General features: G+C 49.1%; 2 protein-coding genes and 2 long non-coding RNA genes across 6 annotated transcripts in view; 2 read left to right on the top strand and 2 right to left on the bottom strand.

Annotated features, from left to right (window-relative positions):
- LOC135821001 (uncharacterized) overlaps positions 1–18,391 on the top strand; it is a 41,774-nt gene extending 23,383 nt beyond the window's left edge. The window contains exons 17-24 of the mRNA XM_065334055.1: positions 400–512; positions 1,917–2,545; positions 7,830–7,959; positions 12,202–12,841; positions 13,656–13,723; positions 14,315–14,386; positions 15,713–15,895; positions 17,324–18,391. Coding sequence (XP_065190127.1) covers positions 400–512; positions 1,917–2,545; positions 7,830–7,959; positions 12,202–12,841; positions 13,656–13,723; positions 14,315–14,386; positions 15,713–15,895; positions 17,324–17,512 — 2,024 coding nt within the window. The 3' untranslated portion in view covers positions 17,513–18,391. The remainder of the gene's footprint in view (positions 1–399; positions 513–1,916; positions 2,546–7,829; positions 7,960–12,201; positions 12,842–13,655; positions 13,724–14,314; positions 14,387–15,712; positions 15,896–17,323) is intronic.
- Positions 1,167–1,889, bottom strand: LOC135821237 (UPF0746 protein DDB_G0281095-like). Its single transcript, XM_065334299.1, has 2 exons — positions 1,561–1,889; positions 1,167–1,526 (listed from the first exon to the last, which is right to left on the bottom strand). The coding sequence occupies exons 1-2, from the start codon at positions 1,855–1,857 to the stop codon at positions 1,167–1,169; spliced, it is 657 nt and encodes a 218-aa protein (XP_065190371.1). The 5' UTR covers positions 1,858–1,889.
- A 2,959-nt stretch (positions 18,392–21,350) lies between the features above and the next one.
- LOC135821000 (uncharacterized) lies at positions 21,351–24,916 on the bottom strand. 2 transcript variants are annotated; one of them, XR_010554270.1, is made up of 3 exons: positions 24,650–24,916; positions 23,304–23,420; positions 21,351–22,494 (listed from the first exon to the last, which is right to left on the bottom strand). It is a non-coding gene; the product is annotated as an uncharacterized LOC135821000 (long non-coding RNA). The 2 variants fall into 2 exon arrangements; XR_010554271.1 differs by having other exon boundaries at positions 23,304–23,417; positions 24,650–24,913.
- Positions 24,917–25,903: 987 nt separating this feature from the next.
- Positions 25,904–61,967, top strand: LOC135821914 (uncharacterized). 2 transcript variants are annotated; one of them, XR_010554409.1, is made up of 3 exons: positions 25,904–26,308; positions 58,009–58,092; positions 60,810–61,967. It is a non-coding gene; the product is annotated as an uncharacterized LOC135821914 (long non-coding RNA). The 2 variants fall into 2 exon arrangements; XR_010554410.1 differs by lacking the exon at positions 25,904–26,308 and adding an exon at positions 56,869–57,476.
- The last annotated feature ends 9,744 nt before the right edge of the window (positions 61,968–71,711 follow it).

The following is a 71,711-nucleotide window of genomic DNA, read 5'->3' as shown; positions in this document are numbered from 1 at the left end:
TGGTCTTTTCTTTCCTAAAAATTTATCCTTGGCTCTCCATCCGAGTTCGTACATGATTGGACTCGGATGGAGAGCCAGGAATTAATTTATACAAAGGAGAAAGGACCAAGGAACTACAAGTTACGCTCTACTGTCCACTAACACCACCAGTTACTAAACAATCAGAATGTCAGTGCCGTCGGTCAGTGTCGTGCAATGTTATCGCATGAGCTGATTGTTTAGTAACTGGTGGTGTTAGTGGACAGTATAGCGTAACTTGTAGTTCCTTGGTACTTTCTCTTTCGTACATGATTGTTGATAAACTTTGACAACATCCTATGTAATCACCTGTATTGTAATCACTTGGGTTGACTTGTGCTGCTCTCTCTATTTCATAACAATTGCTATTGTTGTGTACAGCTAGTCTGTGTCCAGTTGACAATGTTCAATTTCACAACAACTTCAATGGAGACATCAGTGTTACATGGACTCTACCGGCTGACCATGTCTCTCAACATGATGGTTGGCATCAGGTACTGTTAATTCTATCTGATAATACTATCATACGTATTTGTACCTACACACCCACGCACGCATGCGTGCATGCACGCATGCACACCCACCCACACCCACAACTACACACACACATGCATGCACACACACACACACACACACACACGCACATGCATCCGTCCGCGTGCACTCTCATATGCATCCACAAACGCATAGGCACGTGCACTTGCACATGCACGGTCAATGCTGTACATGTGTTGATAACTAGATCAAGTTGTATGATATGTCCTCTGTTCTATATCTCTGACATCATAGCTAGATTTGTATGATATGTCCTCTGTTCTATATCTCTGACATCATAGCTAGATTAGTATGATATGTTCTCCGTTCTATATCTCTGACATCATCCGATCAGTAGCAGTCACATGATAATATGCCACATTTCTTTCAAGTTTTAGACCGCTGGCAGAGAGCATTGCTGATAATGAATGACACCATTACTAGATACTACAAGTACAAGCTATAATGAACAGTAAAATTAATAGGACTCTTTTAGTTAAGTTGGTTAGATTGAGCCAGTCCAGGATAATGCCCCTGTTATGAACATTCCCCTGATGTTCAGATACTGTTCACAGATGATGTAAGCTGCTACCAATGCATTTGCAGTGTGCTGATCAGGGTTGCTGCTGTTGCTGCTGCTGCTGCTGCTGCTGTTGCTGCTGCTGCTGTTGCTGCTGCTGCTGCTGTTGCTGCTGCTGCTGCTGCTGCTGCTGCTGCTGTTGCGGTTGCTGCTGCTGCTGTTGCTGCTGTTGCCGTTGCTGCTGCTGCTGTTGCTGCTGTTGCCGTTGCTGCTGCTGCTGCTGTTGCTGCTGCTGCTGTTGCTGCTGTTGCTGCTGCTGCTGTTGCTGCTGTTGCTGCTGCTGCTGCTGCTGCTGCTGTTGCTGCTGCTGCTGTTGCTGCTGCTGCTGCTGCTGTTGCTGCTGCTGCTGCTGCTGCTGCTGTTGCTGCTGCTGCTGCTGTTGCTGCTGCTGCTGCTGTTGCTGCTGCTGCTGTTGCTGCTGCTGCTGCTGTTGCTGTTGCTGTTGCTGCTGCTGCTGCTGCTGTTGCTGCTGTTGCCGTTGCTGCTGCTGCTGTCGCTGCTGCTGCTGTTGCTGATGCTGCTGTTGCTGCTGCTGCTGTTGCTGCTGCTGCTGTTGCTGCTGCTGCTGTTGCCGTTGCTGCTGCTGCTGTTGCTGCTGTTGCCGTTGCTGCTGCTACTGCTGTTGCTGCTGTTGCTGCTGTTGCTGCTGCTGTTGATGCTGTTGCTGCTGTTGTTGATGTTGCGGCTGCTGCTAATGCTAATGCTGTTGCTGCTACTGCTACCATCGTTGCTGCTGATGCTCGACGTACTGTGCTGTCTCCTGTATGCTGCCTGTGCAATGCAGGTGTCAGTGAATGGTCGTTCTGTGACGTCAACACTGCCCGTTACTTGTTCTCAAGCCCTGCTGCCCGATGACGTGTTTGAGAGCATTACAGCCGGTCCACAGTCGAATACATACTCCGTTAAGGTTTCCACATTCTCGACTTCATTACAGGAGCAAGTCTATTCCGCGCAGGTCCTGCTCAATGCTGACAATCTGCAGCTTGTACAGCCACCTGTTACAGAGGAACAAGCACACCATCCATCTACCAGTGTAGCTTCTGACAATACTGCTCCACACCAGGCAGCTGCAGCTGCAGCACCATCATCATCAGATGCTGCTGGTCCTGCTACTACTACTGCCGTGAGGAGAGCGTCAGTGTTGTCTGCTGATGGATCGACGTTCAATGTCAGTGATATTGAAAACATGGATGAGCTTCTGAGTGAAACCAGTCCTACCAGCAGCATCTCATCTCATCCTAACCAAGGTGAAAAGAACACGAAAAGCATAACTGCCACAGGTCTGAAGTCCAAACTCCAATCCTCCACTGTTATCCTGGACCCTATGCTACAAGAGAACGAGGACCACAGCACTAGAGGTGCCAACGCTGCTCACAATGATCATGATGACTTCAGTAGCTCCCCTGCTGAGAGGTAAGCACCCCTAACTATCCAGACAGCTGGCTTCTTTAACCCTTTGAGGCCCATAGTACGGATATATCCGTACCAGTGTACAGTGCATACTTTTCAAAGCGCAACCTGGCGTAACTCGGCCGTCTCTTGACCAAATCGGACAATCGAAAGGGCTATCAACATTACAATTGTCTCAGCTATCGGCTCGAAAAAACCCGAAAGCGATCCGAGTTCGGAGAGCGAAGATACGAGACTCGAACTAAATTCGCTCAGCAGAGTCAACTCGAGCCTGTGCATTTTGAACTCGTTTTTAGGGGTTTTCCCTGACTCGCGGCCCACGCAGCTACAGATAGTTCACGTCATCGCAAAGGCATGTTTCTCAGCTCTCCAGTAAAAAAATTTGAGCGATCTGCGATGCAATTTGTTGAAATGGCAGAGAATTTGAGTTGGGCGCTCGCAATGCTGGCTTTGGAGCGCCGTATCGCGCTGCGGCGCTGGTTCTGTGGATCGAGTGATGTATTGCTGGCTATCGCTGTGTTCCTCTGGCCAAGAGCTTTCCAGAAAGCCTAAGATCACCAAAATCGGCCAAAGGACACCAAAGTTACGACCAGATAAGTACCCGGGCTCGCGTATGCAGTGCATTTCTTGAAATAATTGTGGGCCCTAAAGGGTTAAAATCTTGTTGTGTCCTTGTAGCGTCTCATCAGCAGAGATCAGAGTGACAGGCCGGGCTTCAGAGATCAGAGTAACTGGCCGAGCCGCTTATCGCAATGCAGTCTATTGAACAACACATTACAGGAAGACCTGTCAAGGCGACCGCTCGGATACGGCGACCACCTGTCCCAGAAGACCACTGTAAACAGGACCAAGGCATGCTATTTCCAGTCAAACGACCCTGGATAAGGAGACCACCTGGCAACAGAGACCACATTTTGAAGGTCACTTGAGCGGTCGCCTTAGACAGGGTTCACTGTATTATTTTTAACCTGCTCACAACCTGCTCACATCATCAAATTTAGAGGACCCTAATTGTGAGAAAAATAACAAACTTTTCACCGAAGCAGACAAGTTTGGTGTAAACGAGTGTTGTGCATGCAGTGTAGTCCTTTGTACACTGTACAGGCATGCAGTGTAGTCCTTTGTACACTGTACATACATGATGCAGTGTAGTGCTTTGTACACTGCACAGACATGATGCAGTGTAGTGCTTTGTACACTGTACATACATGATGCAGTGTAGTCCTTTGTACACTGTACAGACATGATGCAGTGTAGTCCTTTGTACACTGTACATACATGATGCAGTGTAGTCCTTTGTACACTGTACAGACATGCAGTGTAGTCCTTTGTACACTGTACAGACATGATGCAGTGCAGTCCTTTGTACACTGTACAGACATGATGCAGTGCAGTCCTTTGTACACTGTACAGACATGATGCAGTGTAGTCCTTTGTACACTGTACAGACATGATGCAGTGTAGTCCTTTGTACACTGTACAGACATGATGCAGTGTAGTCCTTTGTACACTGTACAGACATGATGCAGTGTAGTGCTTTGTACACTGTACAGACATGCAGTGTAGTCCTTTGTACACTGTACAGACATGATGCAGTGTAGTCCTTTGTACACTGTACAGACATGATGCAGTGTAGTCCTTTGTACACTGTACAGACATGATGCAGTGTAGTCCTTTGTACACTGTACAGACATGATGCAGTGTAGTCCTTTGTACACTGTACAGTGATGATGCAGTGTAGTCCTTTGTACACTGTACAGACATGATGCAGTGTAGTCCTTTGTACACTGTACAGACATGATGCAGTGTAGTCCTTTGTACACTGTACAGACATGATGCAGTGTAGTGCTTTGTACACTGTACAGACATGATGCATTATCACATATCAGGTGATGGTTTCCATGGATTGAACCAATCAGAGGCCTTCGTAGGCGGGTGATATAGGCCGATATCACCCCGCCTAGCCCATATCACCCCTGCTGCTCTATATCACCCCTGCTGCGTACACCGTACGCATATACTCGAAAGCGTACTATAAATGCACTCCATATTTAGCACTTGATTGTTCCTGCTAGGCCCTACGCTACAGGCCCTACTGCCGCGCCTACCCCCCCCCCCCCCCCGCCCCTTTGGCCTTGCTGGCGAAAGCGGTGGGGGGGGGGGGGGGGGGTCTACCAGGTAGGCTCAGTAGAGCCTGAAACATAGGGCTAGAAGGAGCAATCAAAATGCTAAATATGGAATGCAATATAGTACACTTTAGAGGAATTGGAATTTATACTAAAAGTTAGTAAACAAGAATTCCGAGAATAGTACGCCTAAGTTGCAGGAAATACAACATGACCAAGGAAAACACTTACCAAGAATGGAGTCATTGATTCCGTTCCTAGAACAATGAGCCAAGGACCCTCATGGTTTGTGCACACGTACACAGAAAGCACAAATACTCGACAATACTTCTGGGTCTGGTCACTTTCGGTATTTTTACCAGTAAGATGGCTAGCTTTGACTTGGGTGCAAGTGATATTGACTTGGAAGATGCAGAAGTTTTGGATGCCGCTTCCAACTACTTCAACTTTTTATCTACAGATGAAATAGCCAACATGTCAGGATTCTCTTTATCATCTACAGCAACTGCGACGTTAGCAACTGGTGAGGTGGTGGAAAAGACCACTACTGAAAAGCGCGTTTCGTCAGAACAGCACAGCAGTGAAGAAAGAGTTAAGCGATTTGTGCAAGTGTCTGAGTCAGATCTGGATAGGATACGTGAAAGTCGTGTTCCCGCAAACACCAAACGAGCTACTAAGAACTGGATGCGTGTTTTTGACACTTGGTGTGTGGAGAACAAGAAAACGTGCGACTTGAAAACAATACAAGCGACTGATCTAGCATCTATCCTGAAGCATGCCTATGTTGAAATCCGTCAAGTCAACAAACAGCCGTATTCTAAGAACAGCTTACTGCAGTTTCGGAGTGCCATTCACCGTGAACTGCAAGAGCGGAAGCGCACCATCAATCTCTATACTGATAGTGAGTTTATCGAGGCTAACCAAGTACTTGATGGCTACCTAAAGCAGTTAAAGAAAGACGGCCTGGTAGCACCAACGCAGCACAAGCCTCCCATCTCCGATAGCGACAAAGAAAAGATCTACAAGCACCTCGGTGACTGGAAGACAAATGCGGATCACCTCACCTACCTTGTCTGGTTCGTCATCACTTACCACTTCTGTCTGCGTGGTTCGGAGATTCAGGCGTATCTAACATCCGACGACCTGGATGTGAAGACCAACGACAAAGGCAAAAGATACATCACATTAGCCACAGCATTCGCCCAGAAGAACCAGCAAGGCGGCATTAAAGGAAAGGACACGGTGTCTGATGGGATGATAGTGTCCGACTGGCAGGTGGAAGCCGTCCTACTCCTCACTTCAAAGTTGTCTGTGAAGTCCAAGCGACTCTTTCAGATACCACGCAAACATTACCAGCCAGAGGATGCAGAATGGTACACAGGCCAAGTGTTTGGTAAAAACAAAATCGATGGCATGATGAAGAAGATGAGCGAAACAGCGCGACTAAGCCAGATCTACACCAACCACAGTGTGCGCGCCACCGCCATTACGACCTTGGCTAAGCAAAATGTGAGTGCCACTACAATCATGCGTACTTCCGGCCATCGGAATGCCCAAAGCCTAGACTCGTACTTGCAGCCAAGCGAGCATGACAAGATGAAAACTGCTCACCTGTTGGACGTAGACGCCATTGATGAAGCACTGCAGTGCGCGACTCCGGAGGAACTGCAGGCCTTGGAAGAGCCTCAGGCACCACCCCCGTCAGCTTCTGTCACTACCAGTTCATCAACGGTGACGTCGGAGAATAGCGCAAAATTCATATTCTCTGGCAACTTCAGTGGTGCCGTTCACATACATGTGAACGATGTGAAGGAACTGCGCTGAAGTTGGCTCGTTTCTGCAATGCAGTGTTCCATTTACAATTTACAATACTAGTACTCCATTTCAATCAACTCTTCTATTTCCACTCCTCTATACTTTTCCTTCCTACCCTATGCTTTACCTAAGTTCAAACTAAACTCTACTGTGGCAATGTAGTTGTGTAGCAGGAAGAGCATGAAGTACGGTGCACATGGTGTGTAGGGTCATATGGGATAAGACACATGGTGTGTAGGGTCATATGTGATAAGAAGACACATGGTGTGTACATGGTGTAGGGTCATATGTGATAAGTAGAATATCACCCTCGTAGCTCGGGTGATACCGTACCCTCATATCAATCCCTTCTGCTTCGCAGTCGGGATTGATATTCGCCGGTATCACCCTCGTACTCATGAGATATTCTTTACGTGTAGTGCTTTGTACACTGTACAGACATGATGCAGTGTAGTGCTTTGTACACTGTACAGACATGATGCAGTGTAGTGCTTTGTACACTGTACAGACATGATGCAGTGTAGTGCTTTGTACACTGTACAGACATGATGCAGTGTAGACACTGTAGTGCTGAGTTATGTATGCCAAGTCACAGTTAGTGGTTCTAAGTTGTGCGACATACACATGTACATGCATGATTAGTTTTCATGACCAGGTGCTCAATTGGGAACTGCAGCTTCCTCGTTTGGAGTCACAGTCCTCTGAGCAACAGCTCCCTGAGCCACAGTCCCCCCCCCCCCCCATCACCACCAACGTGGAGTGCTCCCCCCCCCCCCCAAAAACACAAAACCACCGGAGTGGAGCACTTCCCCCCCCCCCCCAACACACACACACAAACGAACACACTTGGGAGTAATTATGTCACTGCGAGGCCATGCTTGTTTGGACTGAAGTGTATGATAGGGTGTAAGCGAAAGGCACTGAATACTAATATCATTCTGATGATTGTTCAGAAATACAAGTGGCGTGTAACCCTGCATATTTGTTATGCAGCACATCAGTGTTGCCACGGTGACATTGCACACTGCCTACCTTGTTTTTTTACGACTGAATGGTGTGTGTATGTCTGTATGTGTTCGGGTGAGTGTGTCCGGGTGAGTGTGTGTACATGTGTATGTCTGCATGCATGTACGTCCGTGGGTGCATCATGCATGGGTGTGTTTGCGGGTATTTGTCTGTGTGTGTGCTTTTTCTTCTCATCACCGTGTCTTCTATGATGTGATATGTGGACGTGTGGACGTGGTCGGTGTGCAATACCACTGTCACTGCCACTGTCACTGTTATCGTTACCATCATCGTGGATGCTGCTACCCCATGCCATCATGTGATGGCTGTTGTGTTGTTAGTCTGAGTGGTGGCGATTGGTTGAGTGGACCATGCCTGTACACTGCTATCTATGACTATGACCCATCACTGCATTCACCCAACCCTGACACTAGTGAAGAACTCGGATTCAAAGAAGGAGATCTGCTTATGGTGAGTTGTGTAGAACACACACACATACACATGTCGGGAACACGTGTATTCTTCTTTTACTAGGGAATTCCCAACAGGCGGCGGCGCCTTTTTTACAGGGAACCCTATATAGTACGGGGGCCAGGTGCCCAAAATGTTTACTTTCGTTGCAGTTGAGAGCGCACAACTTTTTGAGAGTTTCAACGTGTAGAGGGGACCACAAGGAGCTCAACGATATATTTTTTGACCCTCGAAACGTGATGGAAGGTGCTGAAATTAGCCGTTGAAGTTTAGTGCATGGTAACCATGGCAACTGCATAGCAACACCATAGCAACTACTGTTTTATTCTTATTTTTAGCCTACAGTAATGTTGTAAAACGATTGAATGACTCAAATCAAGTGAACACGATCTGGAATGAAGACCATTGGGATATATACAGACTGCAGGAATGCCAGAAAGGAATGTAAAAAAACATACTACTCTTACGTGTACATTGTCCATGGATGTGTATGTAATGTAGATGTACGTAATTGAAACTCAATCTCATGCTATAGTGACAGTTTATGGTCCCAGATCACTGGCCCTGTTCTGGCAGTTATCTGCAGCGCTGCATCCACAAACATCAGTGCAATGCAAAGACTGTGCTTTGCAACCTGGAGCTTGCCGTCCACTAGTTTCCAGCCTTGGTGAGCAGTGAATGAAGTATCTAATATTGACTGAGTACGAGGTCAATATAGGAAATAAAAGCCGAGTAAAAGACCGAGGCGAAGCCGAGGTCTTTTACGAGGTTTTTATTTCCTATACTGACCAAGTATGTATGTATGTATGTACTCAAATCTGTGGACAGCAACTGTTTTGCTCTGTTAGAGCTCATCAGCACAGCTCAGAGGACCGAAGCGCAGCTCTTCGCAATGAAATAAGTTTCCGTGAAGCAAAGCATTTTTATAAAGAGCTGCAAACCCCGCCAAGAGTGCTCGAAAAATGTATGTTTGTATGTATAACTCATAATCACAAGGTGATCGTAGAGGCATTAATCAGCGAGAGAATTGTGAATGATGTCTCTGAATCCAACTCTATCGTGTGCTGCATGAGAGAGTGCATGCAAGGGAAGACCCGTCCAACATTTAATGTTAGAAATCCATGATGTCGCGGGCCTTCCTCTCGGTCGAGATCCAGGAGTTGATCCAGGAGTTGATCCTTGCAGGAAGGGCTTGGAGAAAACGTCATGTCTCGTAACATGGCCAAACCACATCAACTTAAATTTCTTGACTTCGTTGGCTAGCCGCATCCTTGCTCCGATGATGTCATTGATTTCTTCCAGGATAGATTGGTTGGTACGCCGGTCGTGGTATGTTACTCCTAAGAGTCGGCGGAAGCATTTCATCTAGAAGGATGAAATTCTTCTCATTGATGAGGCAGATAATGTCCAAGATTGGCATCCGTATAAAACAGTCGCGAGTACAATAGACCTAACAAAACGAAACTTAGTAGGCAAAGAAAGTGATGGCGAGCCCAAGTACGAAGTCAATATTAGATTTATCACGACAAACAGTCCGTATTTCAAATTCCAGAACGATAACCTCATGAATCCCGGTTTTACGATTGCACAACCGTTGCACCACCACCTACTCATGCAGTGACAATGCTGCACTAGGCACCGTTCAACTGCGCAACCTCTAAGCAGTCGAATATAAGCAGTCAATATAGCCCCTAAGGACTGAAATATGCAGGAATATTTGACTGCTTAGGTATAGCGAAAATGAATGGGAGTCAATACTAAGGGAGTGATAAGATGTTATATGCAAGGTCAGAGAAGGTTGCAGGTAGTGATTTCTAGCTCATGGCTTGTAACATAGCCATAGCATCAACAATGAGAGCACTTGACTCAGATGGAGTATTTCCGGGTGGACTTACACCATCAGAAACCTTCATAACTGGAGCAGTGCAGACTTGTTAGTCTTCACTACTGTGCCATCTGAGGTACAGAGAGATAGCGGTGCTGATCTCAATGGGTACGAGAGAATTTGACGAACATCCATATGGCGACTCTGGGCGATAACAGCCATCTTGCTGGAAAGAGCGCAGTCGGCATGCAATACAGATACTGCTTTGCTCTGGCTGGTTGCCGTTCGTGACTTTCTGTTTGAGAATATATCGAGCTTCAATTTTGGAATGGGATCCAGGAACTTCTTTTCCTGTGCCGCAAGTCTTTCTTGTGGACTACTTCAAGGAAGCTAGCCAACACTTGCGCCTCTCCACCTGTACTGTCCGATAAATCGATGTCATTTTTGTCTTCCAAAACTCGCGTCACGATGGTAATGTACCTCTCGAATTGCGTTGTCCTCTCTTACCTCGGCTGCATCGAACACTTTCTGGGCTGCGTTGAGAGATTGGCACTGAGATGTCTTTTGGTACTTGTGCTTCTTTCCGAGCAACAACTTTCGACAGAAAATGCAATCTTTCCGTCCTGGCTCGACGACGGGAGCCGAGACGCTTTGCCGAGTTGCCCTCGGCGTATGTTTGCCCTCCGACATCCCGGCACCTCCATGATGGTGCCAGATTACCGTCGTGAAACTCACATTGTTAGTGCTAGAGGTGCAGCCCCTTCGTGGTGCCGAAACCGCTACGTGCGTGTCAACAATACCAGGACTGACTCGGAAGTCGATCGGAGGAGAGAGAGTTGACCCAGTCATTCAGGACATACCACATCCTACTCCACTTTCGAAATTGTTGCCCGGGCCCTTCGTGGTGCCGAAACCATCACCTGCGTGTCAACAATACCAGGACTGAATTTAGTTTTGCGCAGCGGGCCTGCACTAGGGTTGTGTAGGGAAGTCTCATCTGTCTTGACAAGTCATTATTTTACGACTTCCAGGGCATACCGCACGTAATGGCCGAGTGGAAGACAAAATAACCTCGTTCGGGACCTTCCATTCACTTTTCGAAGCGGTTTTTTTTAGATTTCATGTCTGTATTGCCTCCGCTATGACTCTGTGGTGTCAAATTGTTGTGCGCTAAAAGTCGGAACGAAACTTTTTTTGAAGCACTTTTTTCAGCCCTGGCCCCCGTACTATATATACATGATCCGCTATCGGCCGGGCGTGCACAGTGACAACCTGCCCCAACGCGTGATGCTACACCTAGTGGTCTATGCCTCTATGTGCTGTTGCTAGCGGTCTGTGTGCTGCTGCTAGTGGTCTATGCCCCTATGGGCTGTTGCTAGTGGTCTATGTGCTGCTTCTAGTGGTCTATGCCTCTATGGGCTGTTGCTAGTGGTCTATGTGCTGTTGCTAGTGGTCTATGCCTCTATGGGCTGTTGCTAGTGGTCTATGCCTCTATGGGCTGTTGCTAGTGGTCTATGTGCTGTTGCTAGTGGTCTATGCCTCTATGTGCTGTTGCTAGTGGTCTATGCCTCTATGTGCTGTTGCTAGTGGTCTATGCCTCTATGGGCTGTTGCTAGTGGTCTATGTGCTGTTGCTAGTGGTCTATGCCTCTATGTGCTGTTGCTAGTGGTCTATGCCTCTATGTGCTGTTGCTAGTGGTCTATGCCTCTATGGGCTGTTGCTAGTGGTCTATGCCTCTATGTGCTGTTGCTAGTGGTCTATGTGCTGTTGCTAGTGGTCTATGCCTCTATGTGCTGTTGCTAGTGGTCTATGCCTCTATGTGCTGTTGCTAGTGGTCTATGTGCTGTTGCTAGTGGTCTATGCCTCTATGGGCTGTTGCTAGTGGTCTATGTGCTGTTGCTAGTGGTCTATGCCTCTATGTGCTGTTGCTAGTGGTCTATGCCTCTATGTGCTGTTGCTAGTGGTCTATGCCTCTATGGGCTGTTGCTAGTGGTCTATGCCTCTATGTGCTGTTGCTAGTGGTCTATGTGCTGTTGCTAGTGGTCTATGCCTCTATGTGCTGTTGCTAGTGGTCTATGCCTCTATGTGCTGTTGCTAGTGGTCTGTGTGCTGTTGCTAGTGGTCTATGGCTGTATGTGCTGTTGCTAGTGGTCTATGGCACCATGCAGGATAGATGACATTCAGCATAATATTCTACCGTGTTATCTGATTTGTGAACTTTCAGTTGGGTTCATTTGCTTCTGCTGCTCTCTAATGATTTGAGTACTTATTGTGTTTCCCTGCGTGCTTGCGTGTGTACATGTGTGTGTGTGTGTGTGTGTGTGTGTGTGTCCATGTGTGAATCCATGCATGTGTGTTGTTATTGCTGCTGCTGCTGCTGTGTTCTCTTGCCGGATTGATTGGATTATTCTGCACAGGTCTTGAGATCTGTGGACTCGTGTGGATTTCTGTATGGTGAGCGGCTAGGGAAGCGCGGTCTCATCCCCTCCAACATGGTGGAGAAAGTGGAGTGTGACAATGAGGAGACCAAGCAGCATCTGCTCACTGTTGTTAATCAGTACCAGAGTCAGCAGCAGAGTCAGCAGCAACAGGACAATGAGCCAGCCAGTGACACTAGCAACAAGAAGAAAGCCAGGCGTCGCAGCAATAGTAGCGATGACGGTACAGATGAACATCACGATACTCAAAACCAACAACATCTACAACAGCATCTACAGCCGCATCATCACGTTCAGAGCCGAGAGGTAACCAGTGCATTTTCTCATAGCAGATCTCTAACGCCGATTGTTGAGCTAGAGACTCGCACACCAACACCATCTAGTCTTGATGCACAAGGAGTGTTGAGCATGCCAGCTGGGCTCATAACACCCCCAACAACAGCAGCAAGAACAGCAGCAGCAGCAGCACCATCAGCAGCAACACATCGATTGACTACTCCTACAGCTACAGCAGCAGCTGGAGTAGCTACATCAGCTTGGGGTGATGGCAAGACTCACATGCCACAACCAGTAGCAACGGTGACTGAAGTAAATCCGGAAAGCACCGAAAGAGAATGTGGTGAGTAAATCCAATGATAGTGCATGTGGTCAGTTTGCCCGTGTGGTCAGTTTGCCCGTGTGGTCAGTTTGCCCGTGTGGTCAGTTTGCCCGTGTGGTCAGTTTGCCCGTGTGGTCAGTTTGCCCGTGTGGTCAGTTTGCCCGTGTGGTCAGTTTGCCCGTGTGGTCAGTTTGCCCGTGTGGTCAGTTTGCCCGTGTGGTCAGTTTGCCCGTGTGGTCAGTTTGCCCGTGTGGTCAGTTTGCCCGTGTGGTCAGTTTGCCCGTGTGGTCAGTTTGCCCGTGTGGTCAGTTTGCCCGTGTGGTCAGTTTGCCCGTGTGGTCAGTTTGCCCGTGTGGTCAGTTTGCCCGTGTGGTCAGTTTGCCCGTGTGGTCAGTTTGTTCAATGTGCTAGGATGTGGCAATATGTGTTGTATGGTTGCATCACACACTGTGTGTTGTATGGTTGCATCACACATGTGTTCCCGACGTGTGTAATTTGCATCTCTTATCTCTCGAATAATTCAATTCAGACATGTGTGCATGCGTCTCCTTGTTGCATGCTGCTCATGTTTTCTGACTGTCTTCTGGTTGTCCTGATCTCTGGTTGTCCTGATCTCTGGTTGTCCTGATCTCTGGTTGTACTGATCTCTGGTTGTACTGATCTCTGGTTGTACTGATCTCTGGTTGCACTGCTCTCTTTGCTGTCTTACGTTCTTACTGTCAAGCACTGTTTAGCTGTCCTGTCCTCTGACTCTCTGCTTGTATTGTTGTTCTGCTGTGCTATGCTGTGCTATGCCGTGCTATGCTGTGCTATGCTGTGCTACAACTGGCGGCAGAGTGGCAGTTTGCACGTGCCCTCTATGCGTATGACCCACAGACACTGTCTCCAAACCCAGATGCAGAGGTAAGAGACCAGGATAGCTCAATTCAGTTTCCTTAACTACCGATTTGTTAAGAGGTGATGTCAAGTTCTGTTCCAAGTTTTAGTTCGTTTTTGGGTCGCTACCAATAGTTCTATTCCAAGTTTTAGTTTGTTTTTGGGTCGCTACCAATAGTTCTGCCGAGAGTGAAAAGAACCCAAATATGGATCTACCCAAATACATGAACTCCCTCTTTCTTACACCACATACCTAAAATAATTCACGGTTCGCGAAATCCCATTGGCTGCATCCCTGTTTCCACAGACCTGGGTCAGTCAAAGTCAAAATCTCGAGAATGCGTCCAATTGAATTCGTTACATATGATACATATTATCTACACTTCTTGCAACCTAGCTTAGCTTAGCTGCTGGGAGTCTCAGATTTTCAATGAGCTGATATGACTGGTTTCTGGGTATGAACCTCCAGTTGGAGTAAATTGTGTCTGTATGTATCTCTGTCTGCGTGTATGGCCATTGTGAATATGTCTGTATCTCCATCGGCCTGTCTGTATGTATGTCCGTCAACCCGTCTGTCGGATTGTGCGTGCATTCTGTTTTGCTGTTGTCATACAATAGACTGAACTAACGTTCTCGGCTGGAGACATTCTGCGAACATTTGGTGATATCGATGCCGATGGCTTCTACCAGGTACTGTACGAATACACACACACACACAAGCACAGTTGGCCGGTTGGCTTGGTTGGTTGCCATAGGTAAATTTGGTTTAGCACCCTATCCCTTACACGCTCATATCCAGCCAAGGCAACAGGGAATTGTTTTGGAGATAGTGTGCTGCTTTGAGTAACTGGTCTTGTAATGAAAAGGGTCAAAGAGCTGGAAAGCAATGCAAGGCTGCCGCTGGCAGTAATTGGTCCGTGAGGAGCCGCTATAAAGTATAGACCCACAATAGGGTTGCAAACTTGCAGCAACGGCAAGCAATTGGAAGCAACTGGCTCATGAAGAGCTGCAACTGGCTCGTGATGAGCCACAACTAGCGAAGCGAATGACCAGCTAGGAGCAATAAAGCTAAATGTTCCCTAGTATCATTAGCAAGAGGATATGATGGGAGGGATGGAGGGTGAAACCTGATGCTAGCACGAGCTAGAAGTTAACAAATAATTTGACTTTGCAACGAAGCCAACAGCAAGAAAGAAGATGAAAGTAAGGAGCCACGCACATTCAGGAACGTCGCCATTTTTGGTTGGCATTGCCATGGAAGATACAATCATGTACGTTTGGCATCAGGATAGGCATGCGCAAAGCTATACGTTGGCAATGTGAGTGCCGTGCCGCAGTGCACTCAAGTAGGGGTGAGTGATGAGTACAAACATGGAAGTGTGATCAGTGGATGAGTACAAACATGGCCGCAGTGTGATCAATGGATGCTTGCACACACTAGCTAGGGTAGTGTAAGTCAAAATTAAAAAGAAAATGATATTTTCTTTGCCTGAATCCACGGGTATCACTTTGTTCTTGCGTGGACAAGTGAAGTAATGAAGAAAGGAAATATTGCATAAGAGAGTGAGAATTCATCTGGGAAAATATAGGATCTGGAAATAGGAATTTCTGGTAAAGAAATCTGATGTACACGGGCCATTTTTAATAGAATGTTTGTACGTGTATAATATACTGATGTTAGTGTATAATATACTGATGTTAGTGTATAATGTACTGTCGTGAACATGGAAATCCGGTCGCACGTCTAGCGGCCCCAGGGCGCTGGCCATGCAGCCGTGGATAAGCTGTACACACATGCTGCTTATGCGCTGCAGCGCGCTGGTCGCATCGGATCAACATGCACTGCATGCAGTGTGCTGTACGCGCGCTGAGGGCGCCGGCCCCGGTCAATCGATTGGATTTCCATGTCCGCTACAGTACTATGTATGCATCATGATGTGTGTATGTGTGTGTGTGTGTGCATGTATTTGTGTGTGTGTGTGTTTCTGTGCGTGCGTGTTTGCGTGTACATAACAGGCGGAGCTGAATGGTCAAACTGGTCTAGTTCCTTCAAACTTTGTTGAATTATTGCCAAATGACATCATTGTTGAAGGTGACGATGGAATGCTATACGTGCGTAATGAGGGAATGACCGCTGAGAGGGCCATCGATGTTGGCTTTGAGCAGGAGAGCGCACACGAGGAGATACCAGCCACTCAGGTAAGAGAGTGGCGACACCTGACAAAGACAGGACAGAATAGTGACGGATTTAGATTTTTCAGTTGTCACATGCCAGGAAAATATAATGGTGATAAGCCTTGTGCTGTTACGGAGGTAGTACCTGAAGGCCATACCACACCACCATCATAGTCGCTGACATCTTCATCGCCGCCTCTACCCGGCACCACCGCCCCTGCTGCCATTGCCACCAGCAGTGCGGCACTACTTCAAACTGTACTTTTAAACTGCGACAATGCTCTTCTTGATACAGGCCACTGAGCACACCACAGTAGGTAGAAGTGCAGAATCGGTTCCCTTTCAAATTTAGAAAAGACCTCAAGCACTCCCCTGTGGTGTGTGGTGATGTGTGGTGATGTGTGGTGATGTGTGGTGATGTATGGTGATGTAGGGTGATATGTGGTGATGTAGGGTGATGTGTGGTGATGTATGGTGATGTATGGTGATGTATGGTGATGTGTGGTGATGTGTGGTGATGTATGGTGATGTGTGGTGATGTGTGGTGATGTGTGGTGATGTGTGGTGATGTGTGGTGGTGTGTGGTGATGTGTGGTGATGTGTGGTGATGTGTGGTGGTGTGTGGTGATGTGTGGTGATGTAGGGTGATGTAGGGTGATGTGTGGTGATGTGTGGTGATGTGTGGTGGTGTGTGGTGATGTGTGGTGATGTGTGGTGATGTGTGGTGATGTGTGGTGATGTGTGGTGGTGTGTGGTGATGTGTGGTGGTGTGTGGTGATGTGTGGTGATGTGTGGTGGTGTGTGGTGATGTGTGGTGACGTGTGGTGATGCAGGGTGATGTAGGGTGATGTGTGGTGATGTGTGGTGGTGTGTGGTGATGTGTGGTGATGTGTGGTGGTGTGTGGTGACGTGTGGTGAAGTGTTGAAGGCAGTGTGCAACGTAGGCCACCCATAGCATGCCCCCCCCCCCCACGGCCCCTAGAGAAATGCTGGACCTGTGGCTGACTGCTGTGATGAAGGCAGGTGCGCAGGGGTGTGTAGGGTAGAGATCCCATAGCATTGTGGAGCAGTGCTGCTCGTGCATTGTTTCAGGTCATGGACTGTTGCAGCTACAGTTGTAGTAGCCGATATACATTTGTACATGTACTCTTGGTAGTCCACACTGCTCAGTGGCGCACATCTAACCTCTGCAGCGCACATCTAACCTCTGCAGCGCACATCTAACCTCTGCAGCGCACATCTAACCTCTGCAGCGCACATCTAACCTCTGCAGCGCACATCTAACCTCTGCAGCGCACATCTAACCTCTGCAGCGCACATCTAACCTCTGCAGCGCACATCTAACCTCTGCGATGTACATGTACTCTTGGTAGTGCACACTACTTAGTGGCGCGCATCTAACGGTTCTGCGGCACACTGCATGCATGCTCTCTGTCTTGTCCTGCCCCACAGAAAGCACAACAGAAGCAGCAGAAGCAACAGCAGCAGCAGCACCGGAAAGGCAAGGCCGTAAAAGGCAAGGAAGAGTTGGTGGCGGGGGCTGAGGCTACCTCTGGAACAGCCGACGACAGTAAGAAGAAGAAGAAAGGAATCTATGGTCGTAGTCGCAACTTTGTGAAGAAGAAGATTTTGAAGAAGTAAAGGATATTGCTTGATCAGGACTGCAAAACGACGGTGCTGCCCATAGCGACGCTGCCCATAGCGACGCTGCCCATAGCGACGCTGCCCATAGCGACGCTGCCCATAGCGACCCTGCCCATAGCGACGCTGCCCATAGCGACGCTGCCCATAGCGACGCTGCCCATAGCGACGCTGCCCACAGTGATGCTGGCCATAGCAACATTGTACATAGCAACGCTGCCCATAGAGACGCTGCCTATAACCACACTGCCGAATGACTGCTAGTGCTGGATTGCGAAGGCTAGCGAAGATGATGTTGACAAGGAATTATGCATGGACGTTTGCATGTATGTGGGTACATGAGTATGGCGACTACACTGTACTCACTGACCATGCACCCACCACCAGTCCATCAGCAGCTATCAGGTACGTGCTGTGTTCTGGTGTGTCTTGAATCATCCATGGCTTGCTGTGAATGATATCCGCCGGGGCTTTGAAATCTATCTATGAACAAACAGCACCACACCGGCGGCGGCGGTGGCGGTAACTTGACTCTGGTACTTTAGAGACACTGCATTGCCGCCGCAGTGTTGTCTACTTGTATGAAGCGTGTGTCTGTATTAGCAGGGCATGCACTGCCATTGGCATGCGCAGAGTGCGTTTGACAAACTTGCTATACATGTACATGTACTCGTTGAAATCTTTGATATTTTCCAGACTCCGGTCGAAACGTAATGTCAAATTAATAATTGAAATTATCTATGACTTTGAAATATTATCTTGGCTGCGACTGCAGGCTAGCAGTTGCACTTGAAGTGGGTAACCCCACTGAGAGTTCATAAACAAGAGTGTCAGCACTATGATTAGTCTGGCGCAGAGCGAAATTTTCTGTCGACGTCACTCTTTCTGGAGATCACGAGTCACACCGTACGAGGTATGTATGAGTCGGTGGCTGTGTAAACTCGGCAGGGTTTCCCTAAATTACTTGCACTACGAGTTGGATAAACAGCTACAGCAGTGGGAGAAGATTTAAAAAAAATCTTTTGAAAGAGGCAGAAACACAAACCCGGTACCCGCGACAGAAGTCAGCGTCCACTGCATGCATTACTCGTTCTTTTTGTACAACACGTGTCATGGGTTCTGGAAATGTGACGTCAACCAAAAACATTCCGCCGTGGATCCAACCAGCTGCGGAATTGCTCACCGTTACTTATCGGTACCGTATTTTCTGGAGTACAGTACTGTCGGTCGCCGAAGAACTGGGGGGTCAGCCTCCTAGCCTAGACCGTTCTTATTTTCATTTATCACTCTCTTAGTATTGACTCACATAGATTTTTGCCATACCTAAGCAGTCAAATATTCCTGCATATTTCACTCCTTAGGGCTATTGACTGCTTATTTGACTGCTTAGGGGTTGCGCAGTTGAACAGTGCCTAGTGCAGCATTGTCACTGCATGAGTAGGTGGTGGTGCAACGGTTGTGCAATCATAAAACCGGGATTCATGAGGTTATCGTTCTGGAATTTGAAATACGGACTGTTTGTCGTGATAAATCTAATATTGACTTCGTACTTGGTCAGTATAGGAAACAAAAACCTCGTAAAAGACCTCGGCTTCGCCTCGGTCTTTTACTCGGCTTTTATTTCCTATATTGGCCTCGTACTCAGTCAATATTAGATACGTATTGCAGTCTATGGACAGTTGAGTCACCGGACATACATTGGTATGCTGTGCTTGGTGAAATTCTAGCCTGGTCGTTCTTCGGCGCTCCGGTCTCCGGCGCTCGACAGTAATAGTAACACTAAAGGAGGCGTGTATGCTGCCCGCCTGAAATACTTTCCCAACACAGTGGTCAGCCACAATGAATGCACGAATCTTCCCACAGTCAGACCCAAAATTGTGTCAGAAATCCCATTTTTTTACACAAAGGATTAATGTTGATTGGGTGATTCAAGGAAATAATTATAGTGCTAGGGTAGGAGCATGTGAAAAGGACGGTGGATATTGCTATGACTGTGTATCCATCTATTACTGTGATTGTCGTGAGTATCGCTGTTGTTACTTGTCTGCAAGATGCCGTGGACATGCATATCCGGTCGAATGATGCGGGGCCCCGCGTCCCCAGCGCGTACAGAACGTTGCATGCAGTTGTTGATCGTATGCGCACTCACGGCTGCATGGCCAACGCCCTGGGCCGCTTGACCTCCGACCGAATTTCCATGTCCACGACAGTAGGTGGTTCCCAGGAATCCAGGGACAACCCACGCGTCTCTAGGTGCATGCCCGCATATAGCACTGCTAGCCATTAGTACCTGACAATCACAGTGCTGCTCAATGAAATCCAGTCGCACCCCTCAAGTACGCGTCGGGCGTTGCACAGCCCTAGACCTGTGGGCTGTGAAATGGTGCAAGGCGCAACATTAATAATAATGAGCGACGACGCGACTGGATTTCACATAGCAGCACTGTATTGTATTGCGTTGCCACGGCCTGTACAGTCCAGCTGTACAGCTGTACAGTCCAGCTGTACAGCTGTACAGTCCAGCTGTACAGTCTACAGTCCAGCTGTACAGTCCAGCTGTACAGCTGTACAGTCCAGCTGTACAGTCCAGCTGTACAGTCCAGCTGTACAGCTGTACAGTCCAGCTGTACAGTCCAGCTGTTCAGCTGTTCTTATAATAATAGCTATAATCATGGTGTTGCCCCATCCAGACATACACACACTTGCACTTGCTCAACTGCCAGAGAATGGTCAATTGAGACCAGGGAGTCGTAAAATACCTGCACTTTACGACTCTCTGATTGAGACAAATTCCAAAGGAATATAGGAAAGATGACTCTATTGGCTATTGAGCCGCCCAATGGCCGATACCCCCTAAAACCGCCCAGTTAAAGCTGCATGAAGGCCAGTGCACTACGAAGCTGGCCCATAGAATGCAAATCCCAAGTGCAGTCTTGCGGGCTACGACTCCCACACACCTACTACAGTCCTCTTGCTGTTAGTTATAATTTCACACGGTGGTGCGTATGCTTATAAAACACAATGATAGTCTTTCAAGATTGATTCACAAATACAGAAAAGACGAAACGTTGATTGTTGAACAGGCTGAACAATCATTGCAGTGTTCATACACGTAACACGTGTATTCATACGACTTTGCCTGGAGAAGAGGATAATAATATGTTTGAAATGATCCAAGTACTCTTGTACAGTGACAATGTTGCAGGATTGGGATAAACACACAGTCCTACCAATAGATTGAGTACCTACAGTGGAGATAGAGTAAAGCAGCAGCTGCAGCAGCAGCTGCAGCAGCAGCTGCAGCAGCGGTGACAGCAGCTACAATGCTGTATCTGATATGCTATAGCATAGAGCAGAAGACGACCGAAGTGCGTGGCTGTAATTGAAGTGTGGTTGTAATGAATTATTTACCGGCACGTTAGTACATAGATGTAAAGTGAACAGTCGCTGCTGCCATGACAGTGCCCTAATCCCTACAGAGCAGTACAGCAACCGTCAGAATGATGAATGATGATAATACAGTGTGCGTGTGCGTGCGTGTATACGGCGGCAGACAGCGTACAGATACACGTGCATGAGAAGAATAAACAACACACGCGCTCTGCGGCTCAGTCACTATCTACATGATTGTAGAGGATTATAACAGACATTAGTCGTATACATAGTGTTACATAGTGTTACATATAGCTAGTATGGTGGCCACGGTATGTATTATTGGCTGGAAACAATCATCAGTCACCACTACTGTAGTTAGCGCCAGTCACACTACACACTACACACTACACACTACACAGGCTCACACCCCATAGTACACCGCGATAGCCAACAGACAGTCACCGAGCAGTAGGCAGCACTTGGCTGCACATTAAACCGTCACATGGCATGTGGGCAGTACCAGCAGCACCATGAGCAGCAGCAGCAGCACACGGCAGCAGCAGCAGCCTGGGGCGGAGTAAATGACTAGAAGTCTGTGCTGAATGTGAGAGCAACTCAACACTTGCAAGCGAAACGCAATAGTGATGTTGCAGAAGACTACGATGAGTACATGTCATGCCACATACTTAGCCACCACTGCTTCTGCCGGTCAGTATTGGTGAACTAGTAGCATGTAGTAATGTTAGTACACAACATGTAGAACATGTGCTGGATACACCGAGTACTGCCGTACTTTGAGGCTATGAGCTGCAGACTGAGTGATTAGAATGCTGATCGCTGTGGACATAGACATGATGTTCATCAACCACACACTGGCAGCCATCATCCTCACCGACACTGATGGAAGCACCTATCATAGAATCCTTGCCCCGTCAGAATACAATCTGTGTATCACCACCCACACAGCCATCTACTTGTAGTTCTTAGCCAATCCACCACATGGGATTGGGAACTTGAAAGGCAAGCAACACACCGACACACCGTGACTGAGCGGCGGTGCACATGTTGTACCGGCACACACAGTACACAGTACACGCAGAGATTGCCACTACACACTACGAACAACTAGGAACAACAGTTCACCTGCTGCTGCCCAGAGAGCCAAGTTTTTCGAGTGAATCCACTAAGTCAACTGGTCCTAAAGAAGCTGCTGATCTCGTAACAACGGATCGTTCACTCGGACTAACAGTGGTCCTTGCCCCAGCTGCTGCTGCAAGACTAGCAGTAGCGGCAGAGACGGCGACACAGGCGCTAGCACCATACCCCAAGTTCCTGTTACTCGAACTAATAGTGGCATGCGGTGAAGCTGACGTAGAGAATGCTGAAGACGTTCCCAATGCTCTTGTTGTTGCTCCTGCTGCTGCTGTAGCTGTAGTTCTGTTGTCCCGTTGTGTGATCGGACTAAGACTGTCCATAGCACCAATGACTGCACTCAGCTCAGCGTTGGACAAAGGATTCTCCGGATGAGGTGTTTGGCACAAGGCGACCGGTGTGACCACTGCTGCTGCCGTCGCTGCGCCATTAAGCCGGGTCAATGATCCACGTCTCTGAAGCAACAACAACAACACCAACAACATTAAGATCTCATTTAGCTATCGTCAGGACAAAGAAAACAAACAACAGTGTGCTCATTCCAGTCCAACAAGAAGCAGAGCACGTGCATGTGAGAAAGAGAGAGAGGGGGGGGGGGGGGGCACACACTTGTGTAAAAGGTGTCAGCTACGAAATCATGCCACCCTTGAAGCCGCCATGCCATAGATGATTGAAGGTGTATCTAATCGACCCAAACTGCCAAATACGCTGCTTTCAGGCCAGTTAGTAGGCAGCCCTTCACTGTCCATAATCCGCACAACAGAATAGCCATATACCCAGCATGTACCCAGCCTGTACTCAGCCTGTACTCAGCATGTACTCAGCCTGTACTCAGCCTGTACCCAGCATGTACCCAGCCTGTACTCAGCCTGTATCCAGCATGTATCCAGCATGTATCCAGCATGTACCCAGCATGTACTCAGCATGTATCCAGCATATACCCAGCAGGTATCCAGCATGTACCCAGCATTTAGGTTGACTTTGAAGGCATCAGGTACCTTGGGCTGAAGTTGGGCATAGAAATGAGCACTTGTCTAGACGAGATACAACTGCACACTTCATTGCCATGCCTAATCGTATGGTGAATGCATGACTACTGCATGACTACTGTATGACTACTGTATGACTAGAGTGTATCCACTGTGGCAGAGATAAGGTGTAGCTGTAGTCTATTCCAAGAAGGAAAAACACCAACTGCCGGTTAGTTGCAGCAGCTAGTAGAAATACAGCATAGTACACAATTGCTATGGGAAAGATCTATTACCTCAGTATGTCCACCATGTTCTCCACTTCTCTCCTGCGTGTCTTTGGCCAGCTGGCGTAGTGCATCGAATGACTCATCATTAGCCATCCGGGCCAGGTCATGTCGCTGACGTGACTGCTGCCACAACAAACAAAATCAAATTAATATCAATCCCAATGAAGAAGCTTGAGATGGAGGTTTTTTTAGAAGAACAGCAGGTATCTCAAGTAACATGGCCACATGGCCCGTATACTATCAGGTATCTCAAGTAACATGGCCACATGGCCCGTATAGTATTCCCATAGCTACTGGTATGCGAAAGACGCTAGCCATGGTCCACAGCGCTTAATTTCGTATCTTCACGTGACAGGGCACAAAGGACCGGAGGTGTGCCAGGCGCATGTGATGGCGGGTGTTCACCCATGACACGGTGACTGTGCACCAGACTACCAGCTCAACTGGGTCAGCAACATGACCATGATGATGATGATGACGAGCCGCATAGCGACGGGCCCTCACCTAGCTCTCCTCTTATATACGGCCGAAATGTGTTTTAGCCCTGGCAGGCCGAAATGTGTTTTAGCCCTGGCAGGCCGACATTTAAACGCGCCGAACATTTGTAGACTTACAGCATTTCTAATGAGCGAAACAAAGCGGGTACATGATGTCATTAATGATGTCATTAATGATTTTCACCCTCAACAGAAAGAAGAGTAAGAGAAGACGGTTGTATCCTGGCCACTATGCAAAGTATACTATGTACCGTGCCCTGTCTCTTATCATGCACAGTCATTTACAAGAGCAGCATGCCGTTGCCACGTGCGGCATACGTATGGCATTACCTTAGCACTCCGTACGCATGATACCCATGGGCCATTGCACATTCTATGTGGAAAAAAATCTTACGTTGGATAGTAAATCAGGGCTCATAGGCTTTTCCCATTACCCAGCCAACATCAAGTTGCACTTGAACAAACTACCATGACATTACATCAACCCTTTGATCTTTTGCCAAGCCAGAGAAGGCTATTAGCTACTGGCTACCCTACTAAGCACACTTGATGAGAAGGATCTGAATATAATGTAACTAGCTCCTGACTAGTGCATAGAGACAGCTGTTTACAGACGTGTCATGTATTGCTGCAAGGGCATACACAGCTAGCCATTGATACAAATCGATGTTCGTTATCTTGCCTTGTTGACATCTCAAACTAACACAATGTAGCCAGAAAAGATGGAAGATGTAGCTTGGATCTAAGACGTTCGAGTATTCTTTCAATCGCGATAATATGAAAATGTGGTGTCTAAATTCTCATGACTCGCAAACGACCTATAAATGTTACATGGTGTACCCATACAAATCTTACCTTTCTGGAGGTATCGTGGAGACGTTGCTGTTTGGCTCCTCGAGCACGCTGCGTACGGCGGGGTGGCGGAGCACTCTGGCTTCGTCTTTTTCTTCTACTATTGTTCCCCATAGTCGTAGTTCTTGAACGATCAAACTCCTTGTATTACACTTTTACAGTCTACTGGCTGTACTGCTGCTGCTGCATGCTATGTAGCTCAGCTCAAAGAAGAACACCAACAATTATTAAATTTTGAAATCACTTCATTATCATCATGACATGACCAGGATGACAGGATGTTGGAAAAACATACATTTTTATGTACGAGCTACTCGCACATAAAAAAAACATTTTACGTCATAATAATGCATGCATTGCGCGGTGCATGTGCCTGATGTGGGATAGAGTAGACGTAGATCTACACTACGAGGAGGATCAGATTCAGCATGCTAGCACAGAAGATGCACTACTCGTATACGCGTAGATCTACATGTACATCTCTACATGATTGATTGTACAAAAATTAATGTACACACTGTAGATCTACGTCTTTAGAAGTACGTTCACCATGTTCACGTAACGTTGTAGAAGAAGATGACCAGGCCCAGGGTGAGGTGGACATTGATGGTGATCAGGGAGTCGTAAAACGACTCCCTGATGGTGATGAGGCCGGTGGTGAGCTAGCGGGAGAGGAAGAGAAGTGATGATTGTGGACGCGATGGTGATGGTGACGATGATGACGGAGATGGAGGGAGAGGTCACGGAGGTCCGAGCAAATCAGTGCAGCTGATAAGAAGAAAACGTCCGGAATCAAAGCACACGTGTTGTCTAACCCACTGTGTCGTGATTTGTCACGTGATTATTATTATTATTTTATTTATTTTACTAGGGTGTTTCCCACAGACCTATGGTCTTCTTACGGGAGCCCCTAGAAAGGTATGATGACTCGTGGTTCAGTGTTGTTCGTTCTGCTAGCAGTTTCAAGCAGATGAAAGTAACGTAAGTTCTAGAAACAGGGTACATTCGTATTCGTGATCCAAACCTGTGTAAAGGGAAATGTTACCGCACTTACACCAGTAACCCGATACGACTCCCTGCTCTGCACTTACCACAATGCGAAATGGCAATGGTGGTGGCATCGATGTAACCATCGATGCCACCACCATTGCCATTCGCATTGGGTTCAAAGCGGTTTCAACCTGTCACTGTGTCAACCTCAGTCCAACCACTCTAAATTTAATCCAGTTTTGACCGCTTTTGACCGCCCATGACCGGTATAATCCGGTTTACACCAGTTGAGACCGGTTCAGACTTTCCCGCGCCGGCGACTTCACGCCGCTACAAAACAAAGAACGCATGCGCGGGATAGCATATCGACTCCGGGTGCTCCATCTTCTTCTTGAGTCGAAAACAAGAAAAGTTTGTCCTTTTTGATTTGGTGGGCCTCTGCCATTACGGCCACAGTCGCTTTCCCAGTAGCACTTCAACACAGTGCTACTCAGTGTAATAGCTAGTGGCTACGTCCAGCCTTGAAACCCAGTCAGTCTTGGCAGAATGTTCAAAAGTAAAATCTTAGTGATTGATCACACCACCAAGTGCGGGGGCTCAAAAGACTAGTTACACAGCACGAAAAAGGAGCAGAAAAGAAGGATAGCGGTCATTCTCGCCGGAAAACTTGAGGTAAGAATATTTTGTAATCTTGCCAATCTTGCCGATCCGTTGATCTACTGTCTATACTATTACTCGTAACACTACTGCATTTGTAACTCGTATTTTGTGAACGGTGGGAACATCCATGTGACTCCGCGCCCGGTTATTCTCTATGTGTGTTGCTTGGTATTGAACGTTGAGTCGGTCTTGCATACAACCTCACTCCTTCAAGGGAAGTGTGAGGCTCTGATATGTTTGACTATGTGGGGCAGCCTTGTAACTCCATGCCAGGTGATTCGGGACGTGGGTTCCTTGGCATTGAAAGATGAGTCGGTCTTGCATTCAACCTCACTCCTTCAAGGGAAGTGTGAGGCTCTGATATGTTTGCCTATGTGGGACAGCCTTGTGACTCCATGCCCGGTGATTCGGGACGTGTGTTCCTTGGCATTGAACGATGAGACGGTCTTGCATACAACCTCACTCCTTCAAGGGAAGCGTGAGGCTCTGATATGTTTGACTATGTGGGACAGCCTTGCAACTCCATGCCCGTTGATTCGGGACGTGTGTTCCTTGGCATTGAACGATGAGTCGGTCTTGCATTCAACCTCACTCCTTCAAGGGAAGCGTGAGGCTCTGATATGTTTGACTATGTGGGATAGCCTTGTAACTCCATGCCCGGTGATTCGGGACGTGTGTTCCTTCGCATTGAACGATGAGTCGGTCTTGCATTCAACCTCACTCCTTCAAGGGAAGCGTGAGGCTCTGATATGTTTGACTATGTGGGATAGCCTCGTAACTCCATGCCCGGTGATTCGGGACGTGTGTTCCTTGGCATTGAACGATGAGTCGGTCTTGCATTCAACCTCACTCCTTCAAGGGAAGCGTGAGGCTCTGATATGTTTGACTATGTGGGACAGCCTTGTAACTCCATGCCCGGTGATTCGGGATGTGTGTTCCTTGGCATTGAACAATGAGTCGGACTTGCATACAACCTTACTCCTGCAAGGGAAGTGTGAGGCTCTGATATGTTTGACTATGTGGGATAGCCTTGTAACTCCATGCCCGGTCATTCCGGACGTGTCTTCCTTGGCATTGAACGATGAGTCGGTCTCGCATACAACCTTACTCCTTCAAGGGAAGTGTGAGGCTCTGATATGTTTGACTATGTGGGATAGCCTTGTAACTCCATGCCCGGTGATTCGGGACGTGTCTTCCTTGGCATTGAACGATGAGTCGGTCTTGCAAACAACCTCACTCCTTCAAGGGAAGTGTGGGGCTCTGATATGTTTGACTATGTGGGACAGCCTTGTAACTCCATGCCCGGTGATTCGGGACGTGTGTTCCTTGGCATTGAACGATGAGTGGGTCTTGTATACAACCTCACTCCTTCAAAGTATGTGTGAGGCTCTGATATGTTTGACCTTGAGGAGCCAACTTTGGGACCCCATTCCCAGTGAATTAGGGTGTGTGTGTGTGTTGCTTGTCATTGAGCGATGAATCCAAATATTTGCGTATGACCTCACTCCTTCAAGGGAAGTGTGAGGCTCTGATATGTTTGACTATGTGGGAGCATCCTTGTATCTCCACGCCCGGTATTTCGGGACGTGTGTTGCTTGGCATTGGACGATAAGTCAGTCCTCCATACAACCTCACTCCTTCAAGGGAAGTGTGAGGCTCTGATACGTTTGACTATGTGGGGACAGCTTTGTAACTCCATCCACGATGTGGGTTGCTTGGCATTGAACAACGAGTCGGTCCTGCATACAACCTCACTCTTTCAAGGGAGGTATGAGGCTCTGATATGTTTGACTATATGAGGGCAGCCTTGTATCTCCATGCCTTGTAATTAGGGAAGCGTTTTGCTTGGGATTGAACGATGAGTCGGTTTGGATACAACCTCACTCCTTCAAGGGAAGTGTGAGGCTCTGATATGTTTGACTACGCGGGACAGCCTTGTAACTCCATGCCCAGTGATTCGGGACGTATGTTGCTTGGCAATGAACAATGATTCAGTTTGAATACTACCTCACTCCTTCAAGGGAAGTGTGAGGCTCTGATATGTTTGCATATAAGGACACAAGTGTTGCTTGGCATTGAGCGATGAATACAATTTTCGTATGACCTCACTCCTTCAAGGGAAGTGCGAGGCTCTGCTATATTTGACTATGTGTGGCAGCCTTGTGACTCCATGCCCGGTGATTCGGGACATGTGTTCCTTCGCATTGAACGATGAGTCGGTCTTGTATACAACCTCACTCCTTCAAGGGAAGTGTGAGGCTCTGATATGTTTGACTATGTGAGACAGCCTTGTAACTCCACGCCCGGTGATTCGGGACGTGTGTTCCTTGGCATTGAACGATGAGTCGGTCTTGCATACAACCTTACTCCTTCAAGGGAAGTGTGGGGCTCTGATATGTTTGACTACGTGATGTGGGGCAGCCTTGTGACTCCATGCCCGGTGATTCTGGACGTGTGGTTTTGGCATTGAACGATGAGTCGGTCTTGTATACAACCTCACTTCTTCAAAGGAAGTGTGAGGCTCTGATATGTTTGACTATGTGGGACAGCCTTGGAACTCCATGCCCGGTGATTCGGGACGTGTGGTTTTGGCATTGAACGATGAGTCGGTCTTGCATACAACCTCACTCCTTCAAGGGAAGTGTGAGGCTCTGATATGTTTGACTATGTGGAAAAGCCTTGTAACTCCATGCCCGGTGATTCGGGACATGTGTTCCTTGGCATTGAACGGTGAGTCGGACTTCCATACAACCTCACTCCTTCAACAGAAGTGTGAGGCTCTGATATGTTTGACTCTGTGGGACAGCCTTGTAACTCCATGCCCGGTGATTCGGGACGTGCGCTCCTTGGCAATGAACGATGAGTCGGTCTTGCATGCAACCTCACTCCTTCAAGGGAAGTCTGAGGCTCTGATATGTTTGACTATGTGGGACAGACTTGTAACTCCATGCCCGGTGATTCTGGACGTGTGCTCCTTGGCATTGAACGATGAGTCGGTCTTGCATACAACCTCACTCCTTCAAGGGAAGTGTGAGGCTCTGATATGTTTGACTATGTGGGACAGCCTTGTAACTCCATGCCCGATGATTCGGGACGTGTGTTCCTTGGCATTGAACGATGAGTCGGTCTTGCATACAACCTCACTCCTTCAAGGGAAGCCTTGTAACTCCATGCCCGGTTATTCGGGACATGTGTTCCTTAGCATTGAACGATGTGTCAGTCTTGCACACAACCTCACTCCTTCAAGGGAAGTGTGAGGCTCTGATATGGTTCACTATGTGGGACAGCCTTGTAACTCTATGCCCGTTGATTCGCGACGTCTGTTCGTTGGCATTGAACGATGATTCGGTCTTGCATACAACCTCACTCCTTCCAGGGAAGTGTGAGGCTCTGATATGTTTGACTATGTGCGACAGCCTTGTAACTCCATGCCCGGTGATACGGGACGTGTGTTCCTTGGCATTGAACGATGAGTCGGTCTTGCATGCAACCTCACTCCTTCAAGGGAAGTGTGAGGCTCTGATATGTTTGGCTATGTGGCCCAGCCTTTGTAACTCCATGCCCGGTGATTCGGGACATGTGTTCCTTGGCATTGAAGGATGAGTCGGTCTTGCATACAACCTCACTCCTTCAAGGGAAGTGTGAGGCTCTGATATGTTTGACTATGTGGGACAGCCTTGTAACTCCATGCCCTGTGATACGGGACATGTGTTGCTTGGCATTGAACGATGAGTCGGTCCTGCATACAACCTCACTCCTTCAACGGAAGTGTGAGGCTCTGATATGTTTGACTAAGTGGAACAGCCTAGCAACTACATGCCCGGTGATTTGGGACATGTGTTCCTTGGCATTGAACGATGAGTCAGTCTTGCATACAACCTCACTCCTTCAAGGGAAGTGTGAGGCTCTGATATGTTTGGCTATGGGGCCCAGCCTTGTAACTCCGTGCCCGGTGATTCGGGACGCGTTTTCCTCGGCATTGAACGATGAGTCGGTCTTGCATACAACCTCACTCCTTCAAGGGAAGTGTGAGGCTCTGATATGTTTGACTATTTGGGACAGCCTCGTAACTCCATGCCCGGTGATACGGGACGTGTGTTCCTTGGCATTGAACGATGAGTGGGTCTTGCATGCAACCGCACTCCTTCAAGGGAAGTGTGAAGCTCTGATATGTTTGACTATGTGGCCCAGCCTTGTAACTCCATGCCCGGTGATTCGGGACGTGTGTTCCTCGGCATTGAACGATGAGTCGGTCTTGCATACAACCGCACTCCTTCAAGGGAAGTGTGAGGCTCTGATATATTTTGCTATGGGGCCCAGCCTTGTAACTCCATGCCCTGTGATACGGGACATGTGTTCCTTGGCATTGAACGATTAGTCGGTTTGCATACAACCTCACTCCTTCAACGGAAGTGTGGGGCTCTGATATGTTTGACTATGTGGGACAGCCTTGGAACTCCATGCCCGGTGAGTCGGGACATGTGTTCCTTGGCATTGAACAATGAGTCAGTCTTGCACACAACATTACTCCTTCAAGGGAAGTGTGAGGCTCTGATATGTTTGACTATGTGGGACAGCCTTGTAACTCCATGCCCTGTGATACGGGACATGTGTTGCTTGGCATTGAACGATGAGTCGGTCCTGCATACAACCTCACTCCTTCAACGGAAGTGTGAGGCTCTGATATGTTTGACTAAGTGGAACAGCCTAGCAACTACATGCCCGGTGATTTGGGACATGTGTTCCTTGGCATTGAACGATGAGTCAGTCTTGCATACAACCTCACTCCTTCAATGGAAGTGTGAGGCTCTGATATGTTTGGCTATGGGGCCCAGCCTTTTAACTCCGTGCCCGGTGATTCGGGACGCGTTTTCCTTGGCATTGAACGATAAGTCGGTCTTGCATACAACCTCACTCCTTCAAGGGAAGTGTGAGGCTCTGATATGTTTGACTATTTGGGACAGCCTCGTAACTCCATGCCCGGTGATACGGGACGTCTGTTCCTTCGCATTGAACGATGAGTCGGTCTTGCATGCAACCTCACTCCTTCAAGGGAAGTGTAAGGCTCTGATATGTTTGACTATGTGGCCCAGCCTTGTAACTCCATGCCCGGTGATTCGGGACGTGTGTTCCTCGGCATTGAACGATGAGTCGGTCTTGCATACAACCGCACTCCTTCAAGGGAAGTGTGAGGCTCTGATATATTTTGCTATGGGGCCCAGCCTTGTAACTCCATGCCCTGTGATACGGGACATGTGTTCCTTGGCATTGAATGATTAGTCGGTTTGCATACAACCTCACTCCTTCAACGGAAGTGTGGGGCTCTGATATGTTTGACTATGTGGGACAGCCTTGGAACTCCATGCCCGGTGAGTCGGGACATGTGTTCCTTGGCATTGAACAATGAGTCAGTCTTGCACACAACATTACTCCTTCAAGGGAAGTGTGAGGCTCTGATATGTTTGACTATGTGGGACAGCCTTGTAACTCCATGCCCGGTGATTCGCGATGTCTGTTCCTTGGCATTGAACGATGAGTCGGTCTTGCATACAACCTCACTCCTTCAAGGGAAGTGTGAGGCTCTGATATGTTTGACTATGTGGGACAGCCTTGCAACTCCATGCCTGGTGTTTCGGGACGTCTGTTCCTTGGCATTGAACGATGAGTTGGTCGTGCATACAACCTCACTCCTTCAAGGGAAGTGTGAGGCTCTGATATGTTTGACTATGTGGGACAGCCTTGCAACTCCATGCCCGGTGATTCGGGACGTGTGTTCCTTGGCATTGAACGATGAGTCAGTCTTGCACACAACCTCACTCCTTCAAGGGAAGTGTGAGGCTCTGATATGGTTCACTATGTGGGACAGCCTTGTAACTCTATGCCCGGTGATTCGTGACGTCTGTTCGTTGGCATTGAACGATGATTCGGTCTTGCATACAACCTCACTCCTTCCAGGGAAGTGTGAGGCTCTGATATGTTTGGCTATGGGAACCAGCCTTGTAACTCCGTGCCCGGTGACTCGGGACGCGTTTTCCTTGGCATTGAACGATGAGTCGGTTTTGCATACAACCTCACTCCTTCAAGGGAAGTGTGAGGCTCTGATATGTTTGACTATGTGCGACAGCCTTGTAACTCCATGCCCGGTGATACGGGACGTGTGTTCCTTGGCATTGAACGATGAGTCGGTCTTGCATGCAACCTCACTCCTTCAAGGGAAGTGTGAGGCTCTGATATGTTTGGCTATGTGGCCCAGCCTTTGTAACTCCATGCCCGGTGATTCGGGACATGTGTTCCTTGGCATTGAAGGATGAGTCGGTCTTGCATACAACCTCACTCCTTCAAGGGAAGTGTGAGGCTCTGATATGTTTGACTATGTGGGACAGCCTTGTAACTCCATGCCCTGTGATACGGGACATGTGTTGCTTGGCATTGAACGATGAGTCAGTTTGCATACAACCTCACTCCTTCAACGGAAGTATGAGGCTCTGATATGTTTGACTAAGTGGGACAGCCTTGCAACTACATGCCCGGTGATTTGGGACGTGTGTTCCTTGGCATTGAACGATGAGTCAGTCTTGCATACAACCTCATTCCTTCAAGGGAAGTGTGAGGCTCTGATATGTTTGGCTATGGGGCCCAGCCTTGTAACTCCGTGCCCGGTGATTCGGGACGCGTTTTCCTTGGCATTGAACGATGAGTCGGTCTTGCATACAACCTCACTCCTTCAAGGGAAGTGTGAGGCTCTGATATGTTTGACTATGTGGGACAGCCTCGTAACTCCATGCCCGGTGATACGGGACGTGTGTTCCTTGGCATTGAACGATGAGTGGGTCTTGCATGCAACCGCACTCCTTCAAGGGAAGTGTGAGGCTCTGATATATTTTGCTATGGGGCCCAGCCTTGTAACTCCATGCCCTGTGATACGGGACATGTGTTCCTTGGCATTGAACGATGAGTCGGTTTGCATACAACCTCACTCCTTCAACGGAAGTGTGGGGCTCTGATATGTTTGACTATGTGGGACAGCCTTGGAACTCCATGCCCGGTGAGTCGGGACATGTGTTCCTTGGCATTGAACAATGAGTCAGTCTTGCACACAACCTTACTCCTTCAAAGGAAGTGTGAGGCTCTGATATGTTTGACTATGTGGGACAGCCTTGTAACTCCATGCCCGGTGATTCGCGATGTCTGTTCCTTGGCATTGAACGATGAGTCGGTATTGCATACAACCTCACTCCTTCAGGGGAAGTGTGAGGCTCTGATATGTTTGGCTATGGGGCCCAGCCTTGTAACTCCATGCGCGGTGATTGGGGACATGTGTTCCTTGGCATTGAACGATCAGTCTGTTTGCATACAACCTCACTCCTTCAAGGGAAGTGTGAGCCCCTAATATGTTTGGCTAAGTGGCCCAGCCTTGTAACTCCATGCCCGGTGATTCGGAACGCGTATTCCTTTGCATTGAACGATGAGTCGGTCCTGCATACAACCTCACTCCTTGAAGGGAAGTGTGAGGCTCCAATATGTTTGACTATGTGGGACAGCCTTGTAACTCCATGCCCAGTGATTCGAGACGTGTGTTCCTTGGCATTGAAGGATGAGTCGGTCTTGCATACAACCTCACTTCTTCAAGGGAAGTGTGAGGCTCTGCTATGTTTGGCTTTGGGGCCCAGCCTTGTAACTCCATTCCCGGTGATTCGGGACGCGTGTTCCTTGGCATTGAACGATGAGTCAGTTTGCATACAACCTCACTCCTTCAACGGAAGTGTGAGGCTCTGATATGTTTGGCTATGCGGCCCAGCCATGTAACTCCATGCCCGGTGATTCGGGACATGTGTTCCTTGGCATTGAACGATGAGTCGGTCTTGCATACAGCCTCACTCCTTCAAGGGAAGTGTGAGGCTCTGATATGTTTGACTATGTGGGACAGCCTTGCAACTCCATGCCCGTTGATTCGGGACGTGTGTTCCTTGGCATTGAACGATGAGTCGGTCTTGCATACAACCTCACTCCTTCAAGGGAAGTGTGAGGCTCTGATATGTTTGGCTATGGGGCCCAGCCTTGTAACTCCGTGGCCCGTGATTCGGGATGCGTTTTCCTTGGCATTGAACGATGAGTGGGTCTTGCATGCAACCTCACTCCTTCAAGGGAAGTGTGAGGCTCTGATATGTTACACTATGTGGCCCAGCCTTGTAACTCCATGCCCGGTGATTCGGGACGTGTGTTCCTTGGCATTGAACGATGAGTCGGTCTTGCATACAACCTCACTCCTTCAAGGGAAGTGTGAGGCTCTGATATATTTTGCTATGGGGCCCAGCCTTGTAACTCCATGCTCTGTGATACGGGATATGTGTTCATTGGCATTGAACGATGAGTCGGTTTTCATACAACCTCACTCCTTCAACGGAAGTGTGGTGCTCTGATATGTTTGACTATGTGGGACAGCCTTGGAACTCCATGCCCGGTGAGTCGGGACATGTGTTCCTTGGCATTGAACAATGAGTCAGGCTTGCATACAACCTCTCTCCTTCAAGGGAAGTGTGAGGCTCAGATATGTTTGACTATGTGGCACAGCCTTGTAACTCCATGCCCGGTGATTCGCGACAACTGTTCCTTGGCATTGAACGATGAGTCGGTCTTGCATACAACTTCACTCCTTCAAGGGAAGTGTAGGGCTCTGATATGTTTGGCTATGGGGCCCAGCCTTGTAACTCCATGCCCGGTGATTGGGGACATGTGTTCCTTGGCATTGAACGATGAGTCTGTTTGCATACAACCTCACTCCTTCAAGGGAAGTGTTAGCCTCTAATATGTTTGGCTATGTGGCCCAGCCTTGTAACTCCATGCTCGGTGATTCGGGACGCGTGTTCCTTGGCATTGAACGATGAGTCGGTCTTGCATACAACCTCACTCCTTCAAGGGAAGTGTGAGGCTCCGATATGTTTGACTATGTGGGACAGCCTTGCAACTCCATGCCTGGTGATTCGGGACGTCTGTTCCTTGGCATTGAACGATGAGTCGGTCTTGCATACAACCTCACTCCTTCAAGGGAAGTGTGAGGCTCTGATATGTTTGACTATGTGGGACAAGCTTGCAACTCCATGCCCGGTGATTCGGGACGTGTGTTCCTTGGCATTGAACGATGAGTCGGTTTGCATACAACCTCACTCCTTCAAGGGAAGCCTTGTAACTCCATGCCCGGTGATTCGGGACATGTGTTCCTTAGCATTGAAGGATGTGTCAGTCTTGCACACAACCTCACTCCTTCAAGGGAAGTGTGAGGCTCTGATATGGTTCACTATGTGGGACAGCCTTGTAAACTCTATGCCCGGTGATTCGCGACGTCTGTTCGTTGGCATTGAACGATGATTCGGTCTTGCATACAACCTCACGACTTCCAGGGAAGTGTGAGGCTCTGATATGTTTGGCTGTGGGACCCAGCCTTGTAACTCCGTGCCCGGTGACTCGGGACGCGTGTTCCTTGGCATTGAACGATGAATCGGTCTTTCATACAGCCTCACTCCTTCAAGGGAAGTGTGAGGCTCCGATATGTTTGACTATGTGGGACAGCCTTGCAACTCCATGCCTGGTGATTCGGGACGTCTGTTCCTTGGCATTGAACGATGAGTCGGTCTTGCATACAACCTCACTCCTTCAAGGGAAGTGTGAGCCTCTAATATGTTTGGCTATGTGGCCCAGCCTTGTAACTCCATGCTCGGTGATACGGGACGTGTGTTCCTTGGCATTGAACGATGAGTCGGTCTTGCATGCAACCTCACTCCTTCAAGGGAAGTGTGAGGCTCTGATATGTTTGGCTATGTGGCCCAGCCTTTGTAACTCTATGCCCGGTGATTCGGGACATGTGTTCCTTGGCATTGAAGGATGAGTCGGTCTTGCATACAACCTCACTCCTTCAAGGGAAGTGTGAGGCTCTGATATGTTTGACTATGTGGGACAGCCTTGTAACTCCATGCCCTGTGATACGGGACATGTGTTTCTTGGCATTGAACGATGAGACGGTTTGCATACAACCTCACTCCTTCAACGGAAGTGTGAGGCTCTGATATGTTTGACTAAGTGGGACAGCCTTGCAACTACATGCCCGGTGATTCGGGACGTGTGTTCCTTGGCATTGAACGATGAGTCGGTCTTGCATACAACGTCACTCCTTCAAGGGAAGTGTGAGGCTCTGATATGTTTGGCTATGGGGCCCAGCCTTGTATCTCCATGCCCGGTGATTCGGGACGTGTGTTCCTTGGCATTGAACGATGAGTTGGTCTTGCATACAACCTCACTCCTTCAAGGGAAGTGTGAAGCTCTGATATGTTTGGCTATGTGGCCCAGCCTTGTAACTCCATGCCTGGTGATTCGGGACGTGTGTTCCTTGGCATTAAACGATGAGTTGGTTTGCATACAACCTCACTCGTTCAAGGGAAGCGTGAAGCTCTGATATGTTTGGCTATGGGGCCCAGCCTTGAAACTCGATGCCCGGTGATTCGGGACATGTGTTCCTTGGCATTGAAAGATGAGTCGGTTTGCATACAACCTCACTCCTTTTTGGAAGTGTGAGGCTCTGATATGTTTGACTATGTTGGACAGCCTTGCAACTACATGCCCGGTGATTCGGGACATGTGTTCCTTGGCATTGAACAATGAGTCAGTCTTGCACACAACCTCACTCCTTCAAGGGAAGTGTGAGGCTCTGATATGTTTGACTAGGTGGGACAGCCTTGTAACTCCATGCCTGGTGATTCGCGATGTCTGTTTCTTGGCATTGAACGATGAGTCGGTCTTGCATACAACCTCACTCCTTGAAGGGAAGTGTGAGGCTCTGATATGTTTGGCTATGGGGCCCAGCCTTGTAACTCCGTGGCCCGTGATTCGGGACGCGTTTTCCTTGGCATTGAACGATGAGTCGGTCTTGCATACAACCTCACTCCTTCAAGGGAAGTGTGAGGCTCTGATATGTTTGACTATGTGCGACAGCCTTGTAACTCCATGCCCGGTGATACGGGACGTGTGTTCCTTGGCATTGAACGATGAGTCGGTCTTGCATGCAACCTCACTCCTTCAAGGGAAGTGCGAGGCTCTGATATGTTTGGCTATGTGGCCCAGCCTTTGTAACTCCATGCCCGGTGATTCGGGACATGTGTTCCTTGGCATTGAACGATGAGTCGGTCTTGCATACAACCTCACTCCTTCAAGGGAAGTGTGAGGCTATGATATGTTTGACTATGTGGGACAGCCTTGTAACTCCATGCCCTGTGATACGGGACATGTGTTGCTTGGCATTGAACGATGAGTCGGTTTGCATACAACCTCACTCCTTCAACGGAAGTGTGAGGCTCTGATATGTTTGACTAAGTGGGACAGCCTTGCAACTACATGCCCGGTGATTTGGGACGTGTGTTCCTTGGCATTGAACGATGAGTCAGTCTTGCATACAACCTCACTCCTTCAAGGGAAGTGTGAGGCTCTGATATGTTTGGCTATGGGGCCCAGCCTTGTAACTCCGTGCCCGGTCATTCGGGACGCGTTTTCCTTGGCATTGAACGATGAGTCGGTCTTGCATACAACCTCACTCCTTCAAGGGAAGTGTGAGGCTCTGATATGTTTGACTATGTGGGACAGCCTCGTAACACCATGCCCGGTGATACGGGACGTGTGTTCCTTGGCATTGAACGATGAGTGGGTCTTGCATACAACCTCACTCCTTCAAGGGAAGTGTGAGGCTCTGATATGTTTTACTATGTGGCCCAGCCTTGTAACTCCATGCCCGGTGATTCGGGACGTGTGTTCCTCGGCATTGAACGATGAGTCGGTGTTGCATACAACCGCACTCCTTCAAGGTAAGTGTGAGCCTCTGATATATTTTGCTATGGGGCCCAGCCTTGTAACTCCATGCCCTGTGATACGGGACATGTGTTCCTTGGCATTGAACGATGAGTCGGTTTGCATACAACCTCACTCCTTCAACGGAAGTGTGGGGCTCTGATATGTTTGACTATGTGGGACAGCCTTGGAACTCCATGCCCGGTGAGTCGGGACATGTGTTCCTTGGCATTGAACAATGAGTCAGTCTTGCACACAACCTTACTCCTTCAAAGGAAGTGTGAGGCTCTGATATGTTTGACTATGTGGGACAGCCTTGTAACTCCATGCCCGGTGATTCGCGATGTCTGTTCCTTGGCATTGAAGGATGAGTCGGTCTTGCATACAACCTCACTTCTTCAAGGGAAGTGTGAGGCTCTGCTATGTTTGGCTTTGGGGCCCAGCCTTGTAACTCCATGCGCGGTGATTGGGGACATGTGTTCCTTGGCATTGAACGATCAGTCTGTTTGCATACAACCTCACTCCTTCAAGGGAAGTGTGAGCCCCTAATATGTTTGGCTAAGTGGCCCAGCCTTGTAACTCCATGCCCGGTGATTCGGAACGCATATTCCTTTGAATTGAACGATGAGTCGGTCCTGCATACAACCTCACTCCTTCAAGGGAAGTGTGAGGCTCCGATATGTTTGACTATGTGGGACAGCCTTGTAACTCCATGCCCAGTGATTCGCGACGTGTGTTCCTTGGCATTGAAGGATGAGTCGGTCTTGCATACAACCTCACTTCTTCAAGGGAAGTGTGAGGCTCTGCTATGTTTGGCTTTGGGGCCCAGCCTTGTAACTCCATTCCCGGTGATTCGGGACACGTGTTCCTTGGCATTGAACGATGAGTCAGTTTGCATACAACCTCACTCCTTCAACGGAAGTGTGAGGCTCTGATATGTTTGGCTATGCGGCCCAGCCATGTAACTCCATGCCCGGTGATTCGGGACATGTGTTCCTTGGCATTGAACGATGAGTCGGTCTTGCATACAGCCTCACTCCTTCAAGGGAAGTGTGAGGCTCTGATATGTTTGACTTTGTGGGACAGCCTTGCAACTCCATGCCCGGTGATTCGAGACGTGTGTTCCTTGGCATTGAACGATGAGTAAGTCTTGCATACAACCTCACTCTTTCAAGGGTAGTGTGAGGCTCCGATATGTTTGACTATGTTGGACAGCCTTGTAACAACATGCCCGGTGATTCGGGAGGTGTGTTCCTTGGCATTGAACGATGAGTCGGTCTTGCATACAACGTCACTCCTTCAAGGGAAGTGTGAGGCTCTGATATGTTTGGCTATGGGGCCCAGCCTTTTATCTCCATGCCCGGTGATTCGGGACGTGTGTTCCTTGGCATTGAACGATGAGTTGGTCTTGCATACAACCTCACTCCTTCAAGGGAAGTGTGAGGCTCTGATATGTTTGGCTATGTGGCCCAGCCTTGTAACTCCATGCCTGGTGATTCGGGACGTGTGTTCCTTGGCATTAAACGATGAGTTGGTTTGCATACAACATCACTCGTTCAAGGGAAGCGTGAAGCTCTGATATGTTTGGCTATGGGGCCCAGCCTTGAAACTCCATGCCCGGTGATTCGGGACATGTGTTCCTTGGCATTGAAAGATGAGTCGGTTTGCATACAACCTCACTCCTTTAACGGAGGTGTGAGGCTCTGATATGTTTGACTATGTTGGACAGCCTTGCAACTACATGCCCGGTGATTCGGGACATGTGTTCCTTGGCATTGAACAATGAGTCAGTCTTGCACACAACCTCACTCCTTCAAGGGAAGTGTGAGGCTCTGATATGTTTGACTAGGTGGGACAGCCTTGTAACTCCATGCCCGGTGATTCGCGATGTCTGTTTCTTGGCATTGAACGATGAGTCGGTCTTGCATACAACCTCACTCCTTGAAGGGAAGTGTGAGGCTCTGATATGTTTGGCTAAGGGGCCCAGCCTTGTAACTCCGTGGCCCATGATTCGGGACGCGTTTTCCTTGGCATTGAACGATGAGTCGGTCTTGCATACAACCTCACTCCTTCAAGGGAAGTGTGAGGCTCTGATATGTTAGACTATGTGGGACAGCCTCGTAACTCCATGCCCGGTGATACGGGACGTGTGTTCCTTGGCATTGAACGATGAGTGGGTCTTGCATACAACCTCACTCCTTCAAGGGAAGTGTGAGGCTCTGATATATTTTGCTATGGGGCCCAGCCTTGTAACTCCATGCTCTGTGATACGGGACATGTGTTCCTTGGCATTGAACGATGAGTCGGTTTGCATACAACCTCACTCCTTCAACGGAAGTGTGGGGCTCTGATATGTTTGACTATGTGGGACAGCCTTGGAACTCCATGCCCGGTGAGTCGGGACATGTGTTCCTTGGCATTGAACAATGAGTCAGTCTTGCATACAACCTCACTCCTTCAAGGGAAGTGTGAGGCTCAGATATGTTTGACTATGTGGCACAGCCTTGTAACTCCATGCCCGGTGATTCGCGACAACTGTTCCTTGGCATTGAACGATGAGTCGGTCTTGCATACCACTTCACTCCTTCAAGGGAAGTGTGGGGCTCTGATATGTTTGGCTATGGGGCCCAGCCTTGTAACTCCATGCGCGGTGATTGGGGACATGTGTTCCTTGGCATTGAACGATGAGTCTGTTTGCATACAATCTCACTCCTTCAAGGGAAGTGTGAGCCTCTAATATGTTTGGCTATGTGGCCCAGCCTTGTAACTCCATGCTCGGTGATTCGGGACGCGTGTTCCTTGGCATTGAACGATGAGTCGGTCTTGCCTACAACCTCACTCCTTCAAGGGAAGTGTGAGGCTCCGATATGTTTGACTATGTGGGACAGCCTTGTAACTCCATGCCCGGTGATTCGGGACGTGTGTTCCTTGGCATTGAACGATGAGTCGGTTTGCATACAACCTCACTCATTCAAGGGAAGCCTTGTAACTCCATGCCCGGTGATTCGGGACATGTGTTCCTTAGCATTGAAGGATGTGTCAGTCTTGCACACAACCTCACTCCTTCAAGGGAAGTGTGAGGCTCTGATATGGTTCACTATGTGGGACAGCCTTGTAACTCTATGCCCGGTGATTCGCGACGTCTGTTCGTTGGCATTGAACGATGATTCGGTCTTGCATACAACCTCACGACTTCCAGGGAAGTGTGAGGCTCTGATATGTTTGGCTGTGGGACCCAGCCTTGTAACTCCGTGCCCGGTGACTCGGGACGCGTGTTCCTTGGCATTGAACGATGAGTCGGTCTTTCATACAGCCTCACTCCTTCAAGGGAAGTGTGAGGCTCCGATATGTTTGACTATGTGGGACAGCCTTGCAACTCCATGCCTGGTGATTCGGGACGTCTGTTCCTTCGCATTGAACGATGAGTCGGTCTTGCATACAACCTCACTCCTTCAAGGGAAGTGTGAGCCTCTAATATGTTTGGCTATGTGGCCCAGCCTTGTAACTCCATGCTCGGTGATTCGGCACGCGTGTTCCTTGGCATTGAACGATGAGTCGGTCTTGCATACAACCTCACTCCTTCAAGGGAAGTGTGAGGCTCTGATATGTTTGACTATGTGCGACAGCCTTGTAACTCCATGCCCGGTGATACGGGACGTGTGTTCCTTGGCATTGAACGATGAGTCGGTCTTGCATGCAACCTCACTCCTTCAAGGGAAGTGTGAGGCTCTGATATGTTTGGCTATGTGGCCCAGCCTTTGTAACTCCATGCCCGGTGATTCGGGACATGTGTTCCTTGGCATTGAAGGATGAGTCGGTCTTGCATACAACCTCACTCCTTCAAGGGAAGTGTGAGGCTCTGATATGTTTGACTATGTGGGACAGCCTTGTAACTCCATGCCCTGTGATACGGGACATGTGTTGCTTGGCATTGAACGATGAGTCGGTTTGCATACAACCTTACTCCTTCAACGGAAGTGTGAGGCTCTGATATGTTTGACTAAGTGGGACAGCCTTGCAACTTCATGCCCGGTGATTTGGGACGTGTGTTCCTTGGCATTGAACGATGAGTCAGTCTTGCATACAACCTCACTCCTTCAAGGGAAGTGTGAGGCTCTGATATGTTTGGCTATGGGGCCCAGCCTTGTAACTCCGTGCCCGGTGATTCGGGACGCGTTTTCCTTGGCATTGAACGATGAGTCGGTCTTGCATACAACCTCACTCCTTCAAGGGAAGTGTGAGGCTCTGATATGTTTGGCTATGGGGCCCAGCCTTGTAACTCCGTGGCCCGTGATTCGGGACGCGTTTTCCTTGGCATTGAACGATGAGTCGGTCTTGCATACAACCTCACTCCTTCAAGGGAAGTGTGAGGCTCTGATATGTTTGACTATGTGGGACAGCCTCGTAACTCCATGCCCGGTGATACGGGACGTGTGTTCCTTGGCATTGAACGATGAGTGGGTCTTGCATGCAACCTCACTCCTTCAAGGGAAGTGTGAGGCTCTGATATGTTTGACTATGTGGCCCAGCCTTGTAACTCCATGCCCGGTGATTCGGGATGCGTGTTCCTTGGCATTGAACGATGAGTTGGTCTTGCATACAACCTCACTCCTTCAAGGGAAGTGTGAGGCTCTGATATGTTTGGCTATGGGGCCCAGCCTTGTAACTCCATGCTCTGTGATACGGGACATGTGTTCCTTGGCATTGAACGATGAGTCGGTTTGCATACAACCTCACTCCTTCAACGGAAGTGTGGGGCACTGATATGTTTGACTATGTGGGACAGCCTTGGAACTCCATGCCCGGTGAGTCGGGACATGTGTTCCTTGGCATTGAACAATGAGTCAGTCTTGCATACAACCTCTCTCCTTCAACGGAAGTGTGAGGCTCAGATATGTTTGACCATGTGGCACAGCCTTGTAACTCCATGCCCGGTGATTCGCGACAACTGTTCCTTGGCATTTAACGATGAGTCGGTCTTGTATACAACTTCACTCCTTCAAGGGATGTGTGGGGCTCTGATATGTTTGGCTATGGGGCCCAGCCTTGTAACTCCATGCCCGGTGATTGGGGACATGTGTTCCTTGGCATTGAACGATGAGTCTGTTTGCATACAATCTCACTCCTTCAAGGGAAGTGTGAGCCTCTAATATGTTTGGCTATGTGGCCCAGCCTTGTAACTCCATGCTCGGTGATTCGGGACGCGTGTTCCTTGGCATTGAACGATGTGTCGGTCTTGCCTACAACCTCACTCCTTCAAGGGAAGTGTGAGGCTCCGATATGTTTGACTATGTGGGACAGCCTTGTAACTCCATGCCCGGTGATTCGGGACGCGTGTTCCTTGGCATTGAACAATGAGTCGGTTTGCATACAACCTCACTCATTCAAGGGAAGCCTTGTAACTCCATGCCCGGTCATTCGGGACATGTGTTCCTTAGCATTGAAGGATGTGTCAGTCTTGCACACAACCTCACTCCTTCAAGGGAAGTGTGAGGCTCTGATATGGTTCACTATGTGGGACAGCCTTGTAACTCTATGCCCGGTGATTCGCGACGTCTGTTCGTTGGCATTGAACGATGATTCGGTCTTGCATACAACCTCACGACTTCCAGGGAAGTGTGAGGCTCTGATATGTTTGGCTGTGGGACCCAGCCTTGTAACTCCGTGCCCGGTGACTCGGGCCGCGTGTTCCTTGGCATTGAACGATGAGTCGGTCTTTCATACAGCCTCACTCCTTCAAGGGAAGTGTGAGGCTCCGATATGTTTGACTATGTGGGACAGCCTTGCAACTCCATGCCTGGTGATTCGGGACGTCTGTTCCTTCGCATTGAACGATGAGTCGGTCTTGCATACAACCTCACTCCTTCAAGGGAAGTGTGAGCCTCTAATATGTTTGGCTATGTGGCCCAGCCTTGTAACTCCATGCTCGGTGATTCGGGACGCGTGTTCCTTGGCATTGAACGATGAGTTGGTCTTGCATACAACCTCACTCCTTCAAGGGAAGTGTGAGGCTCTGATATGTTTGACTATGTGCGACAGCCTTGTAACTCCATGCCCGGTGATACGGGACGTGTGTTCCTTGGCATTGAACGATGAGTCGGTCTTGCATGCAACCTCACTCCTTCAAGGGAAATGTGAGGCTCTGATATGTTTGGCTATGTGGCCCAGCCTTTGTAACTCCATGCCCGGTGATTCGGGACATGTGTTCCTTGGCATTGAAGGATGAGTCGGTCTTGCATACAACCTCACTCCTTCAAGGGAAGTGTGAGGCTCTGATATGTTTGACTATGTGAGACAGCCTTGTAACTCCATGCCCTGTGATACGGGACATGTGTTGCTTGGCATTGAACGATGAGTCGGTTTGCATACAACCTTACTCCTTCAACGGAAGTGTGAGGCTCTGATATGTTTGACTAAGTGGGACAGCCTTGCAACTACATGCCCGGTGATTTGGGACGTGTGTTCCTTGGCATTGAACGATGAGTCAGTCTTGCATACAACCTCACTCCTTCAAGGGAAGTGTGAGGCTCTGATATGTTTTGCTATGGGGCCCAGCCTTGTAACTCCGTGCCCGGTGATTCGGGACGCGTTTTCCTTGGCATTGAACGATGAGTCGGTCTTGCATACAACCTCACTCCTTCAAGGGAATTGTGAGGCTCTGATATGTTTGGCTATGGGGCCCAGCCTTGTAACTCCGTGGCCCGTGATTCGGGACGCGTTTTCCTTGGCATTGAACGATGAGTCGGTCTTGCATACAACCTCACTCCTTCAAGGGAAGTGTGAGGCTCTGATATGTTTGACTATGTGGGACAGCCTCGTAACTCCATGCCCGGTGATACGGGACGTGTGTTCCTTGGCATTGAACGATGAGTGGGTCTTGCATGCAAGCTCATTCCTTCAAGGGAAGTGTGAGGCTCTGATATGTTTGACTATGTGGCCCAGCCTTGTAACTCCATGCCCGGTGATTCGGGATGCGTGTTCCTTGGCATTGAACGATGAGTTGGTCTTGCATACAACCTCACTCCTTCAAGGGAAGTGTGAGGCTCTGATATGTTTGGCTATGGGGCCCAGCCTTGTAACTCCATGCTCTGTGATACGGGACATGTGTTCCTTGGCATTGAACGATGAGTCGGTTTGCATACAACCTCACTCCTTCAACGGAAGTGTGGGGCACTGATATGTTTGACTATGTGGGACAGCCTTGGAACTCCATGCCCGGTGAGTCGGGACATGTGTTCCTTGGCATTGAACAATGAGTCAGTCTTGCATACAACCTCTCTCCTTCAAGGGAAGTGTGAGGCTCAGATATGTTTGACCATGTGGCACAGCCTTGTAACTCCATGCCCGGTGATTCGCGACAACTGTTCCTTGGCATTTAACGATGAGTCGGTCTTGTATACAACTTCACTCCTTCAAGGGTTGTGTGGGGCTCTGATATGTTTGGCTATGGGGCCCAGCCTTGTAACTCCATGCCCGGTGATTGGGGACATGTGTTCCTTGGCATTGAACGATGAGTCTGTTTGCATACAACCTCACTCCTTCAAGGGAAGTGTGAGGCTCTGATATGTTTGACTATGTGGGACAGCCTTGTAACTCCATGCCCGGTGATTCGGGACGTCTGTTCCTTGGCATTGAACGATGAGTCGGTTTGCATGCAACCTCACTCCTTCAAGGGAAGCCTTGTAACTCCATGCCCGGTGATTCGGGACATGTGTTCCTTAGCATTGAACGATGTGTCAGTCTTGCACACAACCTCACTCCTTCAAGGGAAGTGTGAGGCTCTGATATGGTTCACTATGTGGGACAGCCTTGTAACTCTATGCCCGGTGATTCGCGACGTCTGTTCGTTGGCATTGAACGATGATTCGGTCTTGCATACAACCTCACGACTTCCAGGGAAGTGTGAGGCTCTGATATGTTTGGCTGTGGGACCCAGCCTTGTAACTCCGTGCCCGGTGACTCGGGATGCGTGTTCCTTGGCATTGAACGATGAGTCGGTCTTGCATGCAACCTCACTCCTTCAAGGGAAGTGTGAGGCTCCGATATGTTTGACTATGTGGGACAGCCTTGTAACTCCATGCCCGGTGATACGGGACGTGTGTTCCTTGGCTTTGAACGATGAGTCGGTCTTGCATGCAACCTCACTCCTTCAAGGAAAGTGTGAGGCTCTGATATGTTTGGCTATGTGGCCCAGCCTTTGTAACTCCATGCCCGGTGATTCGGGACATGTGTTCCTTGGCATTGAAGGATGAGTTGGTCTTGCATACAACCTCACTCCTTCAAGGGAAGTGTGAGGCTCTGATATGTTTGACTATGTGGGACAGCCTTGTAACACCATGCCCTGTGATACGGGACATGTGTTGCTTGGCATTGAACGATGAGTCGGTTTGCATACAACCTCACTCCTTCAACGGAAGTGTTAGGCTCTGATATGTTTGACTAAGTGGGACAGCCTTGCAACTACATGCCCGGTGATTTGGGACGTGTGTTCCTTGGCATTGAACGATGAGTCAGTCTTGCATACAACCTCACTCCTTCAAGGGAAGTGTGAGGCTCCGATATGTTTGGCTATGGGGCCCAGGGTAGTGCAACTCCATGCCCGGTGATTAGGGACGTGTGTTCCTCGGCATTGAGTCGGTCTTGCATACAACCTCACTCCTTCAAGGGAAGTGTGAGGCTCTCATATGCTTGGCTATGGGGCCCAGCCTTGTAACTCTATGCCCGGTGATTCGGGATGCGTGTTCCTTGGCATTGAACGATGAGTTGGTCTTACATACAACCTCACTCCTCAAAGGGAAGTGTGAGGCTCTGATATGTTTGACTATGTGGCCCAGCCTTGTAACTCCATGCCCGGTGGTTCGGGACGTGTGTTCCTCGGCATTGAACGATGAGTCGGTCTTGCATACAACCGCACTCCTTCAAGGTAAGTATGAGGCTCTAATATATTTTGCTATGGGGCCCAGCCTTGTAACTCCATGCCCTGTGATACGGGACATGTGTTCCTTGGCATTGAACGATGAGTCGGTTTGCATACAACCTCACTCCTTCAACGGAAGTGTGGGGCTCTGATATGTTTGACTTTGTGGGACAGCCTTGGAACTCCATTCCCGGTGAGTCGGGACATGTGTTCCTTGGCATTGAACAATGAGTCAGTCTTGCACACAACCTTACTCCTTCAAGGGAAGTGTGAGGCTCTGATATGTTTGACTATGTGGGACAGCCTTGTAACTCCATGCCCGGTGATTCGCGATGTCTGTTCCTTGGCATTGAACGATGAGTCGGTCTTGCATACAACCTCACTCCTTCAAGGGAAGTGTGAGGCTCTGATATGTTTGGCTATGGGGCCCAGCCTTGTAACTCCATTCCTGGTCATTCGGGACGTGTGTTCCTTGCCATTAAACGATGAGTTGGTTTGCATACAACCTCACTCGTTCAAGGGAAGCGTGAAGCTCTGATATGTTTGGCTATGGGGCCCAGCCTTGAAACTCCATGCCCGGTGATTCGGGACATGTGTTCCTTGGCATTGAAAGATGAGTCGGTTTGCATACAACCTCACTCCTTTAACGGAAGTGTGAGGCTCTGATATGTTTGACTATGTTGGACAGCCTTGCAACTACATGCCCGGTGATTCGGGACATGTGTTCCTTGGCATTGAAAGATGAGTCGGTTTGCATACAACCTCACTCCTTTAACGGAAGTGTGAGGCTCTGATATGTTTGACTATGTTGGACAGCCTTGCAACTACATGCCCGGTGATTCGGGACATGTGTTCCTTGTCATTGAACAATGAGTCAGTCTTGCACACAACCTCACTCCTTCAAGGGAAGTGTGAGGCTCTGATATGTTTGACTATGTGGGACAGCCTTGTAACTCCATGCCCGGTGATTCGCGATGTCTGTTTCTTGGCATTGAACGATGAGTCGGTCTTGCATACAACCTCACTCCTTCAAGGGAAGTGTGAGGCTCTGATATGTTTGGCTATGGGGCCCAGCCTTGTAACTCCGTGGCCCGTGATTCGGGACGCGTTTTCCTTGCCATTGAACGATGAGTCGGTCTTGCATACAACCTCACTCCTTCAAAGGAAGTGTGAGGCTCTGATATGTTTGACTATGTGGGACAGCCTCGTAACTCCATGCCCGGTGATACGGGACGTGTGTTCCTTGGCATTGAACGATGAGTCGGTCTTGCATACAACCTCACTCCTTCAAGGGAAGTGCGAGCCTCTAATATGTTTGGCTATGTGGCCCAGCCTTGTAACTCCATGCTCGGTGATTCGGGACGCGTGTTCCTTGGCATTGAACGATGAGTCGGTCTTCCATACAACCTCACTCCTTCAAGGGAAGTTTGAGGCTCCGATATGTTTGACTATGTGGGACGGCCTTGTAACTCCATGCCCCGTGATTCGCGACGTGTGTTCCTTGGCATTGAAGTATAAGTCGGTCTCTCATACAACCTCACTCCTTCAAGGGAAGTGTGAGGCTCTGCTATGTTTGGCTTTGGGGCCCAGCCTTGTAACTCCATTCCCGGTGATTCGGAACGCGTGTTCCTTGGCATTGAACGATGAGTCGGTTTGCATACAACCTCACTCCTTCAACGGAAGTGTGAGGCTCTGATATGTTTGGCTATGCGGCCTAGCCATGTAACTCCATGCCCGGTGATTCGGGAAGCGTGTTCCTTGGCATTAAACGATGAGTCGGTTTGCATACAGCCTCACTCGTTCAAGGGAAGTGTGAGGTTCTGATATGTTTGACTATGTGGCCCAGCCTTGTAACTCCATGCTCGGTGATTCGGGACATGTGTTCCTTGGCATTGAACGATGAGTCGGTCTTGGATACAGCCTCACTCCTTCAAGGGAAGTGTGAGGCTCTGATATGTTTGACTATGTGGGACAGAATTGCAACCATGCCCGGTGATTCGGGACGTGTGTTCCTTGGCATTGAACGATGAGTAAGTCTTGCATACAACCTCACTCTTTCAAGGGTAGTGTGAGGCTCCGATATGTTTGACTATGTGGGACAACCTTGTAACAACATGCCCGGTGATTCGGGACGCGTGTTCCTTGGCATTGAACGATGAGTCGGTCTTGCATACAACGTCACTCCTTCAAGGGAAGTGTGAGGCTCTGATATGTTTGACTATGTGGGACAGCCTTGCAACTCCATGCCCGGTGATTAGGGACGTGTGTTCCTTGGCATTGAACGATGAGTCGGTCTTGCATACAACCTCACTCCTTCAAGGGAAGTGTGAGGCTCTCATATGCTTGGCTATGGGGCCCAGCCTTGTACCTCTATGCCCGGTGATTCGGGATGCGTGTTCCTTGGCATTGAACGATGAGTTGGTCTTACATACAACCTCACTCCTTCAAGGGAAGTGTGAGGCTCTGATATGTTTGGTTATGGGGCCCAGCCTTGTAACTCCATGCCTGGTGATTCGGGGCGTGTGATCCTTGGCATTAAACGATGAGTTAGTTTGCATACAACCGCACTCCTTCAAGGGAAGTGTGAAGCTCTGATATGTTTGGCTTTGGGGCCCAGCCTTGTAACTCCATTCCCGGTGATTCGGAACGCGTGTTCCTTGGCATTGAACGATGAGTCTGTTTGCATACAACCTCACTCCTTCAACGGAAGTGTGAGGCTCTGATATGTTTGGCTATGCGGCCTAGCCATGTAACTCCATGCCCGGTGATTCGGGAAGCGTGTTCCTTGGCATTAAACGATGAGTCGGTTTGCATACAGCCTCACTCGTTCAAGGGAAGTGTGAGGTTCTGATATGTTTGACTATGTGGCCCAGCCTTGTAACTCCATGCTCGGTGATTCGGGACATGTGTTCCTTGGCATTGAACGATGAGTCGGTCTTGGATACAGCCTCACTCCTTCAAGGGAAGTGTGAGGCTCTGATATGTTTGACTATGTGGGACAGAATTGGAACTCCATGCCCGGTGATTCGGGACGTGTGTTCCTTGGCATTGAACGATGAGTAAGTCTTGGATACAACCTCACTCTTTCAAGGGTAGTGTGAGGCTCCGATATGTTTGACTATGTGGGACAACCTTGTAACAACATGCCCGGTGATTCGGGACGCGTGTTCCTTGGCATTGAACGATGAGTCGGTCTTGCATACAACGTCACTTCTTCAAGGGAAGTGTGAGGCTCTGATATGTTTGACTATGTGGGACAGCCTTGCAACTCCATGCCCGGTGATTAGGGACGTGTGTTCCTTGGCATTGAACGATGAGTCGGTCTTGCATACAACCTCACTCCTTCAAGGGAAGTGTGAGGCTCTCATATGCTTGGCTATGGGGCCCAGCCTTGTAACTCTATGCCCGGTGATTCGGGATGCGTGTTCCTTGGCATTGAACGATGAGTTGGTCTTACATACAACCTCACTCCTTCAAGGGAAGTGTGAGGCTCTGATATGTTTGGTTATGGGGCCCAACCTTGTAACTCCATGCCTGGTGATTCGGGGCGTGTGATCCTTGGCATTAAACGATGAGTTAGTTTGCATACAACCTCACTCGTTCAAGGGAAGTGTGAAGCTCTGATATGTTTGGCTATGGGGCCCAGCCTTGAAACTCCATGCCCGGTGGTTCGGGAAATGTGTTCCTTTGCATTGAAAGATGGGTCGGTTTGCATACTTCCTCACTCCTTTAACGGAAGTGTGAGGCTCTGATATGTTTGACTATGTTGGACAGCCTTGCAACTACATGCCCGGTGATTCGGGACGTGTGTTCCTTGGCATTGAACGATGAGTCGTTCTTGCATACAACCTCACTCCTTCAAGGGAAGTGTGAGGCTCTTATATGTTTGGCTATCGGGCCCAGCCTTGTAACTCCATGCCCGGTGATTCGGGACGTGTGTTCCTTGGCATTGAACGATGAGTCTGTTTGCATACAACCTCACTCCTTCAAGGGAAGTGTGAGGCTCTGATATGTTTGACTATGTGGCCCAGCCTTGTAACTCCATGCCCGGTGATTCGGTACATATGTTCCTTGGCATTGAACGATGAGTCAGTCTTGCATACAACCTCACTCCTTCAAGGGAAGTGTGAGGCTCTGATATGTTTGACTATGTGGGACAGCCTTGTAACTCCATGCCCGGTGATTCGGGACGTGTGTTCCTTGGCATTGAATGATGAGTCGGTCTTGCATACAACCTCAACAACTCCATGCCCGGTGATTCGGGACGTGTGTTCCTTGGCATTAAACGATAAGTCGGTTTGCATACAACCTCACTCGTTCAAGGGAAGTGTGAGGCTCTGATATGTTTCACTATGTGGTGACAGCCTTGCAACTCCATGCCCGGTGATTCGGGACGTGTGTTCCTTGGCATTGAACGATGAGTCGGTCTTGCATACAACCTCACTCCGTCAAAGGAAGTGTGAGGCTCTGATTTGTTTGACTATGTGGGACAGCCTTGTAACTCCATGCCCGGTGATCCGGGACTTGTGTTCCTTGGCATTGAACGATGAGTTTGTCTTGCGTTCAACCTCACTCCTTCAAGGGAAGCGTGAGGCTCTGATATGTTTGACTATGTGGGACAGCCTTGTAACTCCATGCCTTGTGATTCGGGACGTGTGTTCCTTTGCATTGAACGATGGGTCGGTCTTGCATACAACCTCACTCCTTCAAAGTATGTGTGAGGCTCTGATATCTTTGACTTTGAGGAGCCAACTTTGGGACCCCATACCCAGTGAATTAGGGTGTGTGTGTGTTGCTTGTCATTGAGCAATGAATACAATTTTTTTCGTATGACCTCACTCCTTCAAGGCAGGTGTGAGACTCTGATATGTTTGACTATGTGGGAGCATCCTTGTATCTCCACCCCCGGTATTTCGGGACGGGTGTTGCTTTCAAGGGAAGTGTGAGGCTCCGATATGTTTGACTATGTGGGGACAGCCTTGTAACTCCATCCAGAAGGTGGGTTCCTGGGCATTGAACGATGATTTGGTCTTGCATACAACCCGGCCCAATCCTTCAAGGATATGTTTGGCTCTGGGGCCCAACCTTGTAACTCCATGCCCGGTTATTCGGGACGTGTGTTCCTTGGCATTGAACGATGAGTTGGTTTGCATACAACCTCACTCCTTCAAGGGAAGTGTGAGGCTCCATGCCCTGTGATTCGGGACGTGTGTTCCTTGGCATTGAACGATGAGTCGGTCTTGCATACAACCTCACTCCTTCAAGGGAAGTATGAGGCTCTGATATGTTTTGACTATGTGGGACAGCCTTGTAACTCCATGCCCGGTGATCCGGAACTTGTGTTCCTCGGCATTGAACGATGACTCGGTCTTACATACAACCTCATTCGTTCATAGAAAGTGTGAGGCTCTGTTATGTTTGACTTTGAGCAGCCAATTTTGGGACCCCATAGTGATTTAGGGTGTGTGTGTGTTTTGCTTGTCATTGAGCGATGAATCCAATTTGCGTATGATCTCACTCCTTCAAGGGAAGTGTGAGGTTCTGATATGTTTGACTATGTGGGGACAGCCTTGTAACTCCATCGAGGATGTGGGTTGCTTGGCATTGAACAACGAGTCGGTCCTGCATACAACCTCACTTCTTCAAGGGAGGCAGGAGGCTCTGATATGTTTGACTATATGAGGGCAGCCTTGTACCTCCATGCCTTGTAATTAGGGACGTGTGTTGCTTGGGATTGAACGATGAGTCGGTTTGGATACAACCTCACTCCTTCAAGGGAAGTGCGAGGCTCTGATATGTTGGACTATGCGGGTCAGCCTTGTAAGTCCATGCCCGGTGATTCGGGACGTGTGTTCCTTGGCATTGAACGATGTGTCGGTCTTGCATACAACCTCACTCCTTCAAGGGAAGTGTGAAGCTCTGATATGTTTGACTATGTGGGAAAGCCTTGTAACTCCATGCCCGGTGATTCGGGACGTGTGTTCCTCGGCATTGAACGATGGGTCGCTCTTGCATACAACCTCACTCCTTCAAGGGAAGTGTGAGGCTCTGATATGTTTGACTATGTGGGACAGCCTTGTAACTCCATGCCCGGTGATTTGGGACATGTGTTCCTTGGCATTGAACGATGAGTCGGTCTTGCATACAACCTCACTACTTCAAGGGAAGTGTGAGGCTCTGATATGTTTGACTATGTGGGACAGCCTTGTAACTCCATGCCCGGTGATTCGGGACATGTGTTCCTTGGCATTGAACGATGAGTCGGTTTGCATACAACCTCACTCCTTCAAGGGAAGTGTGAGGCTCTGATATTTTTGGCTATGTGGCCCAACCTTGTGACTCCGTGCCCGGTGATTCGGGACATGTGTTCCTTGGCATTGAACAATGAGTCAGTGTTGCATACAACCTCACTCCTTCAAGGGAAGTGTGAGGCTCTGATATGTTCGACTATGTGGGACAGCCTTGTAACTCCATGGCCGGTGATTCGCGACGTCTGTTCCTTGGCATTGAACGATGAGTCAGTCTCTCATACAACCTCACTCCTTCAAGGGAAGTGTGAGGCTCTGATATGTTTGGCTATCTGGGACAGCCTTGTAACTCCATGCCTGGTGATTCGGGACATGTGTTCCTTGGCATTGAACGATGAGTGGGTACTGTATACAACCTCACTCTTTCAAAGAACGTGTGAGGCTCTGATATAACTTTGGGACCCCATACCAAGTGAATTAGGGTGTGTGTGTGTTGCTTGTCATTGAGCGATGAATCGAATTTGCGTATGATCTCACTCCTTCAAGGGAAGTGTGAGGCCCTGATATGTTTGACTATGTGGGGGCATCCTTGTATCTCCACGCCCGTTATTGCGGGACGTGTGTTTCTTGGCATCGAACGATGAGTCAGTCCTCCATACAACCTCACTCCTTCAAGGGAAGTGTGAGGCTCTGACATGTTTGGCTATGTGGCCCAGCCATTTAACTAAATGCCCGTTGATTCGGGACATGTGTTCCTTCTCATTGAACGATGAGTCGGTCTTGCATACAATCTCACTCCTTCAAGGGAAGTGTGGGGCTCTGATTTGTTTGTCTATGTGGGACAGCCTTGTAACTCCATGCCCGGTGATTTGGGACGTGTGTTCCTTGGCATTGAACGATGTGTCGGTTTGGATACAACCTCACTCCTTCAAGGGAAGTGTGAGGCTCTTATATGTTTGACTATGTGGCCCAGCTTTGTAACTCCATGCTCGGTGATTCGGGACATGTGTTCCTCGACATTGAACGATAAGTCGGTCTTGCATACAACCTCACTCCTTCAAGGGAAGTGTGAGGCTCTGATATGTTTGACTATGTGGGACAGCCTTGCAACTCCATGCCCGGTGATTCGGGACGTGTGTTCCTTGGCATTGAACGATGAGTCGGTCTTGCATACAACCTCACTACTTCAAAGGAAGTTTGAGGCTCTGATATGTTTGACTATTTGGGACAGCTTGGCAACTACATGCCCGGTGATTCGGGACGTGTGTTCCTTGGCATTGAACGATGAGTCGGTTTGCATACAACCTCACTCCTTCAAGGGAAGTGTGAGGCTCTGATATTTTGGGCTATGTGGCCCAACCTTGTGACTCCGTGCCCGGTGATTCGGGACATGTGTTCCTTGGCATTGAACAATGAGTCAGTGTTGCATACAACCTCACTCCTTCAAGGGAAGTGTGAGGCTCTGATATGTTTGACTATGTGGGACAGCCTTGTAACTCCATGGCCGGTGATTCGCGACGTCTGTTCCTTGGCATTAAACGACGAGTCAGTCTTGCATACAACCTCACTCCTTCAAGGGAAGTGTGAGGCTCTGATATGTTTGGCTATGTGGGACAGCCTTGTAACTCCATGCCTGGTGATTCGGGACATGTGTTGCTTGGCATTGAACGATGAGTCGGTCTTGCATACAACCTCACTCCTTCAAGGGAAGTCTGAGGCTCTGATTTGTTTGTCTATGTGGGACAGCCTTGTAACTCCGTGCCCGGTGATTCGGGACGCGTTTTCCTTGGCATTGAACGATGAGTCGGTCTTGCATACAACCTTACTCCTTCAAGGGAAGTGTGAGGCTCTGATATGTTTGACTATGTGGGACTGCCGTGTAACTCCATGCCCGGTGATTCGGGACATGTGTTCCTTGGCATTGAACGATGAGTCGGTCTTGCATACAACCTCACTCCTTCAAGGGAAGTGTGACGCTCTGATATGTTTGACTATGTGGGCCAGCCTTGTAACTCCATGCCCGGTGATTCGGGACGTGTGTTCCTTGGCATTGAATGATGAGTCGGTCTTGCATACAACCTCAACAACCTCACTCCTTCAAGGGAAGTCAGAGCCTCTGGTATGTTTGACTATGTGGGACAGCCTTGCAACTCCATGCCCGGTGATTCGGGACGTGTGTTCCTTGGCATTGAACGATGAGTCGGTTTGCATACAACCTCACTCCATCAAGGGAAGCGACAGGTTCTGATATGTTTTGCGATGGGGCCCAGCCTTGTAACTCCATGCCCGGTGATTCGGGACGTCTGTTCCTTGGCTATGAACGATGAGTCGGTCTTGCATACAACCTCACTCCTTCAAGAGATGTGTGAGGCTCTGATATGTTTGGCTATGGGGCCCAGCCTTGTAACTCCATGCCCGGTGACTCGAGACGCGTGTTCCGTGGCATTGAACAATAGTCAGTTTTGCATACAACCTCACTCCTTCAAGGGAAGTGTGAGGTTCTAATATGTTTGGCTATGGGGCCCATCTTTGTAACTCCATGCCCGGTGATTCCGGACGGCTGTTCCTTGGCAATGAACGATGAGTCTGTCTTGCATACAACCTCACTCCTTCAAGGGAAGTGTGAGGCTCTGATATGTTTGGCTATCGGGCTCAGCCTTGTAACTCCATGCCCGGTGATTCGGGACGCGTGTTCCTTGGCATTGAACGATGAGTCTTTTTGCATACAATCTCACTCCTTCAAGGGAAGTGTGAGGCTCTGATATGTTTGATTATGTGGGACAGCCTTGTAACAACATGCCCGGTGATTCGGGACGTGTGTTCCTTGGCATTGAACGATGAGTCGGTTTTGCATACAACCTCACTCCTTCAAGGGAAGTGTGAGGCTTTGATATGTTTGGCTATGGGGCCCAGCCTTGTAACTCCATGCCCCGTGATTCGGGACGTGTGTACCTTGGCAATGAACGATGAGTCAGTTTTGCATACAACCTCACTCCTTCAAGGGAAGTGTGAGGCTCTGATATGTTTGGCTATGGGGCCCAGCCTTGTAACTCCGTGCCCGGTGATTCGGGACGCGTTTTCCTTGGCATTGAACAATGAGTCGGTCTTGCATACAACCTTACTCCTTCAAGGGAAGTGTGAGGCTCTGATATGTTTGACTATGTGGGACTGCCGTGTAACTCCATGCCCGGTGATTCGGGACATGTGTTCCTTGGCATTGAACGATGAGTCGGTCTTGCATACAACCTCACTCCTTCAAGGGAAGTGTGACGCTCTGATATGTTTGACTATGTGGGAAAGCCTTGTAACTCCATGCGCGGTGATTCGGGACGTCTGTTCCTTGGCTATGAACGATGAGTCGGTCTTGCATACAACCTCACTCCTTCAAGAGATGTGTGAGGCTCTGATATGTTTGGCTATGGGGCCCAGCCTTGTAACTCCATGCCAGGTGACTCGAGACGCGTGTTCCGTGGCATTGAACGATGAGTCAGTTTTGCATACAACCTCACTCCTTCAAGGGAAGTGTGAGGTTCTAATATGTTTGGCTATGGGGCCCATCTTTGTAAATCCATGCCCGGTGATTCCGGACGGCTGTTCCTTGGCAATGAACGATGAGTCGGTCTTGCATACAACCTCACTCCTTCAAGGGAAGTGTGAGGCTCTGATATGTTTGGCTATCGGGCTCAGCCTTGTAACTCAATGCCCGGTGATTCGGGACGCGTGTTCCTTGGCATTGAGCGATGAGTCGGTTTTTCATACAACCTCACTCCTTCAAGGGAAGTGTGAGGCTCTGATTTGTTTGACTATGTGGGACAGCCTTGTAACAACATGCCCGGTGACTCTGGACGTGTGTTCTTTGGCATTGAACGATGAGTCGGTCTTGCATACAACCTCACTCCTTCAAGGGAAGTGTGAGGCTCTGATATGTTTGACTATAAGGACACAAGTGTTGCTTGGCATTGGGGGGTACAATTTTCGTGTGACCTCACTCCTCCAAGGGAAGTGCGAGGCTCTGCTATGTTTGACTATGTGCGGCCGCCATGTGACTCTATGCCCGGTGATTCGGGACGTATGCTTCTTGGCATTGAACGATGAGCTGGTCTTGCATACCACCTTACTCTCTCAAGGGAATTGTGAGACTCTGATATGTTTGACTATGTGGGACGATGCATCGAGCGCATTTAGGGTGAGCCTTGCCGCTATCAAGCAAACTCTAGAGCATTGCAAAGGGAAAGCTAGCCGAACCAACAAGTCACACTCTGTCTTTCTCCAATACCTGTACTCTCTCACTCTCTTTCTATTCAATATTAACTCAGTGTCAGTGTCTGGAAGAAATTTAAGCTCAAGTTTGACTTACTGTATGCAGGGAGCGACATCGGGGCAAAGCTACGAACATGCACTGTACACTGACAAACATTGGACTCGCAAACAACAGTATATTGCGTAGGCTAGCTTTAGGTTTACACTAGGAACTATCAGAAGTGCCCCCCCGACTTGTTATGAAGCTGCAAGGAAAAGAGGACTCGTTTACCCGATCATTTCACCCATACCGTGCACGCTGGATATGTCTTGTGTTGCTTGGTTACAGACCCAGAATGATGAATATGTCTTGTGTAGGTAGGTTACAGACCCAGCAATTGAATGATGGATGTGTCGTGTGTTGCTAGGTTACAGATCCAGAATGATGAATATGCTGTGTGTGTGTTGCTTGGTTACAGGCCCAGACTAATGAAGAGGAGAAACAGTGGATTGAGGTGCTACGTCGGACTATAGTAGCCAGTGATAGCCGACTGTCAGAAGAGGTAATCTCACAAGCCAACGCCTAGGTGCCTAGGACTAGGTGCATATGTGCCTATGTGCGTCACGCGAAATTACGCATCTATGAGTGACATCCACAGAACCTGCTGGGAGAGTATGCGTGTACTCGAGTCTCATCCTGAGCACGTTTCTTCTTTTCTTTTTTTCAGCTCCAGTCTAGCTGTATTTTTCATTGCAAAGCCAGCAGAAGCCATAGCAGCTTTTGCTGGCATTGCACCATTCAACAGCTAAATTGCACTGCACCCCCCCCCCCCCACACACACACACACTACACTGAATTGCACTGCACTGCACTGGCTGCGTTTGATTATGCACTTGAATCGATTCATGAATCCATTCGCATGCATTCAAGTCGTTCGATTTTCATGTCATGAGCCCTGGAATCCATTCACCCTATTCACTTGTTGTGATGTGAATAGCGCGAATCGATTCATGAATGGATTCAGGAATCTATTTGTGTGCATAATCGAACGCACTCACTGAATTCACTGCACTGCCCCCCCCCCCCCCCCCAAGGCACTACACTAAATTGCACTGCATCCCCCCCCCCCCCCCACACACAGGCACTACACTGAATTGCACTGCCCCCCCCCCCCCCCGCAAGTAGGGCCCGGTGTAATATGCCCGAAAATTTGCCGAAAACGCTTTTGGGAAATTCTCATAAACCTTGCCGAAAATGCTCGGAAAATGCTCACTTTTTGTAATCCTCAGCACACGCCGTCAAAACCAGGGAGTCACAAAATACTCAATAAGAGACTTGCTCGAGTCTGCCATGGTAAACAATTCATAAACTACTCAACAAGAAGCTAACCTACGGAATGCGGAAGTGACGTTCTTGTTTGGGAAGTTGTTCTCTCAATTTTGATACACAACGGCCAAGTGCTCCGTTTCCCCCAAAATGCTGCATCACAAGCCCAAAGTGCTGGGTTAGCGGATTGTACCGAAAATGCTCAAAAAAATGCCGGCATATTACACGGGGGGCCTACCCGCAAGGCACTACACTAAATTTCACTGCACTGCATTGCACTGCACTGCCCCCCCCCCCCCCGAACTACACTGCATTGCATTGCACTGCCCCCCCCCCCCCCGAACTACACTGCATTGCACTGCCCCCCCCCCCCGAACTACACTGCATTGCACTGCCCCCCCCCCCCCCAACATGCTCTACACTGAATGGTACTGCCCCCCCCCCTCACACACTACACTGAGGTTTCGTTTGTTCGGTGTCATTCCACTGTGTTTTGGTTCCGGTGCGTTTGTTTGATGCACGCGACAGCGATTGTTCGGTGCAATTCCGATTCTGGTCGCGGAATGAATGGGGCAGAATCGATTCCGGCAATTCCTAAGAAAAAGTGGAATGAGTAGTCATTCCGAGCGGAATGAAAATGCCCGGGGGCTTCGTCGCTGTTCCATACCTCTGCCAACAAAACTTCAAACGCGATTATCGACATATGGGAATGTTGGCGGAAATCGTCCAGGGTATCGGCTGGTTCTGTAACCTCGGCGAAAATACTTGTTGGCAGTATTTTGACCCTTCGCTGCCTGAGAAAGCGTTCGCCCGGGACAAGAACTAGAGATAAGTGTAATAGGTGTATTTATACTAAGAGTCCAGACCATGCGATTCTCATTATTCGTATTTATACCTCAGCTCCTCATCGTCAAGCAGGGCCTCTAGAATCACAAGGAGGCGAGCCAGAATTATAAATTTATTCGAGCCCGACGATCTGTAGCACATAGTGACCCAAAGAGGCACTGAGCATGCCACTTCACTTTTTCTTACAACAGTGCCTCGCCTCTGTCAATCAAGTAGTTCCAATCCATGTACTTCAGCAGTAGAGCTAGATACGTTTCATTGACTGATACGAGGTCGAATAGCATGATGAAGTAGCGGCCAAACGCCGCCGGCAGGCACCCTGGTTACAGGCGCTCGTAGACCTACGCCATGTTTGGCAGCTCCTTCATCATGACTGTCGTAGGCACATGCAGAAACTTACGGAAGCAAATAGCTGGAAATAGCGGGACTGGCAGTGGTCTTGGCAAGGCAACAAGCATTCGACCGTCATTTCCAGAGTTGTGCAACACTTTTTCCAGATTCCTGAATGCATGCCAGTGTGTTTGTTTGTTACGCTCGTTCCAATTCCGTGATGGGTACCGACTGCATTCCATGCCCATTCCGGAATGACCAAACAAATGCAACCTGAATTGCATCCTCCCCCCCCCCCATACACACATAGGCACTACACCAAATTGCACGGCACTGCTCCCCCCCCCCCCTCTCACACTGCACACTATGGGACTGCACTGCCCCCACAATACACCTCACTGCATTCACACCACTGCACCTCACTGCACAATGCTACCCCGCACTGTGTAACCACCTTTCTAACGCACTGTGTAACCACCTTTCTACGCACTGTGTAACCACCTTTCTAACGCACTGTGTAACCACCTTTCTAACGCACTGTGCAACCACCTTTCTAACGCAGTGTGCAACACACTGTTACACGTCCATCACTGCTCCGCCCTGTTCCCCTGTAGCAGGGGGAATGATGGTAGAACATCACGTATAAGGCAGCAGGTGATTCACCAGACATGGATGAAACTACCATGTTTATCCTTCTAAGCTTTCATCGATTTGCATTGCTAGTCACGCGGACGTGTCACACTGTTTGGTCGTTTCTTTGCGTTTGTATGACTGCAGGATCCAGTAGCCCAGAGCTGCCGTCAGCGACACATAACCAAACACTTGAAACAGACACGACACAGCCAGAGGCAAAGAAGACCAGACAACGTCCATCATCGTACTTCCCCATGATGGCTTCATTTGTACTATTGTGTAGCGTGATAGTGGTTCTTCAGACTGGAGCAGACCCTGTTGTTCTTGCTGTAGCTACTGGAGCTGTTCCGGCTGGTGTATTTCTTCATCGTCCAGCAAACACACACATGAACATCAACACAAACTGAAACAGTCTCATGTATTCTGCAAGTCTACTGTCAAATCTACTGTCAAGTAGTAGCAGCCAGCAGACAGCAGGTGATCAGCTGATTTAGCTGCTGCCTCTCACCGGCCAAGTGAAAGCTGGAAGGCCAGAATGGCTGCTGGGATGGTTGCCGGTATGCCGTTGAGAGCTGACTCAAAAGTTGCTGGGAACGGTGGATGATGCTGAAATACATGGTTGGTAATCAAATTGCTTCCATGGCTTCTTCTGCTAACTTTTAACATGCCACTCCTGCTGCTGCTGCTTCTGCTATTGCTGCTGCCAGGGTGGCACTGGCTGGTGCTGTCACCACTGTCACTGCCGCTGCTGTACATACGCATATGCAGGCATGTGAGGTTTGATGTTTGGATATCTGTAGAGAGTGGTGTACACATGCAGGCATGTTATAATGTGTGTGTTGCTGCTGCCTGGCTTTGTGTGCAAGTCAGTCAGTGTATCCACCGTTTGTTTGGACATAGACCATTGTCATGCCAGGCACGTCTAGCTCAGCTTCTCATGCTCTGTTTTCACCTGTCAATCAAACACTAGTACCTGATACAGTACATGGTTCTTCAGCCACCGACATTTCCATTTCCTCGACTTGATCACGAGTTAGAACTACCTGTGAATTGAATTCTGTGAAATGGATGATTTTTCCTGACGAGCACTATGAGCATGCCACTGCAGTCAATAAGTGCTCTTTGGACTTGGAATTGTTGTGACTAGTGATGACAACTCTGTAATGCGGTTACTGTATCATTCATCATACCAAGATAGGCTGCGGCAGTGCTCATTGAGTATATTTTGACAATCACTACCAGCACCAGCACTAACACTAGCAATAAGTAGCATTGCAGCACTGATGGTCATCGAGGCCAGCCCCTTCTCACTGTACACACAATTTGTAGTGCATCCTGTGTCAGTGTTTCAATGTGTGTGTGTGGGGGGGGGGGGGCGTGTGTGTGTGTGTGCGTGTGTAACAGTTATGCGTGTGTGTGTGCGTGCTCGTGTGTGTGTGTGAGAGTGTGTGTGTGTGTGTGTGCATGTATTGAGTACACTCAGTCCTTATTGCGTTCACTGTGTTTCTATGTGTATTCTGAGTCAGGGGGATTCCTGGGTCAGTTGTACTGTGGCTCACTGCCACTCTCACAGTGTTTATACTCTCACAGTGTCCTAGTAGATTATTTCTGCTGCCACCGCACCGCTGCTGCCACCGCACCGCTGCTATGGAAGTCATCATCGTCGTAATCATCATAATCGTTGTCGTTGTCATTGTTTTGCACTGTGACCAAGGTGACGTTATTGTTAAAACATGTATACATCTAGCATCTCCGCGTGTCACTAGTCACTAGTGCACAGTGTGCTGACACCTTTCCCCTTTTCAATTTCTCCTTTGTGAGATGAAAGCCCACAGTCATCGGGGCCAAATGTACACCAAATGTACAGTCATTGTGTTCATGTGGCGGTGGTGGCAGTGGTGGTGGCGGTGGTGTGATGTGAGGCCGACCCGGTCTAGGCATCTCAACATTGCTGTGTTGGAACGCTTCCGCTATCTGACTTGCGGCAATAGAGCTGAGCTCGTGACCCTCTTGACGGATGTGGAGGCTGTGGGGAATTGCAGGAGGCAGCCAGGAAGTCGTGCAAGCATTTTGTTTGGCAGCGAATGACGGCGTTGCGTGAGGTGATAGAAGGGTTGATGTGATTTGTGGACGCAAACTGAGCAACACAGATAGGATGTTGAGAGAAGGTTACTATCTTGTCAAATTCAAAAGTACATGTACTTCACATGGTTGTTCCTGGATGAAACTGATGACCGACCTCCACACGAGCAACACGACGGGCAAGTAAGTTCAGCGAATGCCAGCTACTTGGACGTTGAGAACTCATGCACATCACGAGGGTTCCAAGTCCGCTAATCGCAAATCCCTATGGTGAAGTCACACTGTTTTTCGCTCAGGATCTGCCTAAAGGAAAAAAGCCAGTGACACAAGCTTCTTGTAAACTCACCCGTCTTGTTCGTGCTCCGGTGGGGCCACAGTTCGTGCTGGTGCAGTCGTGCATCTTTCCTAAAAAAAAAACATAAGTTTAGATCCTGACGAGTGTCGCCAAAAGTTTCGTCGAAATTTTCTAAGTCCGAGAATTTTCTAACTCCCTATGGTGTGAATACGGAAAGGCCGCCAGAAATTGCCTCTGAGCATGGCTGGAGGCAATTTGCGAAGGTAACGGGTAGAGTGAAAAATTAGACGACCTCTGCTATGCTTTAGCTCTGGTAAGTCCAGTCGTAGAAGATCCAAAATGTGCAAAGCAATTTTCGAAGGGTCGATAGATGATTGGGTGTGCGGGTGCAGTGCTACCTATGAGAGGGTGGGTGGTTGAGTTGCCAGTCAGGAGCAGGGTGACCTCGAACAGTGCACAAGCTGGTCCGAAGGTTTGTACACGAATTTCGCGTGCTCCCCTCAATGACTGAGTTGTTGGTGACGATTTCGTCGGGATGAAATCACATTCGACGGGTTGAACGCCTTGGCGGCTGAATGGCTGGTGATGATGGTAACCGATACGGTGGCATAGGGTCGGCAAAGGCGATATCCGTGCCTGTGTGTGAGAAACAGTATTGATTGTCGGGTCCGATGGTTTGGACACGAATTTCGCGTGCTCTCCTGAATGACCGAGTTTGTGATGATGATTTCCTTGTGATGAAATCACATTGGACGGGTTCAACGCCTTGGCGGCTGAATGACTAGTGATGGACCTAATCGATGCTGTGAAGTAGGGTGGCCAAAGGCGATATCTGTGTGTATCGATTGTCGGGTCTGATTGTTCCCACACGAATTTCGCGTACTTTCCTGAATTACTTAGTTTTGGACGTGTTCAGCGCCTTGACGGCTGAATGGCTGGTGATGATGGTAACCGATACGGTGGCATAGGGTCGGCAAAGGCGATATCCGTGCCTGTGTGTGAGAAACAGTATCGATTGTTGGGTCCGATGGTTCGCACACGAATTTCGCGTGATCTCCTGAATGACTGAGTTTGTGGTGATGATTTCCTTGTGATAAAATCACATTAGACGGGTTCAACGCCTAGGCGGTTGAATGACTGGTGATAGACCTAATCGATGCTGTGAAGTAGGGTGGGCAAAGGCGATATCCGTGTGTGTGTGAGGGAGAAAAAGTATCGATTGTCGGGTCTGATTGTTCCCACACGAATTTCGCGTACTTTCCTGAATTACTTAGTTTTGGACGTGTTCAGCGCCTTGACGGTTGGATGGCTATCGGGGCACTAGTCGCCACATTTCGGAAGGAGCGGTGATGAGTGAGATCTCGGCGATCTTGCGCTACTGGGCATTAGGAAGTGGTGATCTCGAACTTGATGGTTTTAGGCGCGGCGCAGCAATGGTTGTAACATGGATTTTGCGTGCGAGGCATGGACAGGATGAAGGGAACCGTTGGTCAGAAGGCCCGCACATGCATTTCGTGTGACTCCCGTGATGTGTCGTGTTTTGGTTTGGCTTTCCCTCGTTGTGATTTTGAATATACCGCTGTTGTCGTGCACTGCGTTAGCGGCAGAAGTGCTCATCGGTTGGGAATTTGAAATTTGGCATTGACGTAGAGTCGAGGGGGCGAAACTACATGTATGTGGATTCGTCTTTCGCTACGGGGACAGTGTTCGCCAGAACTCGGATGGAGCAGTGATGAGTGATATCTCGGCGGATCTTGCGCTGCTGGGCATTGGGAAGTGCTGATCTCGAACTTGATCGTTTTAGGGGCAGCGAAGGTTTTAACATGGATTTCGTGTGCGTGGCACATGGACAGGATGAAGAGAAACGTTGGTCAGAAGGCCCGCACATGAATTTCTCTTGACTCCCGTGAGGGTTCAGTTTTGGTTGGCTTTCTGCCGTTGTGATTTTTGATATAATCGCTGTCGTCGTGCACAGCGTTAGCGGCAGAATTAAGGGCTCATCGGTTGGGAATTTGAAATTTGGCATTGACGTAGAGTCGAGGGGGCGAAACTATATCGATTCGTCATTCGCTATCGGGGCACTGCTCGCCAGATTTCGGTAGGAGCGGTGATCTTGCGCTGCTGGTTATTGGGAAGTGCTGATCTCGAACTTGATGGTTTTAGGCGCAGCAATGGTTATAGCCTGGATTCTGCGTGCGAGGCATGGACAGGATGAAGGGAACCGTTGGTCAGAAGGCCCGCACATGAATTTCGTGTGACTGCCGTGATGCGTCTGTTTTGGTTGGCTTTCCCTCGTTGTGATTTTGAATATACCGCATGTCGTGCACTGCGTTAGCGGCAGAAGTGCTCATCGGTTGGGAATTTGAATTTTGGCATTGACGTAGAGTCGAGGGGGCGAAACTATGTCGACTCGTCAATCGCTATCGGCGCACTGTTCACCAGATCTCGGAAGGAGCGGTGATGAGTGAGATTTCGGCGATCTTGTAGTGCTGGGCATTGGGAAGTGCACATCTCGAACTTGATCGTTTTAGGGGCAGCGAAGGTCGTAGCACGGATTTCGTGTGCGAGGCATAGAGAGGATGAGGAGAAAAGTTGGCCAGAAGACCCGCACATAAATTTCGTGTGACTCCCGTGATGGTTCTGTTTTGGTTGGCTTTCTCTCGGTGTGATTTTTGAATACACCGCTGTTTTGTCGTGCACTGAGTTAGCGGCAGAAGTGCTCATCGGTTGGGAAGATTCAAAATTGGCATTGACGTAGAGTCGAGGGGGCGAAACTAGGTCGATTCGTCTTTCGCCACCGGGACACTGTTCGCCAGAACTCAGTTGGAGCGGTAATGAGTGAGATTTTGGGAAGTGCTGATCTCGAACTTGAGTGGCGAAGGGCGAAACTATGTCGATTCGTCAATCGCTATCGGGGCACTGTTCGCCAGATCTCGGAACGAGCGGTGATGAGTGAGATTTCGGCGATCTAGCGCTGCTGGTCATCGGGAAGTGCACATCTCGAACTTGATCGTTTTAGGGGCAGCCAAGGTCGTAACACGGATTTCGTGCGCGAGGCATGGAGAGGATGGAGAGAAAAGTTGGTCAGAAGACCCGCACATAAATTTCGTGTGACTCCCGTGATGGTTCTGTTTTGGTTGGCTTTCTCTCGGTGTGATTTTTGAATACACCGCTGTTTTGTCGTGCACTGGGTTAGCGGCAGAAGTGCTCATCGGTTGGGAAGATTCAAAATTGGCATTGACGTAGAGTCGAGGGGGCGAAACTAGGTCGATTCGTCTTTCGCCACCGGGACACTGTTCGCCAGAACTCAGTTGGAGCGGTAATGAGTGAGATTTTGGGAAGTGCTGATCTCGAACTTGAGTGGCGAAGGGCGAAATTATGTCAATACGTCAATCGCTATCGGGGCAATGTTCGCCAGATCTCGGAACGAGCGGTGATGAGTGAGATTTCGGCGATCTAGCGCTGCTGGTCATCGGGAAGTGCACATCTCGAACTTGACCGTTTTAGGGGCAGCCAAGGTCGTAACACGGATTTCGTGCGCGAGGCATGGAGAGAAAAGTTGGTCAGAAGACCCGCACGTAAATTTCGTGTGACTCCCGTGATGGTTCTGTTTTGGTTGGCTTTCTCTCGGTGTGATTTTTGAATACACCGCTGTTTTGTCGTGCACTGGGTTAGCGGAAGAAGTGCTCATCGGTTGGGAAGATTCAAAATTGGCATTGACGTAGAGTCGAGGGGGCGAAACTAGGTCGATTCGTCTTTCGCCACCGGGACACTGTTCGCCAGAACTCAGTTGGAGCGGTAATGAGTGAGATTTTGGGAAGTGCTGATCTCGAACTTGAGTGGCGAAGGGCGAAATTATGTCGATACGTCAATCGCTATCGGGGCAATGTTCGCCAGATCTCGGAACGAGCGGTGATGAGTGAGATTTCGGCGATCTAGCGCTGCTGGGCATCGGGAAGTGCACATCTCGAACTTGATCGTTTTAGGGGCAGCCAAGGTCGTAACACGGATTTCGTGCGCGAGGCATGGAGAGGATGGAGAGAAAAGTTGGTCAGAAGGCCCGCACATGAATTTCGTGTGACTCCCGTGATGGTGCTGTTTTGGTTGGCTTTCTCTCGGTGTGATTTTTGAATACACCGCTGTTGTCGTGCACGGGGCTAGCGGCAGAAGTGCTCATCGGTTGGGAAGATTCAAAATTGGCATTGACGTAGAGTCGAGGGGGCGAAACTAGGTCGATTCGTCTTTCGCCACCGGGACACTGTTCGCCAGAACTCGGTTGGAGCGGTAATGAGTGAGATTTTGGGAAGTGCTGATCTCGAACTTGAGTGGCGAAGGGCGAAATTATGTCGATACGTCAATCGCTATCGGGGCAATGTTCGCCAGATCTCGGAACGAGCGGTGATGAGTGAGATTTCGGCGATCTAGCGCTGCTGGGCATCGGGAAGTGCACATCTCGAACTTGATCGTTTTAGGGGCAGCCAAGGTCGTAACACGGATTTCGTGCGCGAGGCATGGAGAGGATGGAGAGAAAAGTTGGTCAGAAGGCCCGCACATGAATTTCGTGTGACTCCCGTGATGGTGCTGTTTTGGTTGGCTTTCTCTCGGTGTGATTTTTGAATACACCGCTGTTGTCGTGCACGGGGCTAGCGGCAGAAGTGCTCATCGGTTGGGAAGATTCAAAATTGGCATTGACGTAGAGTCGAGGGGGCGAAACTAGGTCGATTCGTCTTTCGCCACCGGGACACTGTTCGCCAGAACTCGGTTGGAGCGGTAATGAGTGAGATTTTGGGAAGTGCTGATCTCGAACTTGAGTGGCGAAGGGCGAAATTATGTCGATACGTCAATCGCTATCGGGGCAATGTTCGCCAGATCTCGGAACGAGCGGTGATGAGTGAGATTTCGGCGATCTAGCGCTGCTGGGCATCGGGAAGTGCACATCTCGAACTTGATCGTTTTAGGGGCAGCCAAGGTCGTAACACGGATTTCGTGCGCGAGGCATGGAGAGGATGGAGAGAAAAGTTGGTCAGAAGGCCCGCACATGAATTTCGTGTGACTCCCGTGATGGCGCTGTTTTGGTTTGCTTTCTCTCGTTGTGATTTTGAATATTCCGCTGTTGTCGTGCACTCGGTTAGGGGCAGAAGTTGTTTCCTGGATGAAACTGATGACCGACCTCCACACGAGCAACACGACGGGCAAGTAAGTTCAGCGAATGCCAGCTACTTGGACGTTGAGAACTCATGCACATCACGAGGGTTCCAAGTCCGCTAATCGCAAATCCCTATGGTGAAGTCACACTGTTTTTCGCTCAGGATCTGCCTAAAGGAAAAAAGCCAGTGACACAAGCTTCTTGTGAACTCACCCGTCTTGTTCGTGCTCCGGTGGGGCCACAGTTCGTGCTGGTGCAGTCGTGCATCTTTCCTAAAAAAAAAAACATAAGTTTAGATCCTGACGAGTGTCGCCAAAAGTTTCGTCGAAATTTTCTAAGTCCGAGAATTTTCTAACTCCCTATGGTGTGAATACGGAAAGGCCGCCAGAAATTGCCTCTGAGCATGGCTGGAGGCAATTTGCGAAGGTAACGGGTAGAGTGAAAAATTAGACGACCTCTGCTATGCTTTAGCTCTGGTAAGTCCAGTCGTAGAAGATCCAAAATGTGCAAAGCAATTTTCGAAGGGTCGATAGATGATTGGGTGTGCGGGTGCAGTGCTACCTATGAGAGGGTGGGTGGTTGAGTTGCCAGTCAGGAGCAGGGTGACCTCGAACAGTGCACAAGCTGGTCCGAAGGTTTGTACACGAATTTCGCGTGCTCCCCTCAATGACTGAGTTGTTGGTGACGATTTCGTCGGGATGAAATCACATTCGACGGGTTGAACGCCTTGGCGGCTGAATGGCTGGTGATGATGGTAACCGATACGGTGGCATAGGGTCGGCAAAGGCGATATCCGTGCCTGTGTGTGAGAAACAGTATCGATTGTCGGGTCCGATGGTTCGCACACGAATTTCGCGTGCTCTCCTGAATGACCGAGTTTGTGATGATGATTTCCTTGTGATGAAATCACATTGGACGGGTTCAACGCCTTGGCGGCTGAATGACTAGTGATGGACCTAATCGATGCTGTGAAGTAGGGTGGCCAAAGGCGATATCTGTGTGTATCGATTGTCGGGTCTGATTGTTCCCACACGAATTTCGCGTACTTTCCTGAATTACTTAGTTTTGGACGTGTTCAGCGCCTTGACGGCTGAATGGCTGGTGATGATGGTAACCGATACGGTGGCATAGGGTCGGCAAAGGCGATATCCGTGCCTGTGTGTGAGAAACAGTATCGATTGTTGGGTCCGATGGTTCGCACACGAATTTCGCGTGATCTCCTGAATGACTGAGTTTGTGGTGATGATTTCCTTGTGATAAAATCACATTAGACGGGTTCAACGCCTAGGCGGTTGAATGACTGGTGATAGACCTAATCGATGCTGTGAAGTAGGGTGGGCAAAGGCGATATCCGTGTGTGTGTGAGGGAGAAAAAGTATCGATTGTCGGGTCTGATTGTTCCCACACGAATTTCGCGTACTTTCCTGAATTACTTAGTTTTGGACGTGTTCAGCGCCTTGACGGTTGGATGGCTATCGGGGCACTAGTCGCCACATTTCGGAAGGAGCGGTGATGAGTGAGATCTCGGCGATCTTGCGCTACTGGGCATTAGGAAGTGGTGATCTCGAACTTGATGGTTTTAGGCGCGGCGCAGCAATGGTTGTAACATGGATTTTGCGTGCGAGGCATGGACAGGATGAAGGGAACCGTTGGTCAGAAGGCCCGCACATGCATTTCGTGTGACTCCCGTGATGTGTCGTGTTTTGGTTTGGCTTTCCCTCGTTGTGATTTTGAATATACCGCTGTTGTCGTGCACTGCGTTAGCGGCAGAAGTGCTCATCGGTTGGGAATTTGAAATTTGGCATTGACGTAGAGTCGAGGGGGCGAAACTACATGTATGTGGATTCGTCTTTCGCTACGGGGACAGTGTTCGCCAGAACTCGGATGGAGCAGTGATGAGTGATATCTCGGCGGATCTTGCGCTGCTGGGCATTGGGAAGTGCTGATCTCGAACTTGATCGTTTTAGGGGCAGCGAAGGTTTTAACATGGATTTCGTGTGCGTGGCACATGGACAGGATGAAGAGAAACGTTGGTCAGAAGGCCCGCACATGAATTTCTCTTGACTCCCGTGAGGGTTCAGTTTTGGTTTGCTTTCTGCCGTTGTGATTTTTGATATAATCGCTGTCGTCGTGCACAGCGTTAGCGGCAGAATTAAGGGCTCATCGGTTGGGAATTTGAAATTTGGCATTGACGTAGAGTCGAGGGGGCGAAACTATATCGATTCGTCATTCGCTATCGGGGCACTGCTCGCCAGATTTCGGTAGGAGCGGTGATCTTGCGCTGCTGGTTATTGGGAAGTGCTGATCTCGAACTTGATGGTTTTAGGCGCAGCAATGGTTATAGCCTGGATTCTGCGTGCGAGGCATGGACAGGATGAAGGGAACCGTTGGTCAGAAGGCCCGCACATGAATTTCGTGTGACTGCCGTGATGCGTCTGTTTTGGTTGGCTTTCCCTCGTTGTGATTTTGAATATACCGCATGTCGTGCACTGCGTTAGCGGCAGAAGTGCTCATCGGTTGGGAATTTGAATTTTGGCATTGACGTAGAGTCGAGGGGGCGAAACTATGTCGACTCGTCAATCGCTATCGGCGCACTGTTCACCAGATCTCGGAAGGAGCGGTGATGAGTGAGATTTCGGCGATCTTGTAGTGCTGGGCATTGGGAAGTGCACATCTCGAACTTGATCGTTTTAGGGGCAGCGAAGGTCGTAGCACGGATTTCGTGTGCGAGGCATAGAGAGGATGAGGAGAAAAGTTTGCCAGAAGACCCGCACATAAATTTCGTGTGACTCCCGTGATGGTTCTGTTTTGGTTGGCTTTCTCTCGGTGTGATTTTTGAATACACCGCTGTTTTGTCGTGCACTGGGTTAGCGGCAGAAGTGCTCATCGGTTGGGAAGATTCAAAATTGGCATTGACGTAGAGTCGAGGGGGCGAAACTAGGTCGATTCGTCTTTCGCCACCGGGACACTGTTCGCCAGAACTCAGTTGGAGCGGTAATGAGTGAGATTTTGGGAAGTGCTGATCTCGAACTTGAGTGGCGAAGGGCGAAACTATGTCGATTCGTCAATCGCTATCGGGGCACTGTTCGCCAGATCTCGGAACGAGCGGTAATGAGTGAGATTTCGGCGATCTAGCGCTGCTGGTCATCGGGAAGTGCACATCTCGAACTTGATCGTTTTAGGGGCAGCCAAGGTCGTAACACGGATTTCGTGCGCGAGGCATGGAGAGGATGGAGAGAAAAGTTGGTCAGAAGACCCGCACATAAATTTCGTGTGACTCCCGTGATGGTTCTGTTTTGGTTGGCTTTCTCTCGGTGTGATTTTTGAATACACCGCTGTTTTGTCGTGCACTGGGTTAGCGGCAGAAGTGCTCATCGGTTGGGAAGATTCAAAATTGGCATTGACGTAGAGTCGAGGGGGCGAAACTAGGTCGATTCGTCTTTCGCCACCGGGACACTGTTCGCCAGAACTCAGTTGGAGCGGTTATGAGTGAGATTTTGGGAAGTGCTGATCTCGAACTTGA

The sequence above is a fragment of the Sycon ciliatum genome, chromosome 7, assembly GCF_964019385.1.
Source record: "Sycon ciliatum chromosome 7, ocSycCili1.1, whole genome shotgun sequence".
In the NCBI taxonomy this organism is placed as follows: domain Eukaryota; kingdom Metazoa; phylum Porifera; class Calcarea; order Leucosolenida; family Sycettidae; genus Sycon; species Sycon ciliatum.
The sequence above is the reverse complement of the archived record's forward strand: the minus strand, read 5'-3'. Positions and strand labels throughout refer to the sequence as shown.

Bases quoted from the DNA above. Each gene is read 5' to 3' on its own strand.
- LOC135821237 (XM_065334299.1), bottom strand. From the start codon at position 1,857: ATGGTAGCAGTAGCAGCAACAGCATTAGCATTAGCAGCAGCCGCAACA. The intron at 1,527-1,560 runs GCAGCAGCAGCA...CAGCAGCAACAG, and splicing joins CAGCAACAGCAACAGCAACA to CAGCAGCAGCAGCAACAGCA.